A 72089-nucleotide genomic window follows, 5' to 3' on the forward strand; every position below is an offset into this window, starting at 1 on the left:
GCTTGCAGAGGCCTCTGGCTCACAGATTGAACAGTCCCATTGTGTCTCTTGTTCACTATGTGTCTATTTTTCTAATTATCCCACACTAACATGCAGGTTTTTTTAAAAAAAACCAACACCCCCCCAACTAAAACAAACAAATAAACCACCAACCAGAACTGACACTACTTTTCATACCCAAGCTACAAAAGCTGTGTCACTTCACTTTCAAAACCAAAATTACACAAGACAGCTTGAGCCAATCTAACACCTTGTCACTGCTCCCTACTGCATGCTGTCTCTGTTTACCTTGCTTCAGCTATAACATACATCAAGTCTCTCCATGAGACAATTTCAGATGGTTTTCTTCTGTGTTAGTCCAATCAATCTTTTCAGTGACGATCTTGACTAGACTCTAAAAATGAGCAGAACCACACCATGTGAAAGAGGGACGAGGAGGAGGAGCTGCTCTTGCAGCCACATAAGAGGAAACCTCCTCATTTGGCAGTGGTCAGTTGTGGCACTGACTCAGGATATCACATAATTCCACCTGGAGAGAGATCAGGTGATCAATTTGACAAATTTAGTGCTTAGGATTTAACAAGCTTGAGACTTAGATTATTGTTCAGTCTGATGACTAAATATGTGTAGGATATATCATTTTACTAGTTGATCATAGTGTAGAGAAAGACCATCAGATGTCAGGTTTTGTTGCCAAAACTTCAGGAACACCTGAAGGCTGTTGTTGGTTAGAAGTAATATGGCACTGCTGATAAAGCATGGCATGCCTATGATCTCAGAAGTATGAAAAGTTAATTGTTATGCGCGTGGCAGAAAGTGTGTGCCTGTTCCATCTGCAGTTCTCCAATGGCAAGAGCCTCCTCCATTTTGTAGATATTAGACTTTGTCTTAGGTGCACAAACAGCAGGTCAAACTGCATTCTTGCAATACCAAAACATACAACTTCTGTTGTTTCAGTTCTTACAGATCCAGAGGAGAGTGAATCACAGGAGAAATTAAAGGAAAAAATGTGCTAGTAGAAGGAAAAAAAAAAATGATGAAAGGAGTTACTGTGTATGTAATTCTGTCTAGATATGTTTTTAATCATTAAATTGCAAACATTTTTTTTAAGATTATCTAGGTTTTTTGTAAGTGAAAAGGAGAATAATTTTATAAAATGCTATCAAAATACTGTGTTTATTACTAGGAAGTCACAGTGTTATTAAAATCCTATTGATACATGGAAGGTGAGCCCACTAAGTTCATATGTCATTATATAGAAGCTCTTAAAAGATACATGATGTATTTCACAGTTTAGCTTCAGAATTTTAAAATGTTCTTATAGTATGGAAAAGCTGCAACAAGCAAAGATAGAAGATAATACCAAAATGGTTTTAACTGAAGAGATTAAATCACAGCTTCCCATATTAATTTATTTATCTCATATCAGCATAGGTAAGGGTATACCTCTTTAGATTATGTCAGATCATGCATATCTCAAGAGCAAAGCCTATCTCATAGACCAGAGGACTGATACAAAGTAATCTTTTCAAAAATGCAAAATAAAGTAATGCGAATATGTATGGGCATAGAGCGGGATAAAGAAGGCCAGTAACTGATGATGGGAAAAGTAATTGTAACTATGCATTTTTTGGCTTTTATCATGACTCCCTATCAAGATATTTGCATGCTGTAAGGAAAGCAATAGGAATAAAGGTGGACACTTTGAAAGATAGTCAGCTTCTTTAATAAGTCCTCATTTTCTGAATCTCATTTCTATTGGGACACACATATGACATTCTAAAAAAAACAACAGCCCAAATACTCAAATTATAGAACAAATTTTCATTTTCTCTATGCATGATGGTCTTGAACTCATACGAATCCAAATAGCAACCCCAGGAGTATAGTGCAGAAATATTTCACATAGATGGTCACCTTTCATGTGCAACCCTTGGGGATATAAAAAAAAAAAAAAACAAAACATGGAGAAATCTCAAGATTCACTGCTTAATCAACCTTTTCACTCACAGGAATAATCATATTCAAAAATCACCATGTCTATTTCAATCATCAGGTGGATGGAGCAGTTGCAAAAGGCAGAGTCAGTGCTCTTCCCTTCCATTGAACTCCAGAACATACAGCACAGTTTCCTGGCATAAAGCTGAAGAACATTCTGACATAGACATATTTGTAAAAATGAAGCAAACCCCACTCTCCAGCTGGGAATAACAAATTCAACATTTTCAGAATTCTAAGAAGGCTTATTTTCTCATTTAAAGCTGTAAATAGCTAAGTACACATGCATCTTGGCAAGTGGAGGCTTTTGCATTTTTTTAACAACACCTGCAAAAAGAAAGGGAAGAATGACAAACTAAAGTATGTGTGGGATGATCACATGTTAGAGGAATGGTTTTACATTCACTATATGATTTGTAAGAAGTGAATTCATTTTGATTTAAAGTGATAAACACTTCTTTCAAAGAAAACTGTGCCAGAAAATATATCATTTTAGTTTTCTGTTTCTAAAGCTATTTTACACCGAACTACTTCTCTGCAAAGTTATTGCAAACAGCATTTTACAGCAACCTAAATTAAAATATTTATTATATGCAAGTGATAGTTTGTGACCTATTTCTATATAGGTCTTCACTTTGTTCACCTATCACCTTAAGATATATCAAGAAGTTTTTATCTTTCACTGAACATGCCCTAAAACAAAAAGCAGTTATATAAATCAGAATGATCAAGAAATGTGTTTGAAGTTCAACATTTTAGCATCTCTGGAATAGTTTGTCCATATTAATATTAAAATGAAACAATCTTGGTGAACTACAGTACAATTTATGGAATAATTTAACTCCATAAATATTTTAGCAAACACATTATTAGCTCCTGTAAGTATGTAGATTATCTATTTGTGTGGTCAAATTAACTCTCTAATGCACTGGAAAAATCTATCTCCTTCTTAACTGAATGATCAGTCCAGTTTAATTATAATACTGTATATTATGGAATCAAAATCACCTTACTTTGTCCCTTAAAAACAAGGTAAGAATTTATTGCTGATATGCAGTTGCTTTGCTGTGTCAGTAATCTAAGTTTGAGTCAGAAATTGTTCCAGATGTTTAGCCCACAAGTTGCTCTAAATCTTGAAAACTGAGTATTAAATATTCAGATGGTAAATTTCTAATATATTAGACTGAGAGTCAAGAGATTCAAGTTCTGCCTTTTTCTATGTCACTTAAGATGCATCGATGTTTTTGCATGTTGTCATAGATTAACCCCAGCCAGCAACTAAGCCCCATACGGCTGCTCACTCACACCCCCCCCCCGGTGGGATGGGGGAGAGAATCAGAAGGGTAAAAGTGAGAAAACTAGTGGGTTGAGATAAAGACAGCTTAAGAGGTAAAGCAAAAGCCACTCACACAAGCAAAGCAAACCAAGGAATTCATTCACAAGTTCCCATCGGCAGGCAGGTGTTCAGCCATCTCCAGGACAGCAGGGCTCCATCACATGTAACGGTTACTCGGGAAGACAAACACCCTAACTCCAAACGTCCCCCCTTCCTTCTTCTTTCCCCAGCTTTGTATGCTGAGCATGACGTCATATGGTCTGGAATATCCCTTGGGTCAGTTGGGGTCAGCTGTCCCAGCTCTGTCCCCTCCCAACTTCTTGTGCACCCCCAGCCTACTCACTGGTGAGGTGGGGTGAGAAGCAGAAAAGGCCTTGGCTCTGTGTAAGCACCACTCACCAGTAATGAAAACACCCCTGTGTTATCAACACTGTTTTCAGCACAAATCCAAAACATAGCCCCATACTGGCTAATGTGAAGAAAATTAACTCTTTCTCAGCCAAAACCAGTGCACACGTTTGTCTAGCTTATCATCTATACTTATGTGGTAAGGTTCACGCTACCTCATCAGGAAGGAAATACTGTGTCATTTATTATTCTTGATTCCAAGATAGATTCCATACTTGGTGTCATGATATAAGCCCAGCCAGCAACAAAGCACCATGAGGCTGCTTGTTCACTCCTTCTCCCCCCCGGTGGAATGGGAAGGAGAAAATATAACAAAAGGCTCGTGGGTTGAGTTAAGGACAGGGAGAGATCACTCACCAATTATCGTTACAGACAAAACAAACTTGACTTGGGGGAAAAAAACAAAATCAATTTAATTTGTTACCAATCAAGTCAAAGTCTTATTATCCTAATAAGAAATAAAACCAAATCATAAAACACCTTGCCCCCACCCCTCCCTTCTTCCCCCGGCTCAACTGCATTCCTGATTTTCTTTACCTCCTCTCCTCAGTGGCACAGGGGGACAGGGAATGGGGGTTGCGGTCAGTTCATCACATGTTTTCTCTGCTGCTCCTTCCTCCTCAGTGGCAGGACTCTTCACACTCTTCCCCTACTTCAGTGTGGGGTCCCTCCCATGGGAGACACTCCACAAACTTCATCAAAGTGAGTCCTTCCCACAGGCTCCAGTTCTTCATGAACTGGTCCAGCTGTGGGTCTATTCCACGGGCTGCAGTCCTTCAGTCACGCACTGCTCCAGCGCAGGCTTTCCCATGGAGTCACGGCCATCTTCAGGGGCATCCCCCTGCTCTGGCATGGGGTCCTCCACAGGCTTCAGGTGGGCATCTGCTCCCCCACTCACTCACCTCCATGGGCTGCAGGGGGACAGCCTGCCATGGGTTGCAAGGGCATCATCTCCTCCAGCGCACCTCTCATTCAACTCCCCTCTCTGCTGCAGTTTTTTCCTTTCTTAAATCTGTTCTCCCAGAGGCACGACCACCGTCACTGACGGGTTTGGCCTGGGCCAGAGGCGGGTCTGGCTTGGAGCCGGGGAAGCTTCTGGCAGCTTCTCACAGGAGCCACCCCTGGAGCTCCCTCCCCTGCTACCAAAACCCCACCACACAAACCCAATACACTCGGGTATTACACAAGCATCTCAGATATGAAAAAAACCCTGAAAATGTTCCAAATAAAGATATTGCAAATCTAAATCAAAGTGTGATATCTATTCAGAAATCACATTTTATTTGACACTGTCATGCTTATCTTTCTTCCATAACCCAACAGGAAATCAGTAATTTAAAAGATATACAAATCAGTATGTTCTTCTAAGTGAAGCATTCATTACCCTTTTTTTTAACTTAATTTTATGTACCACCATTTAGAAGACCTGCTTCTTTCTTTCACTAAGTTCAGTCTACTGAAAGTGATGTTTCATTCATTTACTGATCTGACATATGAACAAATAGTTGCTGTGATAATTACTAGGATGCTCCAAAGAAAAATCATGAATTCCAGAACAAAACAGCAGGATAAGAACTCTTAAGTGTCTGTCCTTCTTAATGTCCTCAGCAATACAAAGGACAGAAAACAAAACAGAAAATTTGGGTATGTGATTTGTTAGTTTTGGCATAATGCTTTTGGTTTCTTTTGTGTTCCCCTCTGCTCCCCAAAAGCTACCCTCAACTATTTAACCCTGAGAAATGTTATAATCCAGTTACAGCCTGCCTGCTGAATGCCGTAACACAAAATTTGTTCAGAACAAAAACCTTCAGCAGTGTCAACTTTCAGAAATACATCATCTTCAGATGAAACCTCAAGGACAGAAGTAAAAGAGGCAGTTGCATTGCTACCATTTCTTCAATCATCATTGAAGATTCTGCTCACCTAATTTATACAGTCATTCCAAACCACACTTGACTTATTTAGTTATTATTAACTTTATGGGGTTTTTCTCAGGGGCTGCCTAAGAAAGGTCAACTTCTGCACCTGACAACCAGCTATTCAGCAACAGAGAACATACGAGATGGTCTTAGCTGGCTCTGGAATGTGTTATCCTGGAAGTGGGCTAGAAGGGAAGATTCACGTCTGTATTTGGTGTGGATAAACCACTTCTCCCCATCTGTCCTGAGTGGTGGAAAAGGAGGGAGGGAAACCTCCCTTGAATGAGCCCCTGCTGTCCCCCCTGCAGGGCAGCACCAACAGTCCCCCCACTCTCTTTGCCCAGCTTAGGAGCACCTCAGCTCTTCTAGCACTGTATTGCAGGTGACAAGGGGAATAATAAAGCTGCCCACCTCTCCTTCACACACCTGATATTTAACTTAAACCTGGACCATCTCAAGTACCTCAAGATGGCTGTGTATTACATCCCATTGCAGTGGCCTTCCTCAGAATGTATTTTATCAAGAAACACTGGAGCCACCTCTGCACTCTTAGCTTGGAAGCAGTCATCCTGGATCTGCGGTAGTGAGAGGTTTTCCGAGATATTCCTGACTGCTACTTTCACTGACTACTTACCACGCAAAGCAACTGGGTAGCATAGGCTTCTAAAACTACTCTTTTGCTTCTGATCAGCCCTAATAGTTGTTTGCTTTTTGTACAGCAACTGATGACTCACCTGATCAATTCCCTGTAGTCAAATCTGTGAATCGGATCTTCCCTCAAAAGTCATGAGGAAAAATCTCAAATCATAAACCATTCTTCTTACTTGGCTTTAGTTTCTTTCACAGTGAAGGTTTTTCTCTGTGTAGTATCTGCACTTGTTACACAAACAGAAAGTAACTGATTGATAAGACTTGACTTATTAATTGTGCAAAGGGACCGTTTATAATATATGACTAGGATGTACCTTTGTCCCTGCAGATGTTGAGACTAGAATCACAAGAAGTCAAATATTATGACAACTATTCTTTTGGGCTGGGATAAGGAGCTTGAAAGTTATTGAAATAAAATATGAATGGGTAGACACACACATAATATAATTAAATGCATTAAAATAATGCAAGAGTTCCTAAAATGTGACTCATACTTCCGTGTGACTCAGAAAGGTAACGAAGAACTGCTTCTGCTAGAAGGAAGAGTTGACAAAAAGAGTTGGTATACATAAGGAACCCAAATAAATAGATAATCTTGTCAAACAAGAAAACTTGCAGCTGGTTTCTCATGTCAGAATATGACTATAAGGTAATGTAACAGGGATGCAAGGTGTGATATAAAATACTTTGGTTTCTATTTCAAAATCTTAGGAAGGATTTCAAATACTGAAGAGATGTTGCTGAGATGGAAGAAGACTGTGTTCTAGATTATCATAATGCATCACTTTAAAAAGTTCTAGTTGATTATATATCATGATTAAAAACAAAAACAGACCCACAGATCACCTGGCACCTAGCAATCAAATAAAATTTGGCTAATATAAACTAGTTTCTCTACATAAAAATCTTAAGTGTGTGGAACGACAAAACAATATGGTTCCAGAAGGCACATTCAGTCTATGTCAATGCTATGCAACACAACGATCACCCAATGCCTGGTATATTGTAACAGGGAATATACAAAGCATTATTTACAGGACAGTGTTATTTTCATGCAATGTATGCATTTATGTGGTATGTAAGTCATGAAGTAATTTTAGTATGTAGAGCTTGTAAATGCTTGTGTTTCAATGGCTCAATATGCATTTTTCTTCCTTTGTGGCTGCATTACCTCTATCTAGACAACATTTGACAGGCACACAAGTCCAAAGAGCATAGATTTTTATCCATGAGTCTATGATGGAAAAAAAATTGTCTTTCTAAAGTGAAACAGAACATGAAAGCTAGAAAGATGTAAAGATAGTCAGAATATGGCATAAGTTTATTGGACCTCGCCATGTAATTCCTCTGTCGTCCATTTGGTCATACATTCCAATGACATAAATCCCATGTAAAAGGTCCAGTAGCAGCATGTGGTTTTAACTATTTTGCTCAATAGTCACATAAATGCTTTTCTGAATACAAATCTATGCAATTTTTTCCTATTATATTTTGTCATATGTGAAGACTTCTGAGAAGCAGGCTGTGTTGTGAAAATAACATTTATTTTGTACATTGTTGTCCTGGGTTCAGCTGGGATAGAGTTAATTTTTACAGGAACCTGGGAGTTGGGGGGGCATGGCCGGGGCAGCTGACCTGAATCAGCCAAGGAGCTATTCCATACCATGTGACATCATGCTCAGTATATAAATGGGGAGTGGGTTGGGGGGAGCGCTCTTGACTTTTGGTGGGGGAAGTGGCGGAGCATCGGGTTCCGGGTGGTGAGCAGTTGCACTGTGCATCACTCTTTTTGTATATTCTTTCATTAGTACCGTTGCTGTTGTTGTAACTTCTCTTTTTCTCTTTTTTTTGGTGGTGTCCCAGTAAACTGCCCTTATCTCAACCCTCAAGGTTCCGGGTTTTTTTTTTTCCCTTTTCTCTCCTCCATCTCCTCCCCATCCCACCGGAGGGGGGGCAGGAGGAGTGAGCGAGTGGCTGCGTGGTCCTTTGTTACTGGCTGGGCTGAACCCACGACAGTCCTTTTTGTCGCCCAACGTGGGGCACGAAGGATTGAGATAACGACAGATCTGGCCAGAGCGTGTTGAAACAGATTTGTCATATGCATTTCTTATATTAGATAAATAGATGCTAGTCACAATGTTGATTAATTTGTTTACATGGTGGCGTTTTGTAAGTTCTTATATGCTCTATGTCTTGCCTGTAGTTGCGTATCTCATCTCTGGGAGTGATTGGGATTATCATTTTGCTGTACTGGGCAATGTCGACTTGTGAAATGATTACATCACTGGTCATGAGGTTAAGCTGGTATCTGTATGAGGCAGTGATATCATTTCCATACTTTGGGCACCTTCTATTGGATTTTATTGGTAATTACACCCAATCCATGGGGAAGTCAGGGGGGGATACTTGCCCCTGTCCATTCGCCTCCCTTCTCTCCTTCCGACTAATTACAACAGCTTTTCAGAATTTTGAATATCCTTGGGATGTGCAAGCCAGTGTGCTGTTAGTGCTATGCTTCCTGAACATGTTTCAGGCCTTGTCTAGGTCTACAAAAAGGATCTTTAAGAGTACCACCCAGAGATCTGTCCCAAAGCTGGATATTCATGGGTGGCACGGCATGTGGGAGGATATGGGCAGGTATCTAGAGAACTCACCTCCAGTGGCTTGGAAGTTCACTCCCGAACAACTACAGAACCCTCATGAAGTGGTAGAATATTTGAAAGGAAAATGCTGTGGATATTCCAGAGATGTACAACTCACTGCACTGTGCTGGGCCCTGACCAGTATCCACCAAATACTGCTTGATATTGGGCAGCACCCTCAGGGGGAAAAGGAGGGAAAGATGGAAAACAGGGCAACAGGCACCGTGGCTACCCCAACCCTGGTGACAGGTACTGCAGCTAAACCAGAGAACCAACCTGTGCCAGTATCAGTCGCCCCTGTACGGAAAAAGAAACACACAAAGAAAACAGTTCGCTTAGTGAGAGATGAAAATGAACCACGGTCATCATGAGAACAGGAAGAAGAGGCAGAACCTGAAATAATTACCCGATCTCTATCTCTGAGTGAGTTGTGTGACATGCAAAAAGATTTTAGCCGCCACCCAGGTGAGCACATTGTTACCTGGCTGCTCCGGTGCTGGGATAATGGGGCTAGTAGTGTGGAATTAGAGGGTAAGGAGGCCAAGCAGTTGGGATCTCTGTCTAGGGAAGGGGGCATTGACAAGGCGATTGGGAGAAAAACACAAGTCCTCAGCCTCTGGAAGCGACTTCTGTTAGGTGTAAAGGAAAGATACCCCTTCAAGGATGAAGTTACATGTCACCAAGGCAAGTGGACCACCATGGAGAGAGGTGTCTAGTACCTGAGGGAATTAGCCGTGCTGGAGATGATTTATAATGATCCAGAAAATAAGCAGTCACCCACAGATCCAGATGAAGTCCAATGCACACAACCGATGTGGCGGAAGTTTCTACGAAGTGCACCATCAACCTATGCCAACTCATTGGCAGTAATGTCCTGGAAAGAAGGCTATGGACAAAGGGTGGATGAATTGGCTGTCCAACTCCAGCAATACAAAGGAAGTCTCTCTTTCTCCCTACGGGCCTGTGTCTCAGCTGTAGAGGAATTGTCCCGAGAGTTCCAGCAATTCAAGGTGGATATGTTCTCCTCCCCACCTGGTACAGGCCTGCATTGTAGCTATTGGGAGTAAGCATTCCTCTGCCCAAGAGAGAGGAGAGAGAAAGTATACATGACGGGCTAACCTGTGGTTATACCTGCATGACCATGGAGAGGACATGAGGAAGTGGTATAGAAAACCTACCTCAGTCCTGGATGCACAGGTACGGGACTTGCGAGAAAAAGCAATCAGAAAAGAGGATTCTTCTTGGAAAACTGCTGCTCCAGTTTCCTGTGAGCAGTCCCCCAGATGCAGCAGATGGGCTGACCTCATTTCTGATCCTATTGAAGGGACTTCTGATTCACGTGTGCAAAAAGTGAGTAATGGATACTCTAACCAGGATTAGAGAGGCCCTGCTTCCAGCCAGGTGGAGGAAAGGGACAACCGAGTCTATTTGATGGTCTGGATTCGATGGCCTGGCACATCAGACCCACAGGAATATAAGGCTTTAGTAGACACTGGTGCACAATGTACCCTAATGCCATCAAGTTATAAAGGGGCAGAACCCATCTGTATCTCTGGTGTGACAGGGGGATCCCAAGAGCTAACTATATTGAAAGCTGAAATGAGTCTAACCGGGAATGAGTGGCATAAACACCCCATTGCAACTGGCCCAGAGGCCCTCTGCATCCTTGGTATAGATTATCTCAGGAGGGGGTATTTCAAGGACCCAAAAGGGTACCGTTGGGCCTTTGGTATAGCTGCATTGGAGACAGAGGAGACTGAAAAGCTGTCTATCCTGCCTGGTCTCTCCCAAGACCCTTCAGTTGTGGGGTTGCTGAAGGTTGAAGAACAACAGGTGCCAATTGCTACCACAACAGTGCACCGGTGGCAATATCACACCAACTGAGACTCCCTGATCCCCATCCATAAGCTGATTTGCTAATTGGAGAGCCAAGGAGTGATCAGCAAGGCTCATTCACCCTTTAATAGTCCCATATGGCCTGTGCGGAAATCTAATGAGGAATGGAGACTAACAGTAGATTATCATGGGCTAAATGAAGTCACGCCACCACTGAGACCTGCTGTGCCAGTTATGTTAAAACTTCAATATGAACTGGAATCAAAGGCAGCTAAGTGGTATGCCACAATTGAGATTGCTAATGCGTTTTTCTCAATCCCTTTGGCAGTGGAGTGCAGACTACAGTCTGCTTTCACTTGGAGGGGTGTCCAGTACACCTGGAATTGACTGCCCCAGGGGTGGAAACACAGCCCCACCATTTGCCATGGACTGATCCAGACTGCACTGGAAAAAGGTGAAGCTCCAGAGCACCTGCAGTACATTGATGACATCATTGTATGGGGCAACACAGTGGAAGAAGTTTTTGAGAAAGGGAAGAAAATAATCCAAATCCTTTTGAAGGCTGGTTTTGCCATAAAAGGAAGTAAGGTCAAGGGACCTGCACAGGAGATCCAGTTCTTAGGAATAAAATGGCAAGATGGGAGTTGTCAGATCCCTATGGATGTGATTAACAAAATAGCAGCTATGCCTCCACCGACTAATAAAAAGGAAACACAGGCTTTCTTAGGTGTTGTGGGCTTTTGGAGAATGCATATTCCAAATTACAGTTTGATTGTAAGTCCTCTCTACCAAGTTACCTGGAAGAAGAATGATTTTAAATGGGGGCCTGAGCAACAACAAGCCTTTGAACAAATTAAACGGGAGATTGTTCATGCAGTAGCCCTTGGACCAGTCTGGGCAGGACAAGATGTTAAAAATGTGCTCTATACCGCATCCAGGGAGAATGGCCCTACCTGGAGCCTCTGGCAGAAAGCACCTGGAGAGACCCGAGGCCGACCCCTGGGGTTTTGGAGTCGAGGATACAGAGGATCCGAGGCTCGCTATACTCCAACTGAAAAAGAGATATTGGCAGCATATGAAGGAGTTCGAGCTGCCTCAGAAGTGGTTGATATTGAAACACAGCTCCTCTTAGCACCCCGACTGGCAGTGCTGGGCTGGATGTTCAAAGGGAGGGTCTCCTCTACACATCACGCGACTGACGCCACGTGGAGTAAGTGGATTGCACTGATCACACAACGGGCTCGCATAGGAAACCCCAGTCGCCCAGGAATTTTAGAAGTGATCACGGACTGGCCAGAAGGCAAAGATTTTGGAATGTCGCCAGAGGAGGAGGTGACACGGGCTGAAGAAGCCCCGCTGTATAATAAACTGCCAGAAAATGAGAGGCAATATGCCCTGTTCACTGACGGATCCTGTCGCATTGTGGGAAAGCATTGGAGGGGGAAGGCTGCTGTATGGAGTCCTACATGACAAGTTGCAGAAACTGCTGAAGGAGAAGGCGAATTGAGTCATTTTGCAGAGGTGAAAGCCATCCAGCTAGCGTTAGACATTGATGAAAGAGAGAAGTGGCCAGTGCTCTATCTCTGTACTGACTCATGGATGGTGGCAAATGCCCTATGGGGGTGGCTACAGCAATGGAAGAAAAACAACTGGCAACGCAGAAGTAAACCCATCTGGGCTGCCACACTGTGGCAAGGTATTGCATCCCGGCTAGAGAATCTGGTTGTAAAAGTACATCACGTAGATGCTCATGTACCCAAGGGTCGGGCCACTGAAGAACATCAAAACAACCAGCAGGCAGATCAGGCCACCAAGACTGAAGTGTCTCAGGTGGACCTGGACTGGCAACATAGGGGTGAGCTATTTATGGCTCAGTGGGCCCATGATACCTCAGGCCATCAGGGAAGAGATGCAACATATAGATGGGCTCAAGATCTAGGGGTGGACTTGACCATGGACACTATCGCACAGGTTACCCTTGAATGTGAAACACGTGCTGCAATTAAGCAAGCCAAGCAGTTAAAACCCCTGTGGTATGGAGGGTGATGGCTGAATTATAAATATGGGGAGGCCTGGCAGATTGACTATATCACACTCCCACGAACCCGCCAAGGCAAGTGCAACGTGCTTACAATGGTGGAAGCAACCTCTGGATGGCTGGAAACATATCCTGTGTCACACGCCACTGCCCAGAACGCTATCCTGGGCCTTGAAGAGAAAGTTTTATGGCAACATGGCATCCCAGAAAGAATCGAGTTGGACAACAGGACTCACTTCTAAAACAACCTCATAGACACCTGGGCCAAAGAACATGGCATTGATTGGGTATATCATATCCCTTATCATGCACCAGCTTCCAGAAAAATAGAACGATACAATGGACTGCTGAAAACTACATTGAGAGCAATGGGGGGTGGAACTTTCAAACATTGGGATACACATTTAACAAAAGCCACCTGGTTAGTTAATACTAGAGGATCTGCCAATCGGGCTGACCCTGCCCAACTTAGACTTCCACATACTGTAGAAGGGGATAAAGTCCCTGTAGTGCGCATGAGGAGTATGTTAGGAAAGACAGTCTGGGTTAGTCCTCCCTCAAGCAGATGCAAACCCATTCAAGGGGTTGTTTTTGCTCAGGGACCTGGGTACACCTGGTGGGTGATGCAGAAGGAGCGGAAGTTCCATGTGTGCCTCAGGGAGATTTGATTTTGGGAGAGAATAGCCAGTGAATTAGGCTGTATGACATTTAACTGCTAAATAACCTGCCAATGCATGTCATTTTATCTATAGTGTCTATATGCCATATCAAGGGTGTCACTGTAAGAATTACCCAAATGACTGAAGGATGGACTTTGAAACTGAGCCACGTACAACAGTGAGAGAACTTGAACTAGTGCCCAGCAATTTCCTCAAGATCAACATCTTTGACCTGCAGACCAAGGGAATGGGTTGCACCAAATGTACTAGCCACAAGCTCCAGAGGCAGCATACAACAACCCAACATCTCACACCATCTCTCTTATCCTGAAGAACTGTTACAACAGATGGAGTCCCAAAGTCATGGACTAAGTAAAATTGATGGACACATTAGAGGGATAGCCCATTGACTAAGGGAATGCTATTTGTGCGTGTGTGTGTGGGTGGGTGGGGTGGTCCATATACTTATATATAAGACAAGGAAAGTGGTAGTGGTTGATTGGAAAATGTAAGATCTGGGCATGATGTAGATGGTATAGAATAAGGGGTGGATAATGTCCTGGGTTCAGCTGGGATAGAGTTAATTTCTACAGGAACCTGGGATTTGGGGGGGCATAGCCAGGGCAGCTGACCTGAATCAGCCAAGGAGCTATTCCATACCATGTGACATCATGCTCAGTATATAAATGGGGAGCGGGTTGGGGGGAGCGCTCTCGACTTTTGGTGGGGGAAGTGGCGAAGCATCGGGTTCCGGGTGGTGAGCAGTTGCACTGTGCATCACTCTTTTTGTATATTCTTTCATTAGTACCGTTGCTGTTGTTGTAACTTCTCTTTTTCTCTTTTTTTTGGTGGTGTCCCAGTAAACTGCCCTTATCTCAACCCTCGAGGTTCCGGGTTTTTTTTTTTCCCTTTTCTCTCCTCCGTCTCCTCCCTATCCCACCGGAGGGGGGGCAGGAGGAGTGAGCAAGCGGCTGCACGGCCCTTTGTTACTGGCTGGGCTGAAACCACGACAACTATAAAATTATTTATAAAATGGGAAGGAAGAGTCTGCGTTAATTACTCTCCAAGAAGATTCACAAATACTTTCTTAAGTATTTTTCTTTCATATTTTATGCTCACTAACTGTAAGCTTTAGTGTCAATAAGTCATTCATCTAAAGGAAAGGCCTTAAGGTTGCATATCCTGTTTTATTCTAACTTATAATTTCATCATAATTGAATTTCAGGATTTCTGAAGAAATTGCAGTGATAAATATAGCACAATCATTTATTGGAAAATTATAATAGATCTAGTATAAGATTATCTCATTTATCTTGACATTCTTGTACCTTTTTTCTTTTCCCATTTATGTAACAATTACCTTTTGTTATTGATGCTACTGTGAATAAGACAATAGAGGTCACTGCTGATGGTGTAAGTTGAGAGTTGGCCTGAGGTTCCCTTCTTCAGAAGACACTATCATATGTCCTTTTCAGAAAAAAAGGAAATGCTGACATTTTGTAAACAAAATCAACTGGCTAAGCTGACAGCACATACAGTGTTCTGTATTCAAAGACTCTAAAAAGCTATTATCTGATGAACATTTGTGAAAAAATAAATATTACAATATGTACCATTATTTTACCATTTTAGTGAGGATATTTGCATATAGTAAAGACAGGGAGGTTTGTACACAATGTGAAGCTGACATGTTGGCATCACCCAAAAGATGTGGACTAGTCACTTTTGAAAGGTCATTCTCCAAAGGAAATTATTTTTCTCTGTTATCTTGCATACAATTGTTTAGTTTTCAAACTTTCTGAAGGCATTCAGATTTCAGTATAATCACAATAGTGCATTCCATTAACTATGAAAAAAGATTACGAATGACCTTTCATCAAGCAAAAGACATAGCACAACTGGCACTTTATGTATTTATTTTCAATTAGACATAAAAATGCAGCAATGCTCGAATTTTCATCTACATACTTGCACAAAGACAGGCATTTCAGACTATGCAGATACTAAGAAAGTTTGAATGTTAAATGAAAAATAAATCTGTTTGAAAAAGTAAGAAGTATTTAAAGAAACAAATCAAAGTTGATTGTGGCATCAGTGAGAAGATATAGTGTATTTAAAAAAAACAAACAAAGCAAGAAAGCAGACATCTGTTTATGGTCATTGCTACAATACTTGCCCTTTTTCATCAAGATTTTTGCTTCTTTATACCATTTTTAGATACATGAAATATTCAAGCAGGAAAAGCCAAACTTGACCAACAGATACCCTTTATTAGTGTTCCATTGAAACACAGGCTTGATTAAAGTAATAGTATCTTCCATACAGTCTATCAACTGCTCCTAAACTACAGATTCGGTAAGATGTGGGCTGAGTGTTACCATCTTGCCACCTTGGTCTGGATGGTCTGTGCTTGCACCCCAGGGTTGCTTTCCAGTAGATAACTGACTGTGAGAGGATAGGAAGAGAGTGGGGAAAGAAGGTACAGGAAATTGTGCACACCTAACTCCTGTCACACAGGTGGCCAGTCACAGCTTCCAATTTCAGGGTACATCTGCAGAGCAATAACTGTTCCTAGTCTGCTCCAAAACTTCCCAGATAACCCTGGGTACTTAGAGAATTAGCCGTGGTGGCATAAAGCTCCATGTTGGCAACACTCAAAACTTCATTGATTTTTATTCTATAAGCAGCTATCACTGCAGCAAAGAAATGCTTTAAGAGTTTGCTAATGAAATCCTTCTGGGTCCCATCAGATTCATCTCATTCAGTATGCAGTCTTATCTCTAATTCTCAGCTTTCTCTTCCTTATTAAAGAGTTCAGCCAGGGTAGGGAGATTTCTTGATTAAAATAATTTGGGTTAGGTTGCAGCTCCAAGCTCTTCTGGAAGAGACAGTATACTCATTCAAAGAAGAGATTATTACTAAATAAATCTCACTGAAGCAGTTTTCAAATTGAATCTTGGAGCACGTAAGTCTCACGTACTATAACCTGCACAACAGGAATGACCCTATAGCTATTGAACTCATTTGACTCAACACCCACTGAAGACCATCAGTGGCCACTGCATGGAGGTCTACTCATTGTCTTTGGCCTTGGGTACATGCAAAAAATTGTAAGTACATTCTGTGGTGTGGAAGCCAATGTCAGTTGGGTAGTACTTGTCACTGCTTCCTGAGTTAATCTTGCCAAACACTTAGATGTTCCTTATGATAGAATAATTGATCTGAAACCATTGTTCTTTATCAAATTCCAAGAAATCAAATGTGATATATTTTGAGTATTTTGCATTATTACTATCATAATACCAGTTTGTGCAGAATTATAGGATTACAGCTGTATCAAAAAGCAAGAAGGATTCATCTTGGCTTGAGGGATTTGTTTTATAATAACGTCCTTTCTTTTCTGACAGATACCCAACAGAGAGGATTTCAAATACTTTTTAAAGGATCTCTGTCAAAATAAACTGATAAAAAGCAATACTGAATTAGCCCATTTCCTGGGTGACCTAACTTTACTTCTTCCTTTGTCAACTCTGCCTGTTTGTAGAGTGCTGAAAAGCAGTTCTGACACTGCGGTGGAGTTAGTATTGCTAGACACATGCAAAAATATGTGAGTTTTTCTTCATAAGAACATCCTACCTCCAAGGACCAGAATTCAAGCAGTTTATAGAAGACAAAATTCTGAAAGTAATTTGGCCACTGGAGACCTATGCCCAATGTCAATGTCTTCATTATGTAATCATCAAGCACTTACACAAATTAATTATGATTATATCAGAAGAAAGCACAGTTATCCGACTCCTATATCAGACTTCTGAAAATTTGCTTTTTTATGTAGCTGCAGCGGATAATTTCAGATTTCTTATTCTAATAGTTTCTGCATATACAAATTTAGTCAGCAGAAAAGAATGGCAGAAAAAGAACACAAACATCAAACAAAAATTCCCAGTATTGTATTCCAGCAGTAGCCAATCACCTTTCATGTAAAAGGAACAGCGGAAACACATACTGGATTTCATGGTCTGGCTTTTCCCAATTTAAATGCAAGAGCTCTACTTCAAACCGGCTTTTGTTTGAGATTTTTTTTAAATTTAGTTAATTTATTTGGTGGAGAAAGAGGAAGAAGAGAGCTTGAAATTTGCAGGTTGAAGTGAGTGACAGTGCTTGCAGTAGCAAGGCCTCTTAGAAGAAGGTTTTGTGTTTGCTCCCAAAAGGAGTCAGAGTGGATTCATGTAGGGTCCTGGCAGAGTGTGTTTCCTGGCAACTTCTCTTTGACTACGAAATAAATAAAGAAAAGAAAGTGCAGTGAAAGCCTTTCTACTTTCAAATTTCAAATTCACTTTAAAATTAATTTCTGTTGTGGTATTAGTCTGATTTCCACCTTTGCACATCATCAGTAGGTATACTTATGCAGGATAAACAAAATACTGTATTCAGTCATTTTTACAAGATCTGTAGAGAAGTTGTTTTGTTAAAGTTACAGGTAATAATGAATGGACTCTAAAGTCTCCTAGAGAGAAATTCCTTGCCTTGTGCCAGACCTTTTGTACTACCAGTTTGATATTTCCTCTAGTGGCACAAAGCCACTGGCATGCACTGGATGGCTCTCTGCCTCAGACTGTGCATTTTGGGGCAGTATAACCAGGACAGCATATAGCTCTGTTCGGTCAAGCCAGCATTGTTAGATTACAAACACTATCCACTAAGGGTAAGAGTGGCCTAGGAGCATCAATAATAGTAGCTATAACCTATATGAAAATGCAGTAGATATGAAGGTGTTACAGCCAGCTCCCTGCATACCCACCAGCCCTTCCCAGACAAGAAGCTGTCTCATAACACAGTTCCCAGTATTCTCTGCAATGTATAGGAGATACAAAGAGGAATAATTTTTCTTTTCAGTAAGCCTTCCTCACTTCTTCCACTCCCATCCAGCTTCTGTCCTCACAGGCATGTCTTGATCGCTAGTGTCACATATTTTAGTGTTCATACCTTCTGGTGTAAGGGTAAATATATGTATTCCGAATAAAAAGACAGTTCAAATATTTTTAAGGCTTTTTTTTAAAAGTGTAGCATAAAATGCTTTACAGTGGTATCTAATTTTGTGTGTATGTGTTAAGGTGCACAGACTTCTGTCCAGAAATTAATCAATTCTCTCTTCTTTCTGCCTTCCTTTCTTTCTTTCTCAAGTTGAACCGGAGTTGGATAATTCTTTAGGAATCCAAGTCCACAGTCAGAATTTTGAACATATGGCAGAGTCCTATCACAACATCAAAATTATTTTTGTATCCTTGAAATACACATTTTCAGTATTACTAATAGTAGGATTCTTAGTTAATTCCATATTGTGCTGCATCAAAATGATTCTGGTAATATTATAATTTCTACTTATGTAATATTATAATTTCTATTTATGTAATATTATTATTTCTACTTATGCTATTTCCAAACATTCTAAAAACTTTTCCTCTTCTAATCACGGTTTCTTTTCTATTAAAACAGGATTGAAGTGCCAAATTTCCCTCAGAATAGCTATTCTATTGGTCTTGTTTTCAGACATCAATTATGTTCTACACATGCACACAAACACACACACACACACACACAAGGGATTTAACTACCCATCCTTTTGCAGCTAGCTTACTTATTTGTGCAAAATCGGTAACATACATGAATGAATAGAAATGGTGTATATTGCTTTTTCATACAAATAATTGCACAAAAATAAAAGGAGGATCAAACCCACAACTCTTAAGAAAAATGAAGGAAAATATTACCAAACACATACCCCCCTTATCTAAACCGATACAAAAGTACTCATCAGAATTAGCCAACAAACACATTTATAACAGTAATCCTAGTCTAGACAATATAATTTAAAAGGAGATTTTCAGAATCATCTGAAAGCTATTAGTACTCTAGGTTTCAAGATGGGATCCCAGAAGCATTAGTTTTAGGTAAGAGTGAAACACAGTGAAACATTTTAAAAAGGTCAGTTACAGAACAGACAAAGTGGATAATACACTATTAGCTTCATGTGAAAAATTAAAAAATGCACAAAAAAACCCTGAAGAATTTAAAATATCATTAGAAAATCAGATTTTCAGAACATCCTTGATGTGCGTTAAAACTTGTACCTTCATTGAAGACATTAATTAACAAGACCCAAAAATTCTTTAAGATTTAGTTTCCTAAAATAGATTAAAGCAAGAAGTCACCCATATAAAGCAAGTTAAGACTAAAGAAATTTTGAAAGACATAATTTTTTTTCTATAAATAAGATGCCAGTGCCTGACAGCTTTTCTATTGATTTTTATTTTTAAAAATTTAAAGATTGCTTAGTTCCCCTCTAGCAGTCACAGGTAGAGAGGTCTTATTCTCTGAATGTTTCCTAGATGCTTTTTGCTTCTACACTATTTTTTAAAAAGGCAAATATATCAAGGAAAGTAATTCCTATAGGCTGATATCCACAGTTAAAATAAAATCTTCTTTCTTGCTAAAGTAAATGACTCCATCAGAGACTTCTGTTTCTGGCAAGACAAGCAGAGATAAAAATTACTCTATTTAAAAGGGGAATATGCACTGAACAACATTAGATGGACATAAAAGATGATCCAATCTACCCTCTACAAATACATCCCCAGGCACATATGATTTGAATCTTACAGATGATGAAAGAGTTATTGAAAGCTTTATTAACCATGAGGTTTTCTTCAGCACCTGAGCTAAAATGCTTCAGTACAAAACACTGATGAGTTTCACAAAATTTGATAATTTTAATACAAACTCAGACAATAAGTACTACTGGGTGAAGATGGGTACAATATATGGAAAGAAGGAACTGAGGTAGAATGTGGTCATGGCTAGCATCTCATCTTTTTTGCTGCACTCATGAAAAATGAGCATAGTAGACCATTTTTTTTTCTGTCAGAAGATTCCTGCTGCCACCTTGCTTTATAAAAGTACATTTATTTAGTCATGCAGCTGACCTCAGGAGAAAGAGAAAAGGCTTGTATAAATCTTAGAAAGAGGCAAATATTCCTTCTCTTATATTCCATAAAACATTTTTACTGAAACATTAAGTGGATGAACTTACTCTAAAATTATATTTTGGATAACATGCTAAGGTTATTGTGGTGCCCTTCACATTACATCAGTTTATCCCATGCTGAATATTAAAGCATCAGGCATAGGTCATTTATCCCAACAATCCTCATCTGTATATCAGTTGAAGAGAATGTTATTTCTCTAACAATAGCAATAGGATAACACATCCCACTTCCCTTTCTTTTGATTATTGAATGGTTACACTGCACTGAAAGGATTTAGCATTGCATAATAATCATAATATCAAGATAAATATTACTAAGGTAAAATACATTAAAGCTGTTGCAAGGCATACTTTCTCATTTAATGTTGGTATGGAGAATCAGGTGCTCAGCTCCTATAGGAACACAGACAAAACTGGGGAAGTTTTTGGTACACTTAATAGAAAATATAACTGTATCATTAGCATTATTATATGTTAATGCTGGACATGCAAGCAGCCTAAAATTGATAGCAAGTAACATTTGAAAAAAGAAATGTTAAAAAAAAAGCAATTATTTTATCTGTTTGAGCACCTTGTTTAATTTGAAAGTCTGATAGTACCTGGAGTATTCAGTGCAAATTTCTTGATCCATGATCAGTCCCTAGATAAGCATTAGCAAGATCAGAGGCTTAAATATTCGCCAACTTTTAGACCCTAAACAACATGTTTCACCAAACACTTTCCAGTGGCTATCCTTTCTCAACACAACAGGCCTTTGTATTTTAATTAAGTTCATATTTGAACAAAACTACTCCTGTGTCTGAGATTTTCAATAGGGTCAGTATAGTGATTATATCATCAGCATATCATCATATTTCCTTTCCAACACCTTTGTATCTAAAAATCAAAATTTTCTCATGTTGACCCAATAGCTTTATGATGCATTGTTAAAAAATTTGGTTAAGGTATTTCTGTGATAGAGGAAAAAAAAAGCACTTTTTTATGTTATTCTGCAAATACAAACCTAACAGTTGGGAACCTGTTGAATCAGCATTTTTATACTTGGATAGAAGAGATACCAAATTTTCTCTAATGAAAATTACTGGGATCTTAGCCTACTTAGTGCAGTACAAGCTTTGAACCAAAGCATAAAACACAAATTTAAGAGCTACAATTGTCAAATGAACACAACATTAATGAGGTAATATTAGCAAGATGACGACTTTGTAACAATCACGATTAGTGTAACTCTGGATTATTTTTTTTTTATTACTCATATTCAAAATCCTGGATTAAAACTTTAAAAATCTGCCACTTGTGGATCACAGTAGAGGAGGAATAGCACATATGGGAATGCTGATCTTTTCTACATGCTAACCATTTCCCATTTCCTTTTATGCACTACTTCATCTTGATTTTTTTTTTTTCTATGAAGAAGGAGAATTCTTCAAGAGTTGCTGGACTTCTTAGATGTAAAATTACCAGTTTGGTATGACTGTGGGACTGTAATAAAATCCAATACAATCCATTACTTTTGTTAGCTAGGAACTTTGAATGTCTGATGACATTGCTAGGTCTTCACATAAAGTATTTCTATAAAATACAAAATCCCTCTTCCTGTAAATCCGTAAGAAAACAGTAATGAGTATTTTCACTTAAAAGATTTTTCAGTTGCTTCAAACATAGCCATAAACTCTTTATTTTTAATACTTTTGCAATACCACAAATTTCCACAGTCAGTGCCACATAGTCCTCAAATATACTACCAGGTATGTCAGTTTAGAGGAAAAAAATTATGATAGCCTAAAAATGATCAAATCATGTTCACCAGGCAGCAATATCTGTATCCAGGATCGTCTTATCCTGGATTTCCCAAAGGCATTGGAAAGGGTACTGCAGGGTTAAATGAGCCATGGACAAAGTCATAAAAATGAAGAACATGTAGTATGATTTTTATCTTCAAGGTTAGCAAGTCATTTAAAGAAAGACTGATATTCCATAGCCCCGTGTCTGATCGTTTCCAGAGAAAGAAGTCAGAATACCAGCAAACATGCTATGATGCCTGTGACTGCTCTGCTGGTGGTAAAAACACTTGTAAGCATGAAGTACTGTGCATGAATTGTCTATCTCAGTTGCAGCTACAGATCCAAACTAATAAGGCTCCTTTCGATATCTTAAATAGGTACATTTTTTCTCTATTGTGCCACTTCTTTCCATTATTTGAGAGATACCTAGTCTTTTCATTTATTAATTTTAAGACAAATGTATTTTACTGCATGAGTGAAAGTCAGTGTGGAAAGGCAAACAATCTGAACACTCTCTCATATAAATATTTTAAAGCATTCTGCTCTCACTTAAGAGAATTAATCAGTCAGACAGAAATCACATTTCTTTGGTGTATTATCTTTGTAACAGAAGAGATGGCAAGAGGGAAGAGGAAAGACAAAAAAAAAAAATAGAAAACAGTTATGATCTAGACTTCAGATACTAATTCAGTTTCAGTATTCAAATATCCAAGTCCTTCTCTGATAGACCGGGGAAACCTGAGGGGGACATCAAACTCCTCTCTAAGCTCTTTCATGGCACCCTAGGTTGGTGTAAATAATTTATACATTCAGTCTCTAAAAGAAAAATTAATACATGTATGACTCAAATCCCATTCCTAGGTCTTGACGAACATGCTGCCTTCTTGTGTTTTTAAAAGTTTGTGCACCTTTTGATTTCGTGGTCAAAAAGAGGTAAGAAAGTAAATGAGGGCAGGATGGACACTGTAACAATAAAATACAGTTTTAGTTCACAAAGTTCTCCAGGGTGATGTTAAAGTAAACTGAGTTTCAGCTGGATGCAGACTCCAAGTCACCAATTTAAAGTATCATCTATCAGAGAAAGCATATGCTAATACTTTTCTAATCTGAAAGTGAGGTTCATAGTAAAATTGCAGAAAAAAACAGGCTGGGCAAAGCAACACTGAATCAGACCTACATAGATACATCCTCACTGGACTTTTACAAGGGACTGTTAAGATAAATGCAAGTATGATCACTGCTAAATATTGCATGTAATCACGCTGAACATTTCCAACAAAACTTCTAACCAAATTTTCTCATACCTTCTTTCCTTCCCTCTCTCTCTCTTATCTTTGTGGATTGATAATGCAGGAATACCAGACAGGTGTAACTCATCACCTCTTTTTTCTGAAGATCAGTACTAGCATTTAACATAAATAATATAATATTGTTTATTAAGTAGTTGTTCTAAAAAACTGTTTAATATAATTAGCAGGACAAAAGTTTAGTTGTACATTGGGTGTTTTTTAAGAAATTTAAAGTCTTTCTGAGACTTACATTTCATTGTATTTATATCACTAGTTGGGTGAGGAGAGGCATAAGTCACATAAGCTGAAAAAATTATCTTGCTCCCTAAAAGTCTCTAAAATTCTTTGTAAGTACTGTATCTCAACTCTGAACATATGTAGGTACCAAGTTAAAGCTGCTCTCATAAAATGTACCCCCAGCACAAAGCACAGATATAACACTTTTTCTATTCTTGTTTTCTACCCAATATATATAATGTGATATTAAGTTCAGTAACTCATAATTTTAAAAACATAGAAACTTCAACATGACTGTCATGGTTTAAGCCCATCCAGCAACTAAGCTCCACACAACTGCTCGCTCGCTCCCTGTCCTGGTTTCAGCTGGGATAGAGTTAACTGTCTTCCCAGTAGCTGGTACAGTGCTATGTTTTGAGTTCAGTATGCGAAGAATGTTGATAACACTGATGTTTTCAGTTGTTGCTCAGTAGTGTTTAGACTAAAGTCAAGGATTTTTCAGCTTCTCATGCCCAGCTATTGAGAAAGCTGGAGAGGCACAAGAAGTTGGCACAGGACAGACCACGGGCAGCTGACCCAAACTGGCCAACAGGGTATTCCATACCATGTGACGTCCCATCTAGTATAGGAACTGGGAAGTGGGGGCTGGGAATCACCACTCGGGGACTAGCTGGGTGTTGGTCGGCGGGTGGTGAGCAATTGCACTGTGCATCATTTGTACATTCCAATCCTTTTATTATTGCTGTTGTCATTTTATTGGTGTCATCATTATCATTATTAGTTTCTTCTTTTCTGTTCTACTAAACTGTTCTTATCTCAACCTATGACTTTTACTTCTTTTCCCGATTTTCTCCCCCATCCCACTGGATGGGTGGGGAGTGAGTGAGCAGCTGCGTGGTGCTTAGTTGCTGGCTGGGGTTAAACCACAACACTCCCCCCCGGTAGGATGGGGGAGAGAATCAGAAGAGTAAAAGGGAGAAAACTCATGGGCTGAGAGAAAGACAGTTTAAGAAGTAAAGCAAAAGCCACTCACGCAAGCAAGGCAAACCAAGGAATTCATTCACCACTTCCAATCAGCAGGCAGGTGTTCAGCCATCTCCAGGAAAGCAGGGCTCCATGACGCGTAACGGTTACTTGGGAAGACAAGTGCCATCACTCTGAACATCCCCCCGTCCTTCTACTTCCCCCAGTTTTATATGCTGAGCATGACATCATATGGTCTGGAATATCCCTTTGGTCAGCTGAGGTCAGCTGTCCCAGCTGTGTCCCCTCCCAACTTCTTGTTGGTGGGGTGGGGTGAGAAGCAGAAAAGGCCTTGACTCTGTGTAAGCACTGCTCAGCAATAATGAAAACATCTCTGTTATTATTAACACCTTTTTCAGCACAAATCCATAACATAGCCCCTTACTAGATACTATGAAGAAAATTAACTCTATCCCAGTCAAAACCAGCACAATGACTTACAAAATAATGGAGCAATCGGGTTTGGTTTGTTTTTTTTAAAATCTTACCAGCATTTAACCTGAAAATCTATACTCAGCTTTGCTTGAGCATGCAAATTTTGGTGAGACTAACGTTTTTTGAAATTAAGGTTTGGAGCCAATAACACAGCATTCAATGTCTAAAATTAAGCACACATATCTTTCTAGGGTGAAATTCTTACGTAAAATCAGAAACGTTTCTGAGAAGAAATACATCAGAGGTTTAGCAGATTTGAACTGTGGAAACAGAATGAAGTTATAAATTCTGCCCTGTACAAGGGCAGCTACTGTGGTTTCGTGGTTTCAGCCCAGCCGGTAACAAAGAACCACGCGGCCGCTCGCTCACTCCTCCCGCCCCCCTCCGGTGGGATGGGGGGAAGACGGAGGAGAGGAAAGGAAAAAAAAACCTGGAACCTCGAGGGTTGAGATAAAGGCAGTTTACTGGGACAACACAAAGGAATTACAACAACAACAACGGTACTAATGAGCGAGTAAACAACAAGAGGGATGCACAGTGCAACTGCTCACCACCCGGGACCCGACGCTCCGCCACTTCCCTCACCGAAAGAAGGATCCACCCCCCCGGCCCGCTCCCTATATATATACTGAGCATGATGTCACATGGTATGGAATAGCTCCTTGGCTAGTTCAGGTCAGCTGCCCCGGCTATGCCCCCCACCTCCCAGGTTCCTGTAAAAAATTAACTCTATCCCAGCTGAACCCAGGACATGTGGATATGGACTATATTCATCTTCTCAGTCTGTTCTTACTTATCTGTTATGTCTTTTGAAGAAGTAACTGACAGGGTAAAATCCTTTAGAGGATCCTTGGTGAGCAATTGAGCCTGCTCTGAGAGAAATTTTAGGAGGTTATGGTGTGCAGGACTCAAGAGAGTCAGAAGAGAAAGATGGCACCTAATGTGAAGACTACGGTGAGGAGTCCAACACCAGCAGCCAGGACCCAGGAAGGACTGACCTTTAAGAAGACTCAGGAAGGCTGGGCAGGGTTTGCTACAATGCAGAAAGCAGCAGCACTGAAGGACTGAAAACAGGGCCAGGATGCACAAGCAGACACTGTGTGTAGGAGGAGAGGTGTGTATGAACTTGTTTTACTCTGATCTGGCCAGTTTAAGACTTAAAGGATAGGCATCCTACTTCTTTATTCAGAGAACACCTGGCTTACTGATTTTAAAAGATTTTCAGTCTTCTTTGGGGATCTAGGGTGTCCAGTTATGTTCATCTCAAAACAGGGACAAATTTAGCATCTTGTCAGGCAGTATTTCTGACAATTTTTGTTTTCTTTATATAATGTTTTAGCCTTACTTTCCATCTTTGTCAAGGAGACTATATCCTTCATAATATAAATCCAAGAAGCTGAATACTCTTAAGCTATTGGCCAAGACTTTCAGAAAACTGTTATAATGGTGCAAGACGGCACAGAGGTATTCTTCTGTTAAATTATTAATTGTAAAAGCTTTGGGAGGGGTAGGAAGAGGGAAGGTACTAATATTAAACTATATCCATCTATAAAATTCAAATACAAACGCTAAATTTGGGCTAGACCTTTATTTGGTGTAATCAGCATAATTCTTTTGACTTCCCTCAAATCCAGCCAACATGCACAAGCAGATTAGCTGGTTCAGTTCTATTCATCATTACGTCTGCCAAAGACAAAATCTGACCATAGTCTCCATGCGTTCCATGCTGGGTTATTCCCTATGATAGACTGGAGTATCAGGCCATGTGAACCTCTATGCTTATATATCCATCAATTTTGATGAGAAGCCACACAGGCATAAGGGTCCATCTGCCTAAATGTCTTTCTGGAGCTGGAAGATACTGTTTGTTTATTCTTTTCAAAGTAGATGCTTATCAAACTCTACAGATTGAGACTATTTCATTTTTCAGAGCAGCCCTTGTCACATTCATCAAAGTAACTGACTACTTCTTCACTCATTCATTCATCTTTTTTTTTTTCTGTTTTCCAAACTTTTCTTTCCATTGTAGCAGTTGCAGTGGATCAGAGCCATATGGCTCTGACTTTTAACTGCTGCAACAAGCTGCTCTACCACCTGGCGAAGGACTGATACAGGCTCTGAAGCCCTGCTCCTTATTTCCAGAAATTCAGCATCTACTTTCACAGTGCCCAGGCTTTCCACAAATTAGTGAAAGGAAAGAATTAATCTAAACCCACTTAGCAGACAATATACAGATTGTTGTATTGATATTTATTGAAAATATGTGTCTTGGAAGACTACGATACAGGAATTAAATTCTTTTTAACATCTTAACAGGCCAAAGTCAAGGAAATACCTAATGATGACCAGAATGTGCTTTGTAGATTTTTCAATTAATCCTGCATCTAAAAGGAGATGAATAGATACATTTGATCTTAAGATACCACATATTTCAAGAGTTCAATGGCAACTTCTTTTAAAAAAATAAACCCAAAAGCTCTCTTCAATTTTTGTTGTATTTCTAGGACAGTATAATAGAATCAATGTTGATACCTTCACCTTAGTTACCTTTTCATACAGCATGCAACAGTTTTTCTACGTGGTATATCTCAAAATGCTCACAAAGGTTTACACTTTTTTCCCTTTAAGTCTTGTGAAATATGCATGTCATTAGCATTCATACTGTAACTGAGGAGCAGCATGAAGGCCCACATGAAAAAAAATATAAAACAGGAGTACTTTAAAAAAGTGGAAATAAAATATGCACTGAATATCCTTACGTGAGGGTACATTTTCCTGCATATACAGTAATGATAGGCTTCACAAACAGGATAAAGTGTGTAAAGTTTGTCTATATGTATTATATTCCCAAAGCTCCACATTCATCAACACCAGAATTTTGTGGAATTGCATTTTCACCCTTAGAAAATCTGGCTGATTCATGGTTTTATATTATACAGACTACTTGGGGTTTTTTGTTTGCAATTCATTAGTCATAACATAAAGTAACTGTAACAATCTTATTAATTGAAATGCAAAGCACATGAAGAGGAACTATTCTCAAAGATTCAACAAAACTGTCATTACTTGCAGGTAAGAGAAGATTGGGTGAGGACAGATCAAGGAGGTGGGGTTGAAGGCTAGGATGGAAGGGTTCAATAAGATACTTCTTCACATTAGACCATAAACCACTGACTGCATATGCTTTATAACAAGACATTTAAAAAAAAAAAAAAAAGATGAAACATGGGAAAGACAGAAGCACTATGGAACAGAAGGAGTGTGAGGATAAATAAGGAAGGCAGGAAGGAAAGATTACATTTTCAAGAAATGGAGAAGATTGGCTCGCCTGTCAGAAAAGGGAACTGTTTACCTTCTAGTGACCTGGTGAGTGAACAGAATAAGGACTCTGGTATGAGCAGTTTTATGTAATCACACAAAAACCACACTACAGTGACTCTTAAAATATCTGAGGAACTGGGGATGACTAAAAGAAGATCTCATAAAATTGCAGGGGGGATGCAGGGGAAGCTAAACTTCTAAGAAAATTAGGAGCCCTGATGACTGATTTAACAACCCATCTTTCACTACTGCCTTGTCATGTGTTACTAAAGGCCCTTTTAAATTCCAGCTCACTGGATTTCTGCCAAGTTATGGCATATTTTAAAGTGAACTTTGGCATTAGTGAAGCTCAAGAAACTTAAAATGTAAAACCCCCTCTAAGCTACAGAGGAGTTACATTAAATGCAACTGCACAGTGAACTTCATCAGCTCAGCTCCGTGTAATGTGTTGTCAAAGGACACAAGAACAGCTCAGGGTCCTTTTTCCTCTGGGATCCAAGCTAAAATCTGGTATCTATCTGACACTAAATAGAAATAATTCAGTAGCACTTAGGAAGTGGAGACTTTTATCTACCAGTCTGACACCTCCTGGTCATAAATAGCCTTGACTTTCAGTCCTCATTAATTTGATGGGGTTAGATCCTGTCCATTTCTACTCTGCCAGAGGACAAGTCCTTTAGAACTCTATTTTAGCCTTCGTCAATGCAAAATACCTATTTTAGTGATCTCCCACTGGAATGGAGTGGGCATTATACAAATTTTGCAGAAAATCCAGCCATTAAATTACTAACATAGTTCACATGGAACAGTGTTATCAATTACCCTATCCAGCAGGTGTCACTGATTCACATAACCACCAAATTGTATCATTGTATCATTCTTGATTCCGATACTTTTCATTGTTAGGGATGATAACTCACAAGACAAAGATCTTCCTCTTTTGCTCCTCTTCCAACTTCTTCCTCTTCCCCAACTCCCCTCTTTCCAGAAGCCTCAGATTCATGCAGTGTGCAAATGCAACCCACTGAAAGATGAAGAGAGCCCGGAAACAAAGACTGAACGCCTGACTCATTTACACTCACTCATTAGCTATTTAATTGTTAATTTAAGAATGGCTTAGCTTATTTAATTATTTGTGAATTCTATTGTGAAAAAATTACTGTCATGGTTACGATGCAGTTGATACACTATGCACACCTCAATTTTTGACAATTTTCTACCACATCTTGGAAAGAAAGCAATACTAAAGGAACAAAATCCCCAAATACAGAAATACTGCTCTGCTGCTTCTAGAGTCTGGTAGCTACCCCACCTGCATATTCAGTAAGCAAATTATACTTAACAGATGCTTTTTTGAAGCCGTGGAATAGGTTCCTCCAAGTTTATAGGCCACAGAGACTTCTGAAAATAATGGGAAAACAATATAGTATGCCCAAAGAACAGAAGAGGCTATTTGTAAAGAAGTAAATAATAATAATACTTACAGTGAGAAAATGAAAGTTCTGCCATACCTGGACAAAATTGGGCAATGAAAAATTAAGTTTGTTGCAAAGTCTTGACACTGTTATAAAAAGGAGGAAAAAGATGCAGTAACACAATTTAAGGATACAAGGTCAACTGATTACTGAACTTAAATTATGACATGCCTTTTTTGTCCCCTTTTTTCCCCTATTTTAGACAGATAAATACACACTGCAAAGTGAGAAAGAATACTTTTAGAGGATAAAAGTTACAAAATGCATGTCTAAATTTGCTGGTGCAGGCAAAATATTAGGTGTTCATGCACTCTCTGGTAAAGTAAGAGTTTGGTTTTGATTTTAAGAACAGATTACTATGAGTGTTTTAAAGGAGATATACATGATTTACTCTATTAATCTACAGCTTTAAATTGTAGAATATGAAAGCCAAATGATTTTTCAAAATCTCTTTGTCTCTATAGCAATGACTTACAGTAGCAAACTGAGAGGTGAAAAATATACACACTTGTCTGAGTCAGTGAAATAAGGATATGATAAATATTGAAAGGTATTCTTTAGCAAATTGACATAGGCATGTGTATATGGGTCCTTGATCACGAAGGGAGAGAGGAAGTAAAAAAACCCTGTTTGATTATTAGTATGATCTTCCTATAATGATACAAGTTTTGAACCATAAAAGGAATGAAACCACAGCACTTCAGAGATGGCTTCAAAGGGAGCCTTATTCTTGTGTGCCCAGTAAGAGCAGATGCAATACATTTTGAAAATATAAGCTTGTGCTCTTGTGTTATCATCATAATTGGGCACCTTAAGAGATTGTGGGGGGGTTTGGTCATCCAAAATGAAATAAATTCATTACTTTACTTTCTGGCTGATCAGTGCTTTTCATTCCACTGTCAGTACCTCATATGTTTTAATGCCTCTTTCTTATTGCTTAACTTAGCCCACCGACCAAAACAAGAAGCCATTCCTTTTGGAGATGTTTTCCGTTTGTTTATGAATCCCAGCTTCACACTTCGGTGAAAGGAAAACCTTGACCCTCAGTTTCTAGAGATATCCCACTCTTCTTTCCTGGTTGCTGAGCTAGGAAGGCAGTTAAAGACAGCATTTTTTGCCCTCCATTCTCAGAAAGTAGGAATTTACTTCAGCACAGCTGGTGTCTTACTTTTCCTTCTGAATTATTCAGCATTTTCCCTAGCTTTCCTTCATACTTCATCATGTCTAAACTATGCTTTATTTTTCTAGCCTGTGTTCTTGTAGCAATGATCTGGAGCTATGACCTGGACATCTGGAAATGCTGATCACTGGAGGATAGGCTTGTCTTCTCAGATAACTGCTACAGCCTTCATTCAAGTTCACAAAGAACCTATCACTATTTAATAGTATGGTCATATTCTCAATCTTGTCTTTTATTCCCTTAAATTTTCTTAGTGTTTTCAACAGTTTTTTTCTACTCTCCTTCCTAAGTTACCTCTCAGAAAGCCTGGGGCAGATTTTTACTAAAGCAATCATTGTGCAACTATGTCAACAACAATGTGCTTCCTTTTCCAGGCAGTCTTGCTTTGAGTCTACTGATTACTTAGGAGTTGCAAGTTCCAAAACGTCTTGATTTTTGAGAAACCAACAAGTTATTTGTCATGCACAACAAAAGACAGGCCTCTAGAATAAGATCGAGCTTATCTGACATATCTCTGTTTTTGAAAAGAGTAGAAGAAAGACCTGAGCACCACATTGAGATTAATCTCATCTTTATTTTAAGGGTGGGTGAGGAAAATCTAGTCTGCTTATACTCTGGAATATAGTTTTCTGAATACCATAGAGTTCTGCACTAAAATTTCTACAAGGAAATGCAAGAAATCCTATCAGCTTTGTATCAAAGCAAAGATTTTTAACCCAAGATTCTGTTTAAGATTCTCTACAGAAAATTTGTATTTTGCATATATGTTTTCTATCCAAAAATCATTCTGCACTACTTTCTGAACTTAGGATGGGACACTGTTTTGGAGTGAAATCAAGGAAATACTTATGAGCATGCTTGGTTTGGCAGAATATTTTCATAAAGTTATAGACACCAATTGCTCAAATAATGTCTCTGCAAAATTTGTTAATGGAGCTATAGGACAGAAAAGATGATCAGAATGATTAGAACAGTATCAGGACATAATTGATACTAAATGAATTAACAAGACAATTGTATTTCCTTCCAGTATCAGAAATTCTACTTCCATTTCCTCTGTTTCAAAATCAAATTCTTTCTATGTTTCTGTATGTGCATATTTGGTAACTCAGCAGAACTGCATTCTCTCTCACTACCAGTTTGTGGTATAACAGTTTGAAGAATGTCAAGTGTGTTTAAGGATGGGGGAATTTGCCAACTTTGTAACAGTGCAAGCCTGTTTTGGCAAAGGTCCACACAAGTGGGCATGAATTTACTGACTTTGCTAAAGAAGAAGTCACCCGAGGAACCTGATATGAAAAGAGCAGTGGTTCTTTTTCCCTTTTTGATGAACATAAAAAGACCAAGCTGCCACCTGTGGCGGGCTAGCTCCCGCTTAAGCAATCTGCCACCTAGGCCTAGGAAGGGGAGGTAATTACAGCAGAGGAGGGTGAGATGGCAAGGAAGATCCTGCTTTGGTGTCATATAATTATGTTTTTCTCACAAGCAAAAGACCTATTAAAAAATGAAATATCCAGTAAAACAGCTCTAACGAGCATTGTAACAGAGCTGAAGGACAGTATACGAGAATTTCTGCAGTAACCTATTATAGCATTATATGTGAATGTTGTTAGTACTGTCTTTCTCAGATTGCTCATCCTTCATTAAGGTAGCACCTCAATAATTTGATATGTATTACAGCTTGAATATTACCCCTATCAATCTTAAGTACTTGTAAATATCCCTGTGATATCTGCTCTGTCTGCACAATGCAGAAGCTGAAATATTGTTTAAACAAGAACAAGTCTGTTTTTGAAGAAGTGCTACATTAGCACTTTTGCCATGTTTTCCATCTTCTCTTCATTGCAAGAGTATTTACATAATAAATCATGGTCAACTCATGACCCACATGAAGGATACATATTAAATGCAATAAGCTAAAAACTTACTCTGTCCTGTCTATGACAGCTTTTCTTTTCAGAATGTAAACATTCACCAATGCTGGAACAGCTGCTTTTCTTTCCTCATTTCCTTTAATTCAATGGGACCTTTTCCCAACTATATTTTCCCATGGAAAAGTTGTGTTTCTCCTCCCTCCTCTTCCCACCCTAAATATGAGCAGTATGATGGATAGATGGGACAGGATTTAGTCTACATCTAGCGATGTTTTTGAGGTACAGCACCTACAAATTATCGTTGCTAAAAGTGGGTATATAATACTAAACCTGCTCCATGTGAAAGTAATAAGATGACATCTTTTCTTCCAGTCAAGAGGGATATCCTAGCAAGTTGATCTGTCTGGGAAACCTCATAGATTATGCTAAGCTTCCGGAACAGATACATAAGACACTGATCACACTTATACAAATCCTAATCTGAATTTACTTCTTAACAATAATCATGTCAAAGAGCACTTTCTGAAAACCATCTAGTTAGGTCCCCAACTAGTCCAGTCAATACTGCCCGATAGAACAGTCCTTTTAAGACACGTGGTGAAGTAATCATTTGTCCCAAATAAATTAATGGGAATTAGAGGTCTGTGGTGGGTTGACCCTGGCTGGATGCCAGGTGCCCATCAAAGCCGCTCTATCACTCCCCCTTCTCAACTGGACAGGGGAAAGAAAATATAACAAAAGGCTCACGGGTCAAGATAAGGACAGTTTAATAAAGTGAAAGCAAAGGTCATGCATGAAAGCAAAGGTCGCGCATGAAAGCAAAGAAAACCAAATGATGTTATTCTCTACTTCCCATGAGCAGGTGATGTCTAGTCGCTTCCTGGGAAGCAGGGCTTCAGTACGCATAGTGGTGGCTCCGGAAGACAAAAATGCCCTCCTTCCGTCTCCCTTTACTTAGCTTTTATATCTGAGCTGACATTATATGGTATGGAATATCTGTTTGGTTAGTTTAGGTCAGCTGTCCTGGTTATGTCCCCTCCCAAGATCTTGCCCAGACCCAGCCTGCCGTTGAGGGGGGCAAAAATGTTGGAGAGACAGCCTTGATGCTGTGCCAGCACTGCTCAGCAGTAGCCAAAACACTGGTGTGTTATCAACACCTTTCCAGCTACCAGTGCAGAGCACAGCACTACAAGGGCTGCTATGGGGAGAATTAACTCCATCTCAGCCAGACCCAATACAAGGTCTTAGAAGTCAGTAGGAATTAGTGTTCCTACCATTACTGTTTTGTTTCCTTCAAGTGTTGTACCTTCAGAGGAAAAGGGGATTTATCTGTTGGCCTATAGTATCAGGCATCCTCAGTCTGGTGAATGATGATGGAAGATTGATTGTAGTTAGGTGTACAGACTCATTACAGAGGGATGTTTGAAGAGCATTATGATGAAAAAAGCCAGCCAGAACAAATGGTAAAGCCAGCGAAAGAAGGAAGTTAACAAAATAACCCACGGAATGTAATTATATGGGCACAAAAATTGGAGGATCACAAATACAGAAATTACTTATATGTAATGACACTCTTTTAAACATTGGTCAAATTAATCCATATTAATCCAACTAAAAATCCCAAATTAATCCAACTAACCATGGAGCTTGTTGACACCAGCTGAGTCTGTACAAGTACAGGTGTTTCTGCTTTGCCAAACAGAGGTGTAAAGTCCTAATGCTGAAATCTCCTACAAGCATAGGAGGGCCTGTTTAAGCATATGAAAAAAATTCTGCAGAAAATCTGAACTGTACCAAAAAGAATGAGTAGAAAGAAAGGTACAGATAAGAAGAAACCAGCATCTTAAATAAGTTAAGTACACTAAACTTCAGGAGATGATGACTAGAAAAGCTACCAAAGGGAATTTTAAAAAGTCACTCAAGATTTGCACACCTTGCATGTTCTCCTGTGTCTTTACCATTGTTTAAAGACAGAAAAGTACCAAGGGCATCATACAGTTATTTCCCTTACTTACTACAGTTAATTATTTAAGTCTGATACCCTTTATCTTATTGATTAACACTTTATTCTGGGAGTAACACCTTGAAATCATAAGACCTCTTAGGCACGAGGTCTGTCTCAGTAAGAATATGGGTGTCAAAAAATGGTCCTTAATCAATCAACATTGAATTATTAAAGCTTTACTCTGTATAGAAGCCTACCATTTCTACAATCAGGAGAACAGACAATGAAGGAAGGGAAACTTGGTGTCTCAGAACAAACTAGCATTTGTCATAACCAATTTTTCAAAATGGATAATAAATGCAAGCTTTGGCAAGACCGGTTGTCATTAAGCTTGCATAAAACTAAGGATTTATGAACTGGAAACCCCAGTGTGAACACTTTGTAGCTATGCAGATAAAACATGGATCACCGCTGAACAAATCTTACAATGAAGGAGTATTTGTTTATTTGTGATGTGTGGTCTTTCTTGTAAATACAGGAATTTAATTGTGTTTTTTTTTTTAAGTAAGGTGTCTGAAATAATTTGCATATTAAGGCTGCCTGTATTATCCAGGGACTTGGACTTGATAATGCAAAAGATTCCTTTCTGTCATAAATTCCTTGGTAAAATATTGTAGAATCTATGCCTCTATTGTGTCCATTATGATTGTCTGTTTAATACAATGACATCGATATAACTAACCATTTGGAGAACTGCAGGACATCAAGTTTCACTGACTGGCTTTTATTTACACATTCTGAGAAGCTAATTATAATAAAACTTCATATTAAAACCATCTCAGATTTCCCACTTAAAGGTAGAAGGGTTCACAACTTTAAACTTGCTGAAATCTGTATGATTGGTCGTGTGTTCAGACATTTACAAAATAATACCCTTCCTCATCCTTCTCCTCCTTGACCCCTCCCAAAGCCCCTTAAATTCAGGAAATCCTCAAATATCATGCACTGGAACAAAGATTTGACAATGTGAGTCAGAGGGATTAATTTTGCCATTTCCTTGAAGATCAGCCCAAATTTTGTCAAATTCTGAAACTTTAAAAATTGCATTTGTATAAGCATATGCACAAGAAAGAGTACATGTAAAAACAAAGTCCTGGCAATATCTTTGAACATTGCCAAAGCTTGTAATATATGGCCTTTGATTCATTATTTTTCTTCCTATATTTTAGACACAGAGACAACATGTGATAATAATCCTAAAACAGTGAATCAGACTGGAGTCTGAGATCCTCCCAAAACCCCCAAAATCCAGGTTTATTAGAAAAATAAAGAAAATAAAGTCCTTATTGTGACTCTCGTTCTCCATTACATCTCCTTGCACCATCCCAGATTTTTTCTTCTCAAACACAATAATTATGGTATAAGGTACTATCCACCCTGCTTAAAATGTTAGCACTCACTCTTGGATAATGATGTAGTCCACACCTTTTTTTGATCAGAATGAGTGCGACATGATTTTTTGGTTTTATTGTAATGATACTAATCTGACTGGTGCTTTGATAAGTCTTGTCCAAACACATATATTAAAAGTTTAAATTTGTGACTGGGCTCCATGCAAATCCTCAGTTCAGGGAATGCCATCCCCCCACCCCAAACATGGGAGTAAGGCTCAGCAGCTATAAATGCACGGGAAACAGTTTCTTCCAAAAGGTGAATCAGGTAATAGCTCTTAGAAAAATACTCAGTTTCACTCTCTAGGTATCAAGCAATTGTGAGTCATTGTCTTCTACAGCAATGCCATTCAAGTGCTCAACTGTGTACTATTAAGACTTGTTGTGAGCTCATACTGAGGCGATTATCCAGAATTACCCCTGTATCCATCAGCGAATTATTGGAGTTCCCAAAACAGACTCTCCCATCCTCTTAGAATAACTTTCCCAGATGTATTACCTTGAATTTGGCTAAATTAAGGAGCTTTTTCTTGTATTTGATCCTCTACCCAAGTGATTCAGATTTCTCTGGCTTTATACTATATCTCATTCCACAGATCTTTATTATCTCTAAGCTTCACCAGCAGGGTTGTATAGCATCATCCAGATCACTGATACAAATATCACACAGCAAACAAACTCTAAGCTCTATGAACCCTACTAGATATGGTCCTATGCATCTTTCTCAATAGCTACATCATGAGATCTGTCAAGTCTTGAATCCATCTAATCAATTACTTATATATATATATGCAAATGTCTGAACCTTAATGTCGTCTAGTATCAAGTCACATGTCTGAAGAAAATCAAATATACTAGATCGACACTTTTATCTGTCAGACCTTTAACCGTGGTGGAAAACATATCAAACCATTCTGACTAACATTATAATCTAGCCACTATTTATTTTGTTTACAGAATGGCTGTCTACATTCTCCTTAAGTACTTTAATGGTACTTAATAATTTCTCTAGTTTTTCAAAAGTAGTTTAAGAAGCTATTGATTCAGATTATTCCACAGGTGGTTCTTTAAGTGAAACTTATGTGAGCCCATTTCTTTGGAATTTTAAAGTTTTTGTTCAAATCTTAACAATTAGGAAAAGGTTTTAATTGATTCAAGAGAGATTTTATTTTATTTTATTTTATTTTTAAGTTTCCCTTTAAATTATTTTTGTTCTGTTTTCCTAAACTGAAATAGAAGCAGAAAGCTTCATCTCTGGAGATAGCTAAAAACGTCCTCAAGGTTTTGCAGATGGTGCAACGTTAGTTTTGGAAACTCCCTTCCAGTGCAGGGAGTGGCACTTCCATCAGTGGCTTGCAGGGTTTCTAGGGCTACCAAACCTCTAGCAAATTAAATCTGGACCAGCAATATGGTCATTCAGCTTTCAGGAGCCCTGCCAGCATGTCTGAGCAGCTTTGCACTGTGCTCTGTACATATACCCAAAGGTTAGACCCTGAGCACTCTGGTGTCAGACTATGTTTGCGTGCGCCTGAAAGGAGAATGAATGCATCATTCCCCATCAGGCAACAAAACCTTTTACACAGTAGATGGAGCGGGTTAGATGATTCAGAATGAGATTAGCAATAATTTCAATGCTAACAGAGTATGTCCTAGAATAAACAAAAGGGAAAATAAAAATGAGGTTTTATGTTACCACCTCCTCTCCTCACCAGCCCCATCTGAGATTCAAGCATCTAATTCCAGGCTGCAAGGAGAAGCTGGCCTCCACTTCACATCTATAACTCAGTTGCTGTAATATGGGTTTATAAAAAATTTCTATAAAAATTAAGAATCTACTCATTCTTACAGCATTACATGGGAGGAGGAAGTTGTAGCATTCCCTAACCATTTTATAGTGAAAAATATTTAGAATACATCCAAGATATGGAAAACACTGTAAAACAACAGAACAAATTTTAGTCTAGGTCTTCACCCTTCACCACTTCACCACCACAAAAGGTCATTATGACTTTTTATTCCATGTCTCTTGATCTAGTAAATCCTTCCTGGTTTTCTGCTAACCAAACCAACTTAGCAGGTGAGAATAGAAAGCGTTCTCTTCCTCTCTCACATGCACACACAGAACAATATATAAACTTGTAATTAGACCGCTGCCTGGAAAGGAAAAATGTGAGTTTGGACACATTTTTGGACACTACATCTTCTAGTGAGACTAATCTTTTACACACATGTGATGTTTATTCTATCTGTTAGGTGAGACCTCTTGCAGGACACAGGGAGGCAAACATCTCTTTTCAGGAGCAGATTTAACTACTATCTAGCTTATCACTGAAGACACTGAATCAGTTCTAAGGCTGAAATTAAACTCTGCCTAAATCCCATTTTAGGTAAATAAATCGATTATACATCAGGCTCTTTTACCTCCTCATTTTTAATCTGTGTCTTTAAATTTGGCTGTGGCTTTACTTGCTTTGAAGTCAGTCCTGAAATATATAGGCTGTACTATTAAATTGTTTAAATTGGACTAGGTCAACAGGATACATAGCAATTTACACCTGATTTTCTGATCCTATATTATCAAGAAGTCCCACATTATTAAAAATGTTATTTTATCTAAGTATAGATAAAGTTTAGATAAGTCAGATACCTAAGTATAGATAAGTATAGATAGTATATCTATCTTCAGATATCTGAAGTATAGATAACTTTAGACACACATTTTATCTTGTATTCTGAAGTCCAAAGAAAGACATTAATTATGAAGCCTCAAGAATAAGGATCAAATTCATCTCAGGTGTAAATTCATTCATAAATATATTTGGCCTGGTGTGTTCTGTCTCAATGGTTAAAACTTTAAAGAACCGCTACGCTGTCTTCCATATTCCCAAAGAAAAGCATTGTTTTGTGAGCAGGGGGTAGATTGCTTCCACATGGAAAAAGTGGTGAAGCCTTTTAAGATTACTGACTCACAAATTGTAGTGAATTAAAGCTAAATCTTTATTATGGTACTAAGGTGTATTGTTGCACAGTGTGATAATGGTATTTTCTGCCTTAAGTGGACTTTGATTCAAACAACAAGCTCAAATGAAGAAAAGAGAAAAAAGAACCAGTCATTTACTATAAGCTCATTGTAAACCTTGTAGACTTTTTATTTTTTTAATATAGCAGGTACAAGAATGCCTGTACAGAGAGCAAGAACTTTTTTTTTTTTTCCAAGGTATTTACCTCTTTTCTTACCAGCAATTCTATATGTCTTTAAGAAGGACGTGTAAGATTTGAGCAAGAGATAACAAAATATGATTGTTTTCACTAATATAGTAGTGTTGCCATGCTAATTTGTAACCAGTTCATAGTCACATAAAAGCTATGAATCAGTTTATTATTTGAATAAACATTAGAAGAAATCTATTTACATCTTGACTGTTGCTTTGGAGGAGGCGGGGAGTGTAGGGGAAGTAAGAGTAAAACCAAGCTCATGTTCCTAAGCTAAATGTAGTCTCTAACTCTAACAGATAAAGTTTTAAAATGCAGAATTCTCAAGAGCAGTTCAGGAGCATTTCATTGCAAAATAAATGTTGAAAAGGCACATCTTGGAATAATGCTAAAGTCCCAGATGCACTATCAAGTTACTAGAATAGGAAACATAGAGAATATTTCTTCATTACAGATACAGTACCCAATCCACAAATCCCTGGAATAGGTGTCCAAATAATCTACAATGAAGAACAAGCACTCACCTATTCTTGGCCTGCTTCCTGGAGGCCTTCTTTTGCAATCACTGTCAGAGAAAGAACATGGTTCTTGACATGTCTTTGGTTAAAACAATTATTTAACAGGAATATTTTAAATTGAGCATGAATCAAGGGTAACTTTGCTTTTTGACATTCAGTCATTAGAGTACGTTATACTATTCATCTTAAGCATTGCTAGCAGAACCTCCTCCTGTCTTTCAAAGCGCCCCTATCTTTTCACCTTCTGACTGAGCTTTTCCTCCTCACAAACAGATATTTGGTACTCCCTTTTAAATCCAGTCTCAGGCAATGACAAGATAACTTAGACCCACAGTATCTATCTGCAACAACACTGTCATCATCAATGTTTTAAAACATTAGTAGGCTTTAAATGAGGATCACGCTGTAACTGAATTAGTCAAAATTGCCAGACATTGATTTGGCTTCAGATGAGAAGCCAGCATACAAAACATACTCTCCGTTTCTCTATGAATGTGAGTTAAGTGAAAGAATGGAAAAAGAACATTTTTAACCAGATTCATTCTGGTGAAAACTGAAGTAGCTCCCAGCAACTCATCAAATGAGGCTTCATTTCAGCACATGAGGATCCATCCCCAAGAATAAGACATTGAAGCTAATTTAAATGTTACAACAAGGACAATAAATTTGCACAGGACAGAAGGGCAAATCATAGTCTGGAGAAAGAAGTGAGCCAGGTATTTGAATTCCTGCAAAGGAGGCCTATTATCCAGAACAAGAAGCTTGTCTTCGATGCCAGCTCTTATAAATTTGGAAAGTCTCTGACTGAGAAACTCTTCAGAAGAACTGAAATGTATCTAGAGAAATAGATGTCATTTTAAACAGAACTATTTGTTGGGAAAAAAATATGCTGTTTACAGGAAATGAAAGTGCTAGAAAGTCTAGCCCTAATGTGTTTTTTGGTCTGTTTTTGTTTGTTTGTTTTAATACCATTGTTCTATTTTCAGGGAAAAGCAACTGAAATATAGAGCTACCCAACTCCGTTACCCTTAACAGAGAAGCATATAGTATTGATATTCCTCTCTGAATCAAACATATTCTCGATGATTAGGACTGCCAGGCTGAAAGTTGCATTATCATTAGAAGTGGATATATGTTACCTTGCCACCTCCACAAAAATTGCAGAGAAAAATATCCTATTTTACAAATCATTTAAATAACAAAACATAAGAGTGTAAGAGAGATGGTCTAACCAATATTAGAATTAAGTATAGTGATGCAGCCTTTATTTGCCCTACTTTGTAAATACATAACACTGTAGGTAAGTGAGTCACATTCAGGAGTTATAGTCAACACAGACAAGGACAGAGATTTAGCATTTTTTTTGCTGAAAGGCATTGAAATTATTTGGAAGACTCCTGCCATACCAGAATTCTGCTTCTTTTCCTGGCTTTGTCATGGATAACTTCATCAAGTTTTCACTTTAATTATCAGTAAAATAGGACAGCAGGAGGCTGTACCTACCTAATTCCTGAACTGTAAGTATGAGACTAGCACAGTCCATTTTCTTAACCAAGAGGATATTTGGATAATGGCTGGAGGGACAGTATGTCCTTTCTGAATACTTAGTTGTGCACAGACTGTAGGAAGCCTAGTGGAGATCAGCAGCATTTTCTCTGAATCTGGCATGTACCAAAGCCTTTGGTAGTGGAGCAGCTTCAGTGGTGATACAACGCTTAAAAAGATCTTATCAGGCCCCTTACTATGCTCTACTGAGCATATGTAAATGATGATTTTCAGACTTTTATGCCCCAGCCAAATCAAGAGGAATTTTCTCAGAGGCAGCAAAAGTCTCTTTGACCCAAAGACTATTCTCCTGCCAAATTTTGGGTTCCTACTACAAAGCCACAGAACCATGCTTCAAAGAAATTATTTTACAAAAATCTGATGCTGGCAAAATGGTCTGGATGGCTCAAACTCCTTTTTTTTTTTTAATACATAGCTGATGTGTTCTGTTCTGCAAATAAGGAAACAAACAAACGGCTTTAAGACAAACAAAACCACATATATGAAAGGTATCACAAAAATACACACAGCTGCCTGGTGCATAGTACAATTTTAAATTATAATGACACAAGGTGAGCACATATTTTTACATCAGTTAATGAATTTGCTGAAAATGGATAGTGTTAAGGAGCTAAACTATTTCCAATTTTGTGTTCAGATTTGCAGAAAAAGAAAAGTGGTAGGAAAAAAAGAAATTTCAGTAATTTTGGAATATTTTCTCTTCCCCTTTAAGTAGTAGCTTTCCATTTTCATTTTGAAATTTTTTAAAATTTGGTTTATATTTGACCTCAAACTTTAAAAAAAGGTTGAAGTAACAAAGTATTTAATTCTTAGTTAAATTAAAAATCAGTTCAAACAAACAAACAAAAAAATTAATTTAAAAGGAAAAAAACTTCAAATCAGCCTCTACTGGTTTTTTTTTCTTATTTATTCAGATTAGCAACCAAGTTCACAATCCACTTTTCTGACACCTGTACTAATGCTTGGGGTCAGAGCCTTGGTACATAATTTCATCAGATGTAGTAAAATACCATGTCTCAAAACTGCTGAAAAGTTGTGATCCTTTCCCTGTTTCTAGACACACACATTCTCATTGTTTACCTTATGTTGGCTCTGGAGTTTGCCAGATTGCTCCACTAGTCCATTCAACTCACTAAAATAGCATAGAACAAACACAGCGGGGAAAAAAAAGGTGGGTTTTCTACTCATTTAGTAAGTCAAATCAGCTGAGGGAAAGGGCCAAGCATGCTGGAGCCAGCACAAGGAAGGAAAAGGGAGAATGTCAGCTTCTCCTTTGGGTAACAGTGAACTATTATTTTGCTACAAAAGTATGTGGAATTCATAATTTGTAATAAAGATAGTAAGGCAAAATGTTACTTTGGAAAAAACACACTGGACTAATCCAGCTCCTAGTTGCTTGTACAGATAGCTGCTATGACAAGAAGCTGAACAATGTATGTAAAATACAACATTGCAACTTCTGAGCATGCAAGTTTACTTGCTTACCATTTTTTCTGAGCTGATTCAATTATATACATTCACTTGTAGACAGATAAATTTATATGATAAATTATGACATTCCAGGTAAAAATAGTCATGTTTTGCTAAAAAAAAAAGGTTTCCTGAAAATATTTAGGAAAACATGAAGCAGGTACTTATTTCCACACTTTGCCAGAAAATACTTTCATATCTACCTAAAACATACAAGTTACACTTTACTCTAAATTGTAGCTCATAAAAAAAATATTTATATTTCTCATATTCCTGTTACTGACTTTTCACAAAATGTGTGGCAGGCCCTTTTACTTCAGTAGGACTGAATTTCAGAAGCTTTATTTGTAGTGGTGAATCTGACAAATTTGAATTTGACATGAATATCAGCCCTGAAACTGGATCCAAACAGTCATATATTTATCTGCCTGAACCAATAATAGCAGGCATTGTGTTATGAATTTACTAGCCTCTGCAGTCTCAAATGAAAGATCTTTGTGCTGAAGTTGAGCTAACATACTATATGCACCAGTGGGGATGATGGATGCTTAAGTGATCACTTGCTGTTGGCCTTGGACTGTGAAGCTGCAAGAAACATTGATATGAACAAAGCTAATGCAATTTCTGCTACTTTAAGATCATTCAACTGTCTATTGATGTGAGCAGAGATTTGATGGACACAACAATCTCTGGTTACTTGCTCCCAAGAGGCACATAAACTTTACTTGCAGTTCTTTATTGTCCTAAATTTTTAATCTGAGAATAGTGGAATAGTTCAAAAATCCCTTGGAGAATAGTGATTGAAAATAAAAAAAGTAGGGTGAGTTTATTAATTGTTCAGCTGAGCTGGAATAGTTTTTGCTGTAACTGTTTTCTTACATCAAGAGTTTCCAATGAGTAGAAAAGTGACAAAGGTGTACAGGAGCTGGACGAAAATTCTTGCAATAGTTTAAAATGAAAAAAATTCATCATGAAGTTGTTCCCCCTTAAAGTATAGCAGCATGCTCTATGTGCCTATTTATTGCTCATAATTCAAGGGCTGGAGCATTAGCCCGCTGCCCAAGTCTCAAGGGAGTTTGTTCCTTTCGGCAGCATTAGAGAACCTAAGAAAGTCCAAATCCTAATTGCATTTAGGACCACAGCATCGTTATCTTCTTTCTGAGGAAAGAATAGTTCTCTCAAGCTCCCACAGGTGCACCACTAACAATAGTCCCACAGACAGTACTCACCAGGCTGAAGAACATAATCCATGTTGCAACACCTAAACACACAGAAACCACTCAGGCTATCCCTTCTGGAAGGCAGCCATGGAGAGTCAAGGTTTTCACAGTTCTAGCACCAGCAGAGGCTGGCTTTTCCCTTTTATATTCTCCCAGCGGTCTTCATTTATTATAGGAATGGTTAGTGGAAATGATTTGAATGCAGAAATTTATTAACCTCCATATGACTGAAAACTGTACATACATCATTAGAAACATTAAAAAAAAATGTTCAGTTGCTGTTTCATAGGTGCGTAGGTGTGTTTCTGACGTCTATGAAATGTGAGTGAGCAACTGATTATTATATGACTTGGTGTCAACATTTTCCCCTATAGAAAGTCTGCCTGTCTCAGACTGCATTAAGTTTTAATTATTGCATACAGACTGGTGGGATTTTTTTTTACATGGTTTAATTATTGTTCATGAATTATGCGTATGAACCATGCATGAATATAGTCAGAAGATGAGGATGCCTTTTGATGAAAGAGGAGTTTTATTAGTGCTCAGTGACTGTTCTTGTAGTTGTATCAAAGTCCAGTTATTTTTAGGATTTCAGAAGAGGGGTTTGTGTGTGTTCGTTTTGGGATTTTTATTCAACCAAACGCTGAATATGAGCTCTTCTGTGCATCCTGCTTATTTTACCTTTTTTTTTTTCCTCATTTCTTTCTTTCTTAATCACATGGGTGACATTGAAGCTAGAGGGACACACATGAAGACAAAGTAAACTGCAACATGACCTAAACAGATTGGAGAAAGAGCATCTGTAAGCAATGAAAAATTTTACCATAATAAGTGTAAAACATACCAAGAGAAAATAAATAGCAGAGATACTGAATAAGAGGATATGAACAGGCTGCAGGACCAAGTGGATTTTCTTTGACTTTATTTTCTTAATTCTGTTTTAGTAATGCTTTTCCATATCACCAAACACTACAAGTTAGAGGTAAATGTGATTGGTGTTCATAAGAATTTTTGTTCTTTGTTTGCTGTAAGAAGTTGCCAACAATATGGAAGTAACTGAAGAGTTCACAGATTTTAGTAGCAGTCGAGATCTGGAAATTAATTCTTAATGCTGAGATATTACTTGTAAAAAAAACCAAAAATGCACAGTTAGGCCACTTTTATCAATGTTTTATTTATTTAAATATATATATAGCATTCATTAATACACTGTATTTATACAAACATTTAGAAGCCACACATAAAAGGAGGATAGGCATTTCCAACATTATTCCATCTGTACATCCTAGGTCAGTAGGAAATGTGTTCAGTCCCTAAGTTCACCAATTTTGTGTCTATTATAAATCCTTGACAACTTTTCTGAGATTTCTGTGGTGTTACGATAAAATAAATGTACTTCCAGTAGGAAGTATATTTATCCAATATTTATTTACTTCATGTAGGCTGGTGAACAGCCTTCTGATGTTAGCAATGTTTTTTTCAGTATTAGACTTGTGAAAGAGGTTAACAGCTGCCAGATAATTCAATGGCATTACTCCAGCAAATCTTACATCCCAGGAGTTTATGAGTGAGTTTAGTAAATTTAAACTAGTACTTTTTCTTGCCCTTTCTAAGAAAGGTGCTTGCTTACACCCCCTCAGTCATTTAGGCTCTGAATTGTAATCCCTGGGAGTCTGGAAGTGAAGACCCTAAGAAGCTTGATAGTGGTTTCTCTTAATGCCACTTTACGCTATTCTAATAGCAACAGAGCCATAAAAATAATGTAAATATAAATTACTCCCATTTTAATGCCTCTTTATACTGCCAGAGTGATGTGAAGTGCCCTTCTTCTAAATGAGAATGAGGCCTCAGGAGCCTGAATTGATGTAAAGCACACGCTGATGGACAAAATTATAAGAACAAAGCAAGCAAAATATAAGTCCATGTGTTTATTTCAGAGCTTGTTTAATGGGCACCTTCTTGTACTTTCCTTTCATTCCTTGGCATGTCACTCACAGTACCTTAGACACCCTTGTGCTTATGCACACGTCAGTTTCCAAAGAAGATTAGGCGTGTGGTTGTCTGGGCCTAAGGCCTTCTTCACACAGCTTCACTGCTTAAAAATTTCTGTAATTAAAGACCAGGCACTTCCTCCCCTGCCGGAGTCCCTGGGAGCAAAGCTGGAAGATGAGAAAGCGGATTTTCTTCTGCTGGTGGAGTGGGGGTCCTAGCCCAGGCCTGTCTCCCCCAGCATAAGCTCGGGCAACTGGTGCAGAGATGCTGGAGTGGCAGGGGCACAGACCTTCCCTCTGCCATTTTCTCTCAGAGACAGAAGTTAAATGCAAGGCACGTAAAAGTGCGGGGGAAGTATCTTCCTGAACCCAACACAGTAACAGACACCACAGCAGTAACTACCGCATTACCAGGCATCGTTTATTTGCCAAAACAGTAAGAAGTGTTGTGTGAGTGAAATAAAAATTACCTTTGAATTTGGTATTTGTTGACACTTAACTCGGCGGCGCCTGGGGATGGCCGGGCTGTGGCCAGCCCCAGTCACCGTCCCTGGCCCGGCCCGGCCCGGCCCAGCTCACCTTGCTGGGAGCTGTGGGACTGGAGCTGGTCGGGGAGGGAGGTCAGGGCCTCTACCCACCCTGTGCTCTCCTAATGGCAGCCACCTCCTCCTGGTCTGTCCTTCCCAGGCCACCTCTCAAGGATAGCTCCAGAGCATCAATCTTTAACTCATCTCAGCATTTTACCACCCTAACAACAGGGCAGCTCCTTCTAATACACGCACCGCTTCTTCGAGCAGCAGTACAGCCTCACAAAATCTGCTTGCTCCTCTGTAGTATAACGAAACAAGAGGAGTTCTTGTTCTTGTAGACAAAAGAGTAGGGTCTGCATCATCGCAGCCATGATTTATCCCTTGAGGGAGAGTGACTCTTACCTTTTTCTTAACCTACTCTATTACTTTCATTGTGAGAAAAATTAATTTCTTTGCACTATTATCAATAATACCATGAACATGTATGTTATGATACGCATTTTGCCAATATTCGCTCTTTGTGTTTGCTTCTTACTTAAATATTTTAAACAGATTGGATACAAGATTGTTGGTCGAAAGAGCATGATAACAGTACCAAAGGATGCCTGAATGACTACGAGCTATAGATGGAAATACTAATGTAAGTATGTTAAATAAGTAATCAAGTATTTTTTCATGTAAAGCTTTCTATCAGAAATACAACTTGCTATTAAATGTTTATTAAAGCCAAACAGGAACTCCAGGGATAACAGCAGATTTTGACATTTCAACAAGTAGTGAAACATTTTATTTCAAATCTCACAAATTTCAAAAGCATGGTACTTGTAAGTGTTGGTGAAATATCAACATGTATTTTGATTATCAAATCCACTTGTGTGGTGTAGCTATACATAATTTATTATATATTAACATTAGCCATCATAATAATCCCATAAGAGATAAAAGCCCAGATAAATCAAGTCTGGCAAAGTAATGAACAGATATCATCACTTTTTCTGGTCAAATAGAATAAATAATGATACAAAGCCAGTCTAATTCTAGAGAAATGTTGCTACTTCCAAAATAACCTGTTACAATTGTTCTTCAAGACTTTTTTTTTCCTAGCAACAGCATGGTGCCAGCTTGGTCTGCCTGGTATGCAGAGAGCAGCTCAGGAGCAGTTAGTGTCAGCAGGTTTCTGTGTTTTTACCAGATTCCACAGCTTTTACACAACAATTTCAATATCGCAATTTAAACATGGCCTGTTTAATCATTGTAGCTGAAGAATTTGTTTTTATACAAATACATAACTGTTACTTTACCACTCTTGTCTCAAGTGGTCACAAATCAAGGGACAAGTATCCCAGCACATTTCATTATGTTTGGGAAAATGAGAGTTCCTATCTGAACACTGTTGCTCTCAGTTCAATAACTTCAAACCATTGTTTTTGTAAGTCAAAAGGTATACTGTACAAAAAGTGTATAGTACTTTTAGCAGACAGTACTGAATGTTAACATTTTTTTCTTATGGCATTTTCCTGGCAGCTGCAATTCTGTCATTGTATCATGCAAAATGTGCTGGAGTTAAATGGATTCAGTGCTCCTAAGGGTGGGTGCACGTTTAATTAATCTGGACCTGAGATACAGTATTGTTTGTGATGTTGAGCGGCGTGCCTCATAGAAAAGCTAAGACTGCAGTGTTCATCTTATTTAACTATTTAGGCAAAATGCTAGTATGACTATATTTACCAATATTAACAGTGGTATCCTAACAGTATCATATTCATGTTAGGGGAACAGGAGTATTTGTTTTGCACAATCAAAAATGATAGCAGACTTAGTTCAGTCTCATTTTGTTGGACTAAGAAGTCCCATATTGTATTCAATGTCTGAAACACTTGTAAAATATGCTTATTTTTGTATATTTTTCAATATCTGAAAAGACAGGCCACATCTCTATTCTGTGGCTGTTGTCTCTTCACCTCTGATCCAGAGATAAAGGTGATGCATCTTTGGACCACTATAAAAGGTACTCCTAAAAGGTTTCTTTTTTTTTTTTTTTTTTTTTCCCCCAGTCCCAGGTCTGATAAAATATAAATCAAACACATTCTGAGATCCTAAATTGTTTGTGTCCCTAAAATTCCTTGGGTATGAAATGTCTCACCTTCAGTTTTAAGATACTACATAAAATATTTATGATGTAAAATGAAGACTAATTCTGGTTACTAACTCTAGTACTTAAACAATTTACTAGCTGATGTCAGTTTTTAATTAATCACTAGGTATGTCTACCAGTATAATAATATGATAAAAACAGAAGAGTGTCAAACATGGACAGCTGATCTGAAGACATTTCAGGCCTGCGGCCTCGACAATACAAACTCATCTGTTATTAGTTAATGTATTTTTTGAAACTGTTCTTTGGCATTAAGGCCAATTGGAATGGAGTAGACCCTGCTGCACTTTTTAAAGGCTCTCACCTTCCACAACAGCCTGGCTGAACCCAAAGGGTCATTTGACAACATTCCCTGGCCCAGTCTGATGCCTGAGCTGTGCCTGGGGATTGATTGCTCGTGAGGATGCTAGGTGGACGGGACCAAGACCATGGTAGGGGCATGTTACAAATAGCATAGTCAGCTGAAATTCCAGCAGTCAAGAAGGTTCTCTGGAACTTTTTAATTTGCTTGTATAATCATATATACTTATGCCAACAGCTTTTCTTAAAGCCTAGAAGGAACAAAGGCAGCACTTTATATATGACCATATCTGAATAAATAAAGCAGACATCTCAGTTCCAAGGGACACATTCCCCCAGTGTTCTATGAATCTCAATTGTCCTGCATTTTCAATTAATAAATTGTTTAATAAAATTGCCATTTAACTTCAGTTTCATAAAATATATACATTACATTCCTTGGTTCTTCCATTGTAAGATATATTTTCCATTTCTTTAATCATTGTCTTAGCTCTTCTTTGAAATTTCTCCAGGCTACTTACTTCTTTTTTAAACTGGAATCCATAAGAAATTAACATACTATTCCTGAAGCAATTATTTCAGTGCCAAAAAATAAAATAAATAATAATTCTAAAATAAAGTCAAGGTGGTTTTAATGCAACTTGGTTTGTCTTTCAGAATAAATCTAAATAATGATGTTGTACTGGAAACATGAGTTCAACTGATTATTTATCCAAATCTTTTGCAGAGTTTTATCCTTCAAGTATGGCTGCATTTTTTATTCTTAAAGATATGGTTTTACACTTGGTCCTACTAAAAAGCATACTGTTTATTTGCAGCCATTTTACTAACAATAAAACACTTGTTCTTTTTACTGCATGCTAGTTCTCTAACCCTTGTGCCATCCAAGAATGTTATCAATAACAATATTTTCTTCTAATTAGTAGCTAAAATATTAAATACTGTAAAGCAATGAACAAACCCTTCTAGGTCTTCAGGAGAAACATGCCTGATAAATTAAAAACATATTAGAAAACCTGGGATGTAACTGAGCTCTTCTGGATAGCACATAGACCTTGGAATGAACTGTTTATCTCCTTGTTAACAGAAACTATTTGTTGAAGACAGAAAAGTTTTAAAATTATATGTAAAGCCTCTCTATCATCAATTTCTACATCTTGAAGCAACAGCATTGGTATCAGCTAGAAGGCACTCTGTGGAGAAATTGTTGGTTATATTTTACATAGTTAGGAAGGAGAAAGTTCAAGCTTGTATTCAACCTAATTTCCATAGGCAGAATAAAAGGAGGACATTTTTCAGATTACTTTCAAACAGGAAAAACATAAAATCTATACTGAAATCTGATATTTATTTTAATAGCATGTTGCTCAGAAAATTACCTGCTGGCGTTATTTTTATGAGATACTATGGAAAATACATTCTAGTTAGATATTTTGTGTAAATTGCAATATAAAACTAAGAAAACCATGGGTTTTGAATGTGTAAGTAAGGGCTATAATTTCACTGTATGTGCCATACCGGCTGCTCCATAGAGGAAGGCAAGCATGACAGCAAGGCAGGCACAGGGCAGGGATCTGACCAGCAAGGGTACAATCTGGTAACACCCAAGCAAGAGGAGGAGAGTGGGTCTGGTGCCAGTACACAGAGTCAGCACCAGCTCAGTGCTCATCAGGCAAGGCTACGGTGTGTGGATTGTCCGGCTCATAGTTCACAAACAAGTTTCACCATGTTTAGTGCACACAGGCAACTCATGGGGGGTTACAAAAGTGACCCAGCCTTGGGTTGCCTTGAGGCCCTGTCTCTCTGCAGAGACGACTCACGGGGAGCTGTGTAGACAGCTTAGCCCTGGGTTGTCTGATAAACCCTAAAGTAAACAGGGCAGTGGCTGCACCATTCAAAGAACCAAAACCTGAACTGAGCCTTGAAATCCCTTAGCAAATAGTATGCCCTGAGTCTCAATCCAACCACTATTCAGTTGCTGAGGAAGCAAGGTAAAAAAAAAAACAAAAAACAAAAAACAAACAAACAAAAAACCAAACCCAAAACCTGGAGGGTTTCAGCTTCAGTTTCAAATGACAACTTTGTGTATTCAAACAATCACAGACCAACAAAGGAAAGATAAGGGAAAACTCCACTCAGATATACATAATCCATTTAGGCCTATATCATAATCCACTCAGACGTAGTCATACACACCATTCCACAAGTCAGGGGATAAAACCTCTAAGATTCAGGTTGGAAAGGGGGGGGAGTCACTTCTCCAACTGTACAGTTGGCTTGCGAAGGAAACACACACACACACACACACCCTTAATCGGGATGCCAGTCAAGGTAACTTCCCTGGAATTGAGAGCCATTACCTGGAGGGGTAAGTGAATATTGTTTATGCTTTAAGTTTGTAAATGCGTTTGTGGTTGTCTGTGAATTGCTTGTGGTTGTAATAATGTACTACTCTTGCCTTAAAAAATTGCAATGGTGCATTCCTCCATTGTATCTGTAAAACCTGCAATAGTGGCATGTTAAGTCTGTAAGTGAAGTTCAAGTCGTTTGCTTGAACCTTGCAGCTAAGTCCTTTTCCACCACACACGATAATGAGGAAGGTCCCAGGTCAAGATGGGAAGTCAAGCCAGTGGGGCAGAGGCAGAGGTTGGGGCAGGCTCTGCTGGGTGCATGGCCAGGCACAGGCAGGGCTGTAGTGTAGCTCAGGCGGAGACCAAGGCTGAGGGCCTGAACTTCAGTGCAGCCCCCAAGGAAGGGGGGGTCACTGCTCTTTCGCACAATACTCTGAACCACGGTTGTACAGCTTCATATCAGCACTAACCTTGACCATAGGCAGCTAAGCCCTAGTGGTGTATTCAGGGTCTTGATAGGCAGTATAGATAAGATAGCCCTATTTTAGGAGAGAAAAGAGCTATAGAGATGCAAGCTGTGTCATGTCACTTGCCCTCAGGGGCAGCAACTGGTCATGTTACCTACTGGTACAGATGTAGCCTCCAGTAGTGGTGTGCTGAAAGACCTGTACAGCAGAGTTCATGCTTTGTCTATATCACAAGCAAGGCAACCTACCAGTTAAAACAAGATCTTTCTAGGTATTTGCTACAAGTTGACTTTCATCAATATACAGAGCACCTTCCTAATCCATTGAGCAGATTTAGTTCTAGTGTAACTTGGAGAAAACCTGCAAAAAAAGATGGCGTAATCGCTCAATGGAGTTCTTGAACTTCGTTGTTTAGCTATTTTTTTTTCAAAAAAGAGATGCTTTCTAAACTGAGTGCCTTGCCATCCAGATGGACATGACTGCACTGTTCATTTCGCATACACTTGGCAGCTTACCTAAGGTGAAAATAGATATCTCAAGATCTCACACACTCAGGAGATGGATGTGTTGACAATGAGGAGATGCTGAAAGGTACAATACCTTTTTACACTTCCACAATCTGTGATTAGTGTGTTTTTGTCTCTGTTCGTGATCTTTGTTGTCATGTACCATATTGAGCAAGAAGATCAGCAAAAAGCAAGTGTGTGCGCCTGCCTGGCTTTCATCAGCATATATCTGTAATTTGTCAGCATTACTATTTCATGACTAATCTTTCCTCTAGGTTAATCTGATTAGACTGTATGTCAAATCTTCCTGTATATCAGCTTGCTGGTAATAGAGTCCAATCAAGGAAGACTTAATTCCTGCAAAGCACTCTGCTACTCTTTCAGCTGAAGTTGCATCATGTCATCATTGACATCAAATCAGTTTTCTTGTCCCCTAGATAAAAGTCAGTAGTTTGCATAAATAATCACATAAAACTTGCCATTTTCCCTGTTACTGGTGTCATGAAAGACAGTTTCAGCTTTAGACAAAACATGGAATGGTTTTGACACACAGTTCCTTGTCATTTTCCCTGCTTTATATTTGTCTTTACTTACTGTAATATTCAAATTGCAGCTGTTTAACAAACAACAAGCTGTTTAATACAACTGTTGTGATGAGTTTTGAGCAAATCAAGTGACCTGTGTACCAGTCAGCTGGAATCACAGTAGTGATTTAAAAGTCACTCAAGTAGGTGAGGATAATGCAGTTAATATGGGCCTTCCCAGTCCACCTTTTTCTTGGTTGGTTATTGGAACGTGGTGCTGGTGATTGACTGGTTACAGCTTGTATATGAGATTATGAAGCAGATGTTGCTAATATCAGCACAATCTGTTCTCTATCTGTTCAGCACGTACAGAAGACAGGAGGCCTCATTCCCCATGTGTCCACTGAAGTCTACCAGAATAAGAAACCTCTCAGATTTGAAGACATCCAGCTCTGGTTATACAGACTTTCTCTTTTCTTTTCCAGGCCTAACATAACATAAATTATGCTCAAATTTAGGAAGCACCTTGCAAAATAAAAGATCATATGCATTCAGTGATGATTGGTACCTTACCATATTTTTTACAGTTTAGTATTGCTTCCAGTAATTAATTTTATTCCTTATTGAAAAGCTAGGCACAGGAAGACTATGTTCTTTAAAAGCGATTACCTCTGTGACAATTGCATGCTTCTTCAGCAAGTTAATTTTCAATCAGTGCAGTAATGTTTATTGTATTTGAAGCTCACTGTTTACCAGGGAGATAGAGAGATACAGCTGGCTTTGGACGATTCATTACTACTCAGGCATTCCAATTGATGACAGTAACTTCTTCTGGTCACCTTTGCAATGTCTTATATTTGGTTAAGATGATGTCTTTATGTATATAGTGCATTATCCCTTTACTCCAAGTACAGTATAATTTTTTTTTTTTAAATGAGGCTTGTAATTCCTTATTTTTTAACGCTTAATGTGATTCATTAAATCCTTAAAGTATATAAAGGGGAAATAACACTTTATAGAATTATTTCATTTCATGAAAAAAAAAAAGAATGATAATGTGTGATACATACAGACAGAAAGAAATCTCTTTAAAATTTAAGATAAAATAGAATTCTAGAAAAAAAATTTAACTTACTAATTTTTGGTGATTTATTGCTAAATTTATACCAAATTACCAAGAAAGGAACTAATTGCTTTCTTGCATTAACTATTATATAAATATATGTGTCATTTTTTCCAGTATGGGGCTGATCTCATTCTCATTCAGATCAATAGTAATTTTCTAATTTAGCTCAACAGGTGTTAGATAAGCTTTTCTGGGAAAAGTATCTTCCCCGAAGCCAATTAAAAGCAGAGAGACTTTCCACATAGAATCATAAAATCAGAGAATCATTTAGGTTGGAAAAGACCTTCAAGATCACCAAGTCCAACCATCAACCATGCCCACTAAACCATGTCCTGAAGTACCCTGTCCACTCGCTTTTTTAATACCTCCAGGGATGGTGACTCAACCACTTCCCTGGGCAGCCCATTCCAATGTTTGACAACCCTCTCAGTAAATAAATTTTTCCTAATATCTAACCTAAATCTCCCTCGCCTCAACTTGAGGCCATTTATTCTTGTCCTTTCTCCAGCCACCTGACAGAAGAGACCAGCACCCACCTCACTACAACCTCCTTGCAGGTAGCTGTAGAGAGCGATAAGGTCTCCCCCTCAGCCTCCTCTTTTTTTAGACTAAACAGCCCCAGTTCCCTCAGCTGCTCCCCATAAGACTTGTGGTCCAGGCCTCTCACCAGCTTTGTTGCCCTTCTCTGAACATGCTCCAGCAACTCAATGTCTTTCCTGTAGTGAGGGGCCCAAAGCTGAACACAGGACTCGAGGTGCGGCCTCACCAGTGCCCAGTACAGGGGAACAACCACCTCCCTGCACCTGCTGGCCACACCATTTCTGATACAGGCCAGGACGCCGTTGGCCTTCTTGGCCACCTGGGCACACTGCTGGCTCATATTGAGCCGGCTGTCAACCAGCACCCCCAGGTCTTTCTCTGCCGGGCAGCTTTCCAGCCACTCTTCCCTAAGCCTGTAGCGCTGCATGGGGTTGTTGTGACCCAAGTGCAGGACCCGGCACTTGGCCTTGTTGAACCTCATACAACTGGCCTCGGCCCATTGGTCCAGCCTGTCCAGATCCCTCTGTAGAGCTTTCCTACCCTCAAGCAGATCAACCCTGCCTCCCAACTTGGTGTCATCTGCAAACTTGCTGAGGGTGCACTCAATCCCCTCATCCAAATCATAGATAAAGATATTAAACAGAACCGGCCCCAACACTGAGCCCTAGGGAACACAACTTGTGACCTGCTGCCAACTGGATTTATCTCCATTCACCACAACCCTCTGGGCTCGTCCATCCAGCTGGCTTTTCACCCAGTGAAGAGTACAATTATTGAGGCCACGAGATGCCAGTTTCTCAAGGAGTATGCCATGAGAGACAGTGTCAAAGGCCTTACTGAAGTCCAGGTAGACAACATCCACAGCCTTTCCCTTATCCACTAGGCAGGTCACCTGGTCATAGAAGGAGATCAGGTTGGTCAAGCAGGACCTGCTTTTCGTAAACCCATGCTGACTGGGCCTGATCCACTGCTTGTCCTGCACATGCCATGTGAGAGCTCTCAAGACAAACTGTTCCATAATCTTCCCTGGTACTGAGGTCAGGCTGACAGGCCTGTAGATCCTCCCTCCGACCCTTCTTGTAAATGGGAGTCACATTGGCAAGCCTCCAGTCCTCTGGGACCTCCCCTGTTGACCAGGAAGGCTGATAGATGACAGGGAGCAGCTTGGCAAGGACCTCCGCCGGTTCCCTCAGTACTCTTGGATGGATCCCATCAGGTCCCATAGATTTCTGAGTGTCCAGATGGCATAGTAGGTCACTAACTATTTCCTCCTGGATTAAGGGGGGTATGTTATGCTCTTCATCCTTACCTTCCAACTCAAGGGGTGGAGTACCCTGGAGATAACTGGACTCACTATTAAAGACTGAGGCAAAGAAGGCATTAAGTACCTCAGCCTTTTCCTCATCACTGGTTGCTACATTCCTTTCTGTATCCATTAAAGGAAAGATATTCTCCTTGGGATTCCTTTTACTGTTAACATATTTGTAAAAACATTTTTTGTTGTCCCTTACGACAGTAGCCAGATTTAGTTCTAGCTGAGCTTTTGCCTTTCTAATTTCCTCTCTGTATGATCTAACAAGATCCCTGTACTCCTCCCAAGTTGCCCACCCTTTCCTCCAGAGATGATAAACTCCCCTTTTTTTCTTGAGTCCTAGCAAAAGCTCCCTGTTTAGCCAGGCCGGTCGTTTTCCTCGGCTGTTCAACTTGCGGCACATGGGAATAGCCTGGTCCTGAGCCATTAAGATTTCCTTCTTAAAGAATGTCCATCCCTCCTGGACCCCTTTGCCCTTCAGGACTGTCTCCCAAGGGACTCTCTCAACCAGTGTCCTGAAGAGGCCAAAGTTAACCCTCCAGAAGTCCATAGTGGTGGTTTTGCTGGCCACCTTCCTTGCCTCACCAAGAATTGAGAATTCTATCATTTCATGGCCGCTAAGCCCAAGACGGCCTCTGACCATCACACCTCCCACCAGTCCTTCCCTGTTCGTAAAATCGTAAACAGATCTAGCAAGGCTCCTCCCCTGGTTGGCTCACCTACCAGCTGTGTCAGGAAGTGATCTTCTACACACTCCAGGAACCTCCTAGATTGTTTACTCACTGCTGTGTTGTATTTCCAGCAGATGTCTGGAAAGTTAAAGTCCCTCATGAGAACAAGGGCACACAATTCTGAGACTACTGCCAGCTGTTTGTAGAATGATTCATCCATCTCTTCAACCTGGTTGGGCGGTCTATAACAGACTCCCATCACAATATCTGCCTTATTGGCTTTCCCTCTCATCCTCATCCATAAGCACTCCACTTTGTCATCACAATCATGGAGCTCTGTACAGTCAAAACATTCCCTAACATAGAGAGCCATCCCACTACCTCTTCTACCTTGCCTATCCCTTCTGAAGTGCTTGTAGCCATCCATTGCAGCACTCCAGTCATGGGAGTTGTCCCTCCACGTTTCCATGATGGCAACTAAGTCATATCTATCCTGCTGCACGATGGCTTCCAGCTCCTCCTGTTTATTGCCCATGCTGCGTGCGTTGGCATAGATGCATTTGAGCTGGGTTATCGAATCTACCCCTAACATTGGCATGCTGCCCCCAGGCTCATCTCTGGTGCACCTAGTTTTATCCCTTACCCCCTTTGAACCTAGTTTAAAGCTATCCCTATGAGCCCTGCCACCTCACAAGCGGGGATTCTTTTACCCCTTTGAGGTAGCTGGACACCATCTGTCGCTAGCAAGCCTCTAAATAAAAAGACCTCTACATGATTATCCCCTGTTAAAGTAACTATGCAACTGATATTTGCATGTTATGCAACAGGTAACAGTTCCAAGGGCTTGCACCATCACACTTCCAAAGTAGCACCATCCTCCTGAGACGTGTTCTGTGCTTTTTGCAAGGCCATTTTCTTACACACTTTTGGTCTTCAAAAATATACACAATTTCGCCAAATATGGAAAATTTAGGAGCAGGAATAATTGTCCTAGAAGTGTTGTGAATAGGTTGTAGAGTTTTTATGGAAACGTACTGTTTTGCTTTTCACTGAAGAAGACATTTCAGTATATTTCATTATTAATTTAAAATTATTTTAGATCAAGATGTCTTCTCTGAAGGACTCTTAGTTGAAGCTATAAATTGGAGGCTGGTTACATCTGTTAAAAAGGTATCACATCACTTTCATTACTTGCATCTTTCACAAAGCATATTTTTAGACATTAAGAAAGAAGAATTATCTCTATGTATCAGTCATCTCTCAGCATAATATCTAGTATGTGAGATCATACAGGCAGCATTTATCATAGAATCATAGAACCATTTGGGTTAGAAGGGACCTTTGAAGATCATCTAGTCCAACCCCCCTGCCATGGGCAGGGACATCTTTCACTAGATCAGGTTGCTCAAAGACCCATCCAACCTGGCCTTGAACACTTCCAATGATGGGGCATCCACAACTTCTCTGGGCAACCTGTGCCACTGTCTCACCACCCTCATCATAAAAAGTTTCTTCCTTATGTCCAACTAAATCTATCCTTTTCCAGTTTAAAACTGTTGCGCCCTGTCCTGTCACTACAGGCCCTGGTAAAAAGTCTCCCTCCATCTTTCTTATAAGCCCCCTTTTAGTACTGAAAGGCTGCAATAAGGTGTCCCCAGAGCCTTCTCTGCACCAGGCTGAACAGCCCCAACTCTCTCAGCCTTTCTTTATAGGAGAGGTATTCCAGGCCTCTGACCATTTACTTGTGCTTTTTCCTAATCTTGTTAAAATGTAAGTCAAAATTTATGCTGCTTTCCCTCCACAGCATACCGTGCAAAATTCCTCACAAAAGAAAGGTTTGCTGTCTCCTTGGCCTGCTATGTGATCTTAAGTGTAGATACAAAAACAAATGAACAAAAAAATGAACACAAGTAAAATTTAATCTGTAATTTATCTCTAAATTATAACTATGCAGTTTATTGGTTGATCTGCTGAAGTGTAATTAACACTATAAATTAAGATAAACACTTGTCCTGGTTTCAGCTGGGATAGAGTTAATTGTCTTCCTAGTAGCTGGTATAGTGCTATGTTTTTGAGTTAGGCATGAGAAGAATGGTGGTAACACACTGGTGTTTTCAGTTGTTGCTAAGTAGTGTTTAGTCTAAATTCAAGGATTTTTCAGCTTCTCAAGCCCAGCCAGCAAGAAGGCTGGAGGGGCACAAAGAGTTGGGAGGGGACACAACCAGGGCAGCTGACCCAAAGTGGCCAAAGAGGTATTCCATACCATGTGACATCATGCCCAGTATAGAAACTGGGAGGAGTGGGGGTGGGGGCATCACCGCTTGAGGAATAACTGGGCATCAGTCAGCAGTGGTGAGCAATTGCATTGTGCATCACTTGTATATTCCAACCCTTTTACTATTACTGTTGTCATTTCATTAGTGTTATCATTATTAGTTTCTTCTTTTCTGTTCTATTAAACCGTTCTTATCTCAACCCATGAGTTTTACTTCTTTTCCTGATTCTCTCCCCCATCCCACTGGGTGGGTGGGAAGTGAGTGAGCAGCTGCGTGGTGCTTGGTTGCTGGCTGGGGTTAAACCATTACAACACTTTCTAAAGTTATTTTTCTCTACCTGGATTATTTGAAATAAATGTAATTAGTTAGAAGATTATCAGCACATCTTGTGCTGCTGAACGGATCACTAGGTATATCAATTCATAAGTAACAATACATTGCTCACCTGATACCTGCTTAGATCAGCTACTTTTCGGTTGTTAGATTTACTTAAAGGCTCGGAGATACCCGAGTTTTTTCCATCCACCTTGATCGCATGCTAATATCCAACTATAGACCCACTCTCAGATTATTAGCAGAGTATCACTAACTTGTTGGATTTGAATACAAAAGTCTTTAGTAAAGTCACTAACCTAAAATGAAGATGTAAGATAAATGTCAAGAGATTGATAGATACTTTGTGACGCTCGTACAACAACTTTTGTAGTTGGACTGTACAAAAACATAACCTCAGTCTCCTCAGCTTTAGCTACTGAAAGTTATTTTTATCCACTACTTGGTTGGGGATCTGCTATTGTTTCTTATTATTTAAAAACTACAACATTTCAGTACTGGAGTTCCTTTTTTTTTCTGATCAGTTTCAATATAAGCCTATGTTGTGCTATATTAATGTACTTCTGTGCCATGTTTGCATTTCATTATGTTTGTTCATTTACTGTCTTTATGTTAAATCCTTTGAAAGATGTAAACATCTTCAAATTTTCTCCTTTAAAATCCCTCCTTGTATTGGGTTTGTGTGGCAAGGTTTTGGTAGCGAGGGGGCTAGAGGGGTGGCTTCTGTAAGAAGGTCCTAGAAGCTTCCCCCATGTTCTATAGAGCCAATGCCAGCCGGCTCCAAGTCGGACCGGCCACTGGCCAAGGCCAAGCCCATCAGCAACAGTGGTGATAATGCCTCTGGGACAACACATTTAAGAAGTGTGTGGGGAGGAAAGCTGCGGAAAGCTGCACAATGGCAACTGCAGGCAGAGAGAGAAGTGAGAACATGTAAGAGAACCAACCCTGCAGACACCAAGGTCAGTGCAGAAGGAGGGGGAGGAGATGCTCCAGGTGCCAGAGCAGAGATTCCCCTGCAGCCCATGGTGAAGACCATGGTGAGGCAGGCTGTCCCTCTGCAGCCCAGGGAGGTCCACGGTGGAGCAGATATCCACCTGCAGCCTGTGGAGGACCCCACACTGGAGCAGGTGGGTCCCCAAAGGAGGCTGTGACCCCATGGGAAGCCCATGCTCGAGCAGACTCCTGGCAGGGCCTGCGGACCTGTGGAGAGAGGACCCCACGGAGCAGGTTTTCTGGCAGCACTTGTGAGCCTGCAGGGGACCCACACTGGACCAGTGTGCTCCTGAAGGACTGCATGCCATGGAAGGGACCCATGCTGGAGCAGTTCATGAAGAACTGCAACCCCTCGGAAGGACTCACATTGAAGTTCATGAAGGACTGTCTCCCATGGGAGGGACACGCTGGAGCAGGGGAAGAGTGTGAGGAGTCCTGCTTCTGGAGAGGAAGGAGCAGCAGAGACAATGTGTGATGAACTGACCCCAACCCCCATTCCCTGTCCCTCTGTGCCGCTGGAGGGGGGAGGAGGTAGAGAAAATCGGGAGTGGAGCTGAGCTGAGGAAGAAGGGAGGGGTGGATAGAAGGTGTTTTAAGATTTGGTTTTATTTTCTCATTACCCTACTCTGGTTTGATGGGCAATAAATTAAGTTAATTTTCCCCAAGTCGAGTCTGTTTTGTCTGTGATGGTAATAGGTCGGGTGATCTCTCCCTGTCCTTATCTTGACCCACGAGCCTTTTGTTATATTTTCTCTCCCCTGTCCAGCTGAGACGGGGGAGTGATAGAGCGGCTTTGGTGGGCACCTGGTATCTAGCCAGGGTCAACACACCACAGTCCTTTAAGGTTGGAAGGATTTGGGGGGCAATCTGTGCAAACTCATCTAGGTCCCAAACATACCCTCGAGACCACCCTACTCTGAGTCACAAGTGTGAACAAAGTTGTTCTTGGCGTACTGTACCAGTTTATATCTAAAATGAGGGAGAAGTACAGTTTTCTTTGAGTGACTGAAATAGCATTTTCAACCTGATTCAGTAACACTGAGGCTTCTGTTCAATTTTCTCATTAGCACCCTGACTCACCAGGGTAGGTTCAGTTGTTAGTTCAGGAAATTGTGAAACTAAGGATTATAGCTTTGTTTATGGATTAAGTACTCCTGTACTTTGGGTGACATGAAAAAGGTCTTTGTGAAGTTAATGATTCATGCAGTGATTTTAGAATCACAGAATACCCTAGATAAGCACCTAAGCAGTGACAGTTCCAAAGAATGAGAGAGTATTCATTGTGTAATATACAGCATGGTAAAGTGCATTTGGGGGGTTTATGTAGTGAGATTTCTGTTGATACTGCATCTTCAGTGCAGAAATTCAGCTTCATAATCTATAGCTCCTTGAAGAAGCATTTTTTATTTGGCATTCCAGTTTTGCATTCAATTAACAGGCTGTTTCATCTGAAAGCCAGACAAAGCTAAGGCTGTCTCTCTGGAACCTGCAGGTTTGATGTGATATATTTGATCTGACCTCCATTCCCCAAGCATTATCCCTCTAACACAAAACAATCCAAAATCACATGCATGACAGAGAGACATTTCCCTGTTACAATAAAGTGCACATCTTAAAGCTTGCTGAGATACTATTTTGGCATTGTGAAAAAACACCACAACATAGTAGGCACCTCAAAGAGAAAAGGGACATTGAAGGGAAAAGAAAACTGTCTACAAAATCAATGAGACAAAAAGCTAAACACTCTACTGAAGCACTGAGTGTTCAGTGTGTCGTATACAATTCTTCTAATATAAAACCAGAAACTGGCATTTGATTTAACTGAGAAATTAGATAATTCTGACTTCAAAGGAGGAGAAGGAGATTGAACAGACAGATGAAATTAGTTACAAAAGGGTATTCTCTACCCATCATTGGTAGAAAAGGAACTGAAGATTGAGGTGCCTGCCAGAGATCACTGATGACCGGAACAACCCAGTTTATTAGGAATGTTCTGATTTTGTAAGTGCTCTAGTAAAAAAGTTAGTCTCATTTAAAATGTTGTTTATTCTTTTTTTCTTTTTCATAAATTAGGAATGACTCCCCCACAGCTGTAAGTTCTTGTCTAGTTTCAGCACAATCTCCCTGTTCATTTCTATAATTTTCCAGAAAGCATTCAGCAGCTAGCAGGGAACCACCATGAAGCTGAATTATCGAACCTAGCTTTCTTTACCTTTCTCTGAGAAATGAAAAGTCTTGAAAAGCGTGAAGGTAACTCAGTGAGCTGTTACATTATCAGAATAATTACAAGAAAGTCAGCATAAGAATCAAATTTCTTCAATGCATGGCAGAAGTAAGGAAAACTTAAATTCCCTGAGCTATTTTAGTTGCTGAAGCTGCAATGATTCTTTGGTAGGAAAAAAGACAGGATTTTTATATTTTTATATTTATTTATACTTAGAAAACAATACCACACCTTCAAATTATTTTTTTAATATTATTGGACTTTTAAAGCAGGTAAGAGAAGGAACTGTGGGAAAAAAAAAACAGTTAAGAACTTTTTCTTTATTCTGACTTGTGGGTATATTGATTTTACTTTTATCTAAACACATGTACTTTCTTTTAAGGCTAGAAAATTTTAGCTTCCACATAATCTTAGGAACTGATGCAGTGATTCAAAAAGTGCTATATTTTTTCACACACACACACACAAAAATATACCTTAGTTCTTGGGAATGTTGGTTAGTTGGCTTTTATTTTCTGGCATCATAGCAAGCACAGATGTTTTCCTTCAAAGTTTCACTGACATCTGCTTTGTATGCATCACATCTATGCATCTTTGTGATATGTTGTCTTTCTCCTCCTTGTCACAGGTGAATAAAGGACCTGTCTATAAACTTAACCTTAATATTAAATATTTGTGCCAAGAATCTCTGCTCCAATTTCTGAGCACTGGAGTTACCAGTCAAAATACAGGTCTCTTGAAAAGCAATTTTGATTCTTCCCAGGCTAGATAGTATCAGTGCTGTTTGCATGCCTGACATTAAACAGCAGTTAAGTTTTCCTCTACTTTTGTTAAAAAACTAATGAGATCAGAAGGACATAAGAAGTTTTGTTGTTCTAAATTGCTTCTAAAATATTTTCAGGGTATGCTATGTGTGAAAGCCTTTGAGCAACAGAAATACATGCCATTTGAGAATCTAGAGCTCCTATGCTGAACCCATGTTCCATAAGTGATAATGATATTTTACAGAAGGAAGAGAGAAAATGTTTGAGGAGATCTCTAGTTAGATGACAGAAAATATGCACAAATCCTTGGGAGATAATTTGTCCAGGAAAAGGAATGAGACAGAGGAGAGAACAATCCAAACCAGGTACAGAATAATCCAAGTAATGCATTGCCTCTAAAAGCCTTCAGAAATTAGAATTTGAGGTCTTGCATCATCTATGGAATGCAGGAGGCTGCCTGCAGCTTTTTCTCAACAGAGAACAGTTAGAGGGGTTTTGATATCTCTTCTTATAAAGAAGGGATTATTACTTGGGGTGGATTTTGGCCACTAGAGAGGAAGAACACAATGCTTAAGTCACCTGATCAGAAACAGATTTATCAGTTACGCTAAGAATTATTTTCAGCTGCTTTTACAAAAACTATCCAACTAAGAAGCTAGCTGTTAGATTTGAGGTGCGTATGTTCTGTAATAAAAATGATACATATATATATACATACATATAATACATATAATACATAATAATATAGATACATATAATAATAATTCAGGTTTCTCTAACCCTTAATTTCTCACTAAATAGATGAGAGCATTTCTATCTTCCACACTGAGCAGTTTTACCAACAGCAGCAATACAAACAGTTTTGAATTTTTTTTTTGTGTTAACCTTCTGTCAAGTCAAAACAACTCTGGTACATCATCAAGCATAACATGTCCAGTGAAATTAACATACAATACTTACTCACAGCAGGTCTGAATTTGGTATACTAATTTTAATTGGAAAATAAAATGTGAAGACAGATTCTTCCTGGTGTAAAGTAAACTGACCACAGTAATTAAGAAAACTGATGATTTATGCCCCATGTGCAAGTCACAGAGGATCACAAAGACAAATCCTCCAAAAATAAAACTAACAGAAGATGATGTAATAGAATATAAGAAAGATCTAGGAAACAATGAAAGAGCACTGTGCATCCTTCCCAACAGGAAGAAGATGATTCCTGCAGATCTTCAATTATATCTCAAAACATAATTCTTCAAGAATAAACACACTTTGAAAATTCCACAGAGGATGTTTCTGGCAGAAAGGATATCTAAGATCAAAGTTTTGTCATCATAACTGAGCCTAAGGACATAGATAAGAATCTGCAGGCAGCACATTCAGTTAGAAACAAACCTGAAGGTACAGCAAGCCACTGTATTTTGTTACAGGTGTTGCTCTAGCCATTCATGGCAAAAGGAACTGGGATGCTCAGTAGATATTTGTAGATGAGAGCCATGTTTTACTACACTGTTTCTGGTCATCCTGAAAGTCTGACTGTGTTGAAAACGTCTAAAACATCTGGATCCATGTAGTAGAAAACAGACTCCTGGGAAAAAAAATTTAAAAATCTCTAGATACATAGCTCTTAGAATTAGCAATAACTGGACATTTGCTCTGATAATAATGAAAGATCAGATTACGTACAAATCATATTACTCGCATAATTAGTTTCAACATCATAGTACCAGAACAGGCAGCATTATTAACTTAGTTACACAAACCCAAGGTTTGGCTTCAACAACCCTGACTGCTAGTGCAATTTCCAGACACTGGTTTCTATGCTTAAGATTAAAAATGCAACTTTTTTGGCTGGTTGATGACTTATGTTTTGCCTCTAGAAAAATGTGAGCTTTTTTATGGTGTATAGTTGTATTTTTATTCTGTATAGCATGTGCTTAGAATTCAGAGAAAGAAATGACAATTTTAAAGAGAAGAAAATGATGAGTTTATTAATTTATGTTAGTAGCTGGGTCATGATAAAAGGTTATGATATTAGGGAAACTGTTGTCATTTTTTTCAAAACTAAATTATCGCATAAAAAGGTATTTTTATAAAACCTCAAAATTTCCATAGGAGAAAGCAAGTTTAGGCCTCTTATTTTTTCCTCTTTTCCAAAAGGATAGTACAAAACTGTTCCACCCTTGATACATCACAATTAAATAAAAAAATGTCATTGGACTTTCAAAGTGTATCATTTTGTTTCTTGTGGAAAAAAAAATATCATTTTTTGAGAGTTAAAATTTGGCTTCTGAAAGGACCAAGTGAAAGGCAGCTACATGGAAAGTATTCATTAAGTCAAAGATTTCCAGAGGAATTTAAAGAACCTATGCAAGTAGCTCTAAATGAAGTTAGGATTTGGAAGCTTTGGGGCTGACACCTTCTAAAGAGGTTGTGTCCAAAAGGGAATCAGGAAACATGAAACTCCTTTCTTAAATTGTATTAATTCAAATGCAGGTGCATCTCTGGAGAAGAGCAAATACTTCAAATTAATTTCATAGAGCTGTATCAAGGAAGGCTACTTTCAGATTGATTAATTTAGGGACACAATATCACCAGAAACACTGTTGGTAAATCAGTGATAATGGCAATTAGGGTCTCTTGGCTGTTTTCACAATTCACTATTTGCACATCTGCAACATGTCAGTCTCCTCACCGGAACAACTTTTGCCGTTCTGTACGTTACTGACCAGAATTGTACCAAATATGGGATGAAAACAGTGTCTAAGGTGTGGGTGAACAATAGACTGAGGAGAAACTGCAAAATGTGTTGCTACAGCTCTGTTACTAAACAAATGACATTAGCATACAGAGTAAGAACATAGTAATAGCTTTTGTTATTCAGGTTTAGGCTACATGAAGCTTTGTCACTATGCTGATATTACATATCTACAGGATTTAAGCCAAATGTAGACTTGCAGGATCTTCAGTAAAATTGCTTTAGTTTCATGCTTTCACTGTGGGATGCAAAACATTGTTCTTAACACCAGTGAAATACATGTTTGCAATAGCAGGCACAATTATAGCAATGTATTAAGAGGACGGTGGTGTTTCGGAGCAAAATTCATGGCTTCTTAACAGTGTCTCGTGGATTATGCTGATTGCTGGATCAAGCTTTTATTGATACCTTCTTGAATATATCTCTCCTTAGTGCTGGATTTGTGAACAGGGTAATCTATGAAAATAACATTAAAATATCCAAGAAAATAGTTTACCCATTAATGGCATAAATATTAACTTCTAGAAGGGACTTTCCAGGTTGCTAAATTCTTCCAAACTAAAAGCTAGTATTTCCAGAGTAGGTGAAGACACGTTCCGTTCTGTTTCACAGACCTGATGCGTGTAAACAATACACATTGGATGTGCCATGGTCGCACAATGAGTGTTGCAATCTTCTGTATCACACTCGACTGCCTACATTCTCCTAAAGTAAGGAACATATGGTCCCAAACATCTGAAAATGGCATATGTCTGCACAACCGATTATAGTGGATTGAAAAGGTACACAAAGATACAGATATAAACATGCCATTCCAATACTGTAAGCAGCCTAGCCGTAGCGTTCAGTAGATCACTGTAAGTAAAGTTATCCTTTTTGTCACTAGACCTTTCCTCTGGAAGCCTGTAGCAAATTAAAGTGTCTCAGAGACATTTTCTTCAAAACAAACATCATCTCATCACACAAAGATCCATATAACATAAAGGAAGGAATAAAAACTTATTTATAGGTACATAAGTTTCAATACATATTTCTTTCTTAGCTGTATATAATACATTCTTGCCAATGTCTGAAATCCAGTTGCATTCATTATTCTTTTGGGACTAAAGCCTAATCATTGCAGTTTTTGTGCTTCTAGCTGACAGAATCCTCTCTAGACAGCATGGGTCTTGAGATTTTACTTGAAACATTTTCCAGGAATATTTTTCTAGTTCATACCTATTTCACAGAAATGTGAATTCTATTTCAAAAATTTCAAAAAAATATTGAGTGTGATAGTCAGACTACTAGTTTATTTGTATTTACATTTCTTATAGTTTAAAAGGCCTAATAACATTTGAGTTTTTCCATACTAACAAATGAATTCAACACATTGGGCCTGGATAACAAGTAGCACAGAATAAGGTAACGGTGATTATTGCCTGGCAGATGAAATTGCCACAAGCTGCCTTCAGCTAGAATAGTAAATGGTTGAACAGCCCAAGGCTCCATTAAACAAGTGACTAGCAAAACTTGTCAGAACAAGTAGGTTAACTTTTTTTAAAAAAATAAATGAGTATAGCAAAATAAAGATCAGTGGGCAGGTATGCAACATTGTTATTTTGGTATCTCCAAAAGAGTTGATAAAAATGCATTGAAAGACAGGAATACTGTAGGAGGTGAACAACCAAATTATTAGTGTATACTATTCAGAAACATTCAGTAGCAAAAATGAAATTTTGGAAAAAAAATGAAAGGGGGAGTGAAATGCGTTTTTTTGCCCAAATATCGGTCACATGCTAAGAGAAAATATAACAACAACTGTGCAAACTATGGTTTATTTTTAACTTTAAGTCTGTGAAGGGGGGAGAAGATCCTGCTGTGAGATAAAACTGTCTGCTAGGAAAAAGTTAACAATCAATCTGCAATAACAGTTTTCATGGACTACAACTGAGAAACTGTGATCTCATTTACAGAATGTGTTAAAAAATCTCATGATGTCCTTCAGACAGAAGTATCGAACTTAAAAACCAAGACTAAAATATTTGCGTATATCAGGAAAAGGGCAGAAGAGGGAGTAGCATATGGATGGATGGATGGATGGACAGATAAACATCTTTCCTTTTGGTCCTTCTTGTATATCCTTCTGTGTCAAGTACATAGTTTCAGAACAAAAGGTATTTCAGTCTTCAGTCTCTCTATCCCTATCCAGTATGTAGCTCATCAGCAACTGGCTTTCACTTTAAGGGAGAGTAAACAAATGAGCAGCCAGAGCGGAGAATTATGAATCTTGATTCACTGAGGATAGTGGCCATTTTAAAATAAGTAATTTTGCATGAGCATGTATCTCGAGTTGCTCTGTGCATCTTAATGTTCTGAAACTGTGAAACACGAGAATGCATATGTAGTGTTGCTTCTTTCATGTTGAATTACTTATCTGGATGATGACAAGCCAGGTATTACAGATTTGGGTTCTTTATGTGGAAACTATAAAGTGTTTTTTAAGAGAACCATTAAATACTTAATGAGGGCAACATATGATGTGTATCACAATATTAAGAATAGAGAAACAGCAAATTAAACTAGAGATGAAATATAAAATAATTTTTAAAACCTGGTGTTATTTAATTGAAAGCCTACAATGACATTTCTAGACTATGTTTCTTCGTGTGTTGTTAAAGAAAGTGTTTAAAATATCTCATAGAAAAATATGATGTCATACTTCCTTCAATACCACATCAGTTCTTATAACTGACTTTTTTTCTGGCCATCTACATTTCACTGTTTATGCCACTCAGGGGTGGTGCCTCAAGGTCAAAGTAGTGCAAAGTCATACTCACTTCACTGCCAGTTTTGCTCTTCCAAGCAGTTTCAGAGTAAGCTCCAATTCTATTTACAATTTGTCTCTTGTGGGAAGGATGTTGGTTGTCATTTCAGTACTGTGATGTGGAATAGATATGTGCTGTCATGCTTCTGAGAAGTTTCAGGAAAGAAAGCAACTGATTTCTAAACCAGACCAACATTTATTACATATCAACATGAAAGTCATAGAAAAAATAAAGAAAAGAAAAAAGGAAATTACAAGATGTCCCATATTTTGAACTCTGTCCTTTAAAAATTCTGGAAATTCAGCACTCTTTTCACAAAGAACTATGTGTTCTCCAGCAAATTCATTGGTGTTAGCATTAAGAATTGCTTACTTGCTTTATTTAATAGTTATTTGGGGCAGGTACTGTTTTGCTTGTTTGGAGAGGGGTGGTGGTGTTTGTTTGGTTTGGGGTTTTTTTAAGAACTTTTTCTCAGATCACTGTTCATTTATTAGAAACTTTGAACTTTGGAGCTATAAACAGCCATAAGCATAGGGTGGTCAAACTTTCTCTTCTGCTTATAACTCCTCTTCTTTTTGCCAATACAGATTCTTTTAGGCATTTTGCTCTTAAATGACCTCTCCCTGTCTTATCCCAGGAGACAGCACAAATGGGATTTCCTAGTAAATTCAAAACTTACAGAAATTATGTGAATGTGGCCCAAATATTCATTCAGTCTAACAGGCAGGAAAACCATCATTGTCTAGGATAATAAGAGCTGACTTTTGTCTTGCCTGTCAGATAATGAAAGGAATCCAGAAAAATCAGTATCAGGAAGGAAGCTCATGGGATGTACAGGAATACTGAGCTCCATGTTACTTTTCTACTGATTCCTTTTCACAATAAAGCCTTATGCTCCTTTAACAATTCTGGACAGAATTTACTCCAAATCATGGCACCTACAAAAATAATAAAGGAAAAAAAAAAAGGACTTTAGGGTCTTGGTTGGCAGCAAGCTCAACATGAGCCAGCAGCATGCCTTGCCAGCAAAAAAGGCCTATAGCACCCTAAGCTGCATTAGCAGGAGCATAGCCAGTAGAGTGCTGTGTAAAAAAAAAAAAAAATAAAATAAAAAAATAAATATATATATATTTAGGGAAAGAGGAAGGTTGTCAATAGCACAAAACAGTGAATTTTTCCAGCAATGTGTTCCCTCAAAAAGCTTACTGAAAGTAAATCTCTGTTGTCATGTAAAGGACACATCTCATGTATCATGTCCTGCCTGGTACTCTATTTTGCTGCTTTTGTATGATGCAACTTCTATAGTAGCTGCTGACATTTTAGTTCAACAGTTAAATGACAAGTAACATTTACATGGCTATTCTCATCCATGTCCTTTACCAACTGAACAATAACAAGAGCCATTATGATAAAAAATGCAGTCATTTCTGCTGTTAGCATATAATAGGCAACAAAAAAATTCAGAGTATTAGATCTTACTGAATTTTATTTAGCTAGATCAGGTTGGATATAACTAGAACAGAAATTTTGAATAGGTAGAAGGTATAATAATTGGAATTTGTATAGGTATTTTTCAAAAATCCTATCATTTATTTATTTTTCATCAAAACAGTATTACATAAAAATAACATGAACTGATAACAGACAGAAAAACTTTACCATAAGAGAAAAGATTCAAATTGCACTGCCATCTTCCTCTGGTTTTCAGCACTGGGTTTTTCAGATAGGAAGCATGACAGAGGCAAAGGGGCCCAAAAGTCTCTACACAGGCCAATGGTGAGCTCAAAAGCCATAGCCTAATCTCTTAGTGAAATGTTAAGATGTTAACAATGAAGAGTTCCTACCTAAAAACTATTTTAGATCTTACATTAAATTCAACCTAAGAACTCCAAGGACTAAACTGGGACAACCCTTCAATCCCTAGTGGTAGCCATTTCTGGTCATCTGGCGAATCATGATAGCAGAGCAAAACTCCTGCCTCTTTAATCAATTATAGAACTCTCAGTACTTTACAGACATAATTTTCCAGAAAGAAAAGGAAGCAGAGTCAGCAGTGACTGCCATTGAAATTAAGGGTGAAATATGGCAGAAAATCTGGCCATTATGTAACATCCTGACAGTAAAGATATCTCAAGGATTGTTATGAATCAAGGCATAACATTAAATATATATTTGTGATAAAAACAGTGAAAAAACAATAATTTTACAATTTCAATTTTAGCAATGCCAGTATAAATAATTTTTCTTTTCTGTGTTGCCAGTTTACAAAGCTCATTTTCTCAACCCACTACTTTCTAGTCTTGTTTCAGACTTAAGTCAGAATCTAGTCACAGTGACAAGCTCACCACACTTTTTTTTTTTAAATCCATTTTAGCAAAGAATGTTAAGAAAATGCTTATCTTGAAAAAATATAAGAAATAGTCATTCTTTCTAAAGAAGTTGTATATTGACAAATGGTTTTAAGAAATATGTTCAAGAACTTGGAGACTGGCTTGTGCCTCCCAAAAAAGGTGTGTACATATGTAATGATTCATATCCAAATACCAGATTTGTATGCACAGATGCAGTTTTGTGCATGTCTGCAAGCTCAGATCAGCCTTCTGTTTTTGAAAAATCAGCATTGCAAGCTGAGCACCTGTTGAACCTTTCCTATTTCTGCTATGCAGTACTTCATTCCAGAAATAGTTTTTATAGACCTGTGTATAGTGAACAGGTGTATTGGTGACATAACTGCCTCTTTGCTTAGTCACACTTCTCCTTAGAAATAAAGATCATTTAATAGATGCAATGTCTAGTTTACCTACTTGAGTAACCGGGTGGTGAGCAGTTGCACTGTGCATCACTAGTTTTGTATATTCTTTTATTAGTACCGCTGTTGTTGTTGTAACTTCTCTTTGTCTCTTTTTTTTTTTTTTTTTTGTGTTGTCC

This window comes from Buteo buteo, chromosome 8 (genome assembly GCF_964188355.1).
Source record: "Buteo buteo chromosome 8, bButBut1.hap1.1, whole genome shotgun sequence".
In the NCBI taxonomy this organism is placed as follows: Eukaryota; Metazoa; Chordata; class Aves; order Accipitriformes; family Accipitridae; genus Buteo; species Buteo buteo.